Consider the following 64,617-nt stretch of genomic DNA (forward strand, 5'->3'; position numbering starts at 1 on the left):
CCTTTGTGAACCAGTGCATCAAGGCAAGCAACCTATTATGTTTGCATATTGCACCCATTTAATCGAATTGAATGAAGTCTAAAATTGATAAAATTATGCTTGTGTATGTTTGCATGTTTAGTGAGTTATTGTTGGGTATAAATGGGTAGATCCTATGTTGAATTGCATATCCTATACCTTGATATGTTGTTTATCCATACCCTTGTCGCCTTGAATATGTTGCTGTCTAGATTACAAATTAATCGAAATGCTTAGCAATGCATAGGTCTTTCGGTAGAAGTCGAGCGGTGAATGGTTTCATCGTTCGTGAGCATAGGCATTATTTACTTTTGTTATGATCACAATGTTGGAGATTGGTTGGTGATGGTTGTATGAGTGGTGAGTATGAGACGAGATGTGGGCGGTGCTAGGATGGTGTTTTGTCCTGCCCGGATGTGGAGTTCCCCTGGGTAGGCCGGTAGAGGAAGACCGGACACCGTAGACTGCTTGCATCGTTTAAGGCCGATCGTCGGGGTAGTTGGCTTTAGCACTTACCTTACTCAGCACATGCCGATCTAATGGTAAGGCGAGCCGAATACCTTCGCAGCTGTGACCTTGTGGGCGTGGACATCGACGGTGTGAGCGGGCGGGCTTGTAAGCGGTACTAGTTTGCTCCTGGAGTAGTTCTAGTATCGCCGCGCCGAGCGATGCATGCCCCACACGGTTGGGGCTGGTTGGGAAAGGTTGACACGGGTACACCTTGTGTGCACTTTAGCGGGTGGCACAAGCCGTATGGTCCCCGAGTCGTGTGGGTCCAGGAGTATCCCCCTGCAGGGTGTATAAACAGTTTGAACTACCGCGCTCTTGGTCATGAGCATGCTATTGTTTCATTTGCATCCGGTCGTAGAGTTTCGATTGTGGTTGTGGTTGGTTATGCGGGAGATGGACGAGTTGGTTCTTGGTTACATATATACTCATGTTGGTCCTAGTTTTATGTTTATGTTGGTTACAATTACCTTTATGTTCAGTTGGTATATGCAGGGTAGAATCATGTTGTTGGTTAAGTTAGTTGCTCACACATAGATGTCTAGATTGCTTACCGCTTATGTTTAACATAACCATGTGGTTTTATCCTTGCTAATGGCTCAATGCATAATCCTTGGAGTCGAGCTATGTTTATGTGCTCTATATGGTTTAAGTCTTGCGAGTACCCTTCGTACTCATGCCTGCGTTTCAGGTGCTGCTGTTGAGGAAGAGGCGGTGTTTGGCTACTTTGTGTCTGCCGATCAGGGTGGCGGGCAGGAGTAGCACATTCTACTCCGAATTCGGTGCTCTTGGTATGGAGCCTAAGGGCATGTGGCTCCATATCCTTTTGTTGTATAGTTTATTTTCTTCAGCTGCGTAGTCTCTTTTGTTAGTTAGGAGTTGAGGGGTTTTGTCTCCTCCTAGCTCGCTTTTGTTGTAAATTATTGAAATCAGTTGCATGCTTAATATTTGTAATATAAATATCTGTTACTTGCTCTTTATTAAGCTATGTTGTGATGCACTATGTTGGAGGCATGTGTTCCGATCCTTGGGCACATGTGTTCTGATCCTTGGGCACAAAACACGTGCCGGGACTGCCGGAATGGTATTCGGGTTAATCGTTGAGGTTGGATTATGAATAATGATCCGCCTAATGATTAATTTGAATACTGTTTGGACGGGTCCCCACAAAGCGTGGGATGATTGCAAGAGTGAACCTGTTCGGATCAAAGGAGGTGGAGCTTGGAAGGCACAATATGGTAGCAAGGATTAGCAATAACTGTAATCAGAAGAGCAAAGCTAAATAAGTGTCCAAAGTATGAATCACATTTGCTGGTCTATCACGTGTCCCTAGTCCTAGCACAACAGCTGAAACAAAGCTAAAAAGGATGATCAGAGAAAGACACAGCAAATAGCACAATGATCTGGGTGTTCTCTATGTGCTCATCTTTTTTGTCTTTTAGCACTAGTAGGAATCACGAATTTTTTTTTCATATTTTCTGATATTTTTTCTGAACTAGGAGCATACAAGAAACAACCACAGAAGTTTTCAGCTCAAACGGATGCAAGATGTGGCCTATAGAAAATCAAGCACGTTCTCTGAAAAGCGTGCGGAAACTTCGTGGCTCGAATACCCAATCTTTCGAGCCGAATTTGGGAAACAAAATTTGGGAGCAACGGATGTAACTTTTTCTGTAGATGTCCGTGAAAAAAAAATTTGCCTGATTCCGAGTCCGTATGAGAAAGTTATGGTCGTTTTACTGAACCCCTGTCGAGTTTGGGTTTTTTTCAAAGCACCTCTTGCAGAAATTGACCTCTTGAAGGTATTGCAAGCAATAGGATCGCGAGATGAACAAGGAGGGCAGCGATGGCAGGGCAATTGATATAAGGCGGCTTGCGACCTATCTAGGTTGGCGTGGCGGAAAATAACACAAGGCGGCTCGCGGTGGCAAATCGAGTAATGTGGTGGCTCGACTTGTTGGTGGGGATGGTGGTGATGGGATAGCGGCGTGATCAAAAACAGCATGGAGCATTGACTAAAGCCCAAGAACATGACTCTAAAACCAGCAACAAGACTCGACCACGGACACAAACTCAACAACGCGCAACTGAAAACAAAAATTGCAAAGGCACGAAGGGTTCTAGGGCAGCGAAAATTGACGGAATTTTTTTTGGCTTTTTCTGGACTCTAGGTAATGAAAAACAGATGAATCTAAAGGGGAAAACGAAATTACCTAACGGGCAACCTGAAAATCTGATACCAGTTGATGAGTAATGTTGGCCTGATCTTCCGATAGGTAGCGATAAGTCGGTGGGTGGAGAACTCGACGTTGATGATCCAAAGGCTTCGACCCGAACAGATCGTCTCCCTTGCAATCACTACACCACAGCTCCGTTGGTTATCAACCGTGTCGCGCGGTTGACCTCGCCAAGAAGGCTCAATCTCTGCAAGCGTACCGAGAACACAAGCAAGAACGTAGAAGATGCAATATGAAATATTGCGAATAGAATTCAAGCACTCGAAGTTGGGGTTCCACAAACACTTACGGCGGTCTAGTCGGTCCGGAACAAGAGCGAAAATCTCACAATTGTGTGTAGATCAATATCTAAGCAAAACTCAACCCTAATTACGGCGGCGGCTACTGTATATAAAAGACTAGGGTCGGCCAAGGACCCCTGGACACGTCCCTAATGGACTCCAACACGTTACACGGCCCAACGGCCCAAAAGATGGTGAAGCAGCACCCTGATAGATTCTGGACGTCCACTTATTTCAACAATTTCTGTTGACTCAGAAAGAATTTGGACATTGGACCAATCCCGTTGGAAAGCTTATCTCCTTATCTTTCCAACCATGTGTAGAACGTCAAAAACGGAGTCCGTATGCGTCCTGGGCGACAATTTTAGTGCAGGCTGGTCCTGGACTCCGAAACGGACTCGAACTTGATTGGACCTCCACCTTGGCTTGGGCGCCCTTGCTGTTCTTCTCCCGTGTTCCTAAGTAATAATACATCACAATTATCAATAGCATCCCATCCTTATCAAAATATAAAGGAACACTAAGGAACGAGCTCACCCCATGATTTAGTTGACGTGCACGAGCTCGTGTCAATGGACCTATTGTTGGAGGAATATTCGGTGTGTGTGTGTATCCGAAAGAGTGATGTCCTCATCACTGCGGAGGCACTTTTTGTTGGTGCGGTAGCTCTTTTCTCTGAAGTGGATGTAGAGGGAGATGGCTTTCGATCTATAGTGTTTGATATAGTGGTACGATTAGAGGGAACAGCGGAGCTGTGAAAAGTCCATGGTATACTCCGAGTTGTAGAAATATTAGTACGATTCCGGTTTTGGTGTCCCTACACTTGACATTCAGCTTTACAAGAAAGATAGAACAAAATGGTGATATTATTATAATCTTTGAAATCTAATATGTCCTGAATTTCATAGTTTAAACCACCTATAGAATGAGCCATCATTGCATCTTCAGATTCATTAAGACCACAACGAATCAAACTAGTTTGTAACTCTTGATAATACTCTTCTACAGAATTAATTCCTTGATTTAATCATTGCAACATGTTCAGCAAATCACAAGCATGATAAGAAGGTACAAATTTATGTCTCATTTGCAGTTTCAAACCTTCCCAAGCGGTAGGAACATCATTAAGGTGTGCATAACAATGTTCATGCCACCAAATAAATGCAAAACCTTTAAATTCACTAGTGACAGCCCTAACTCTTCTATTCTTGGGGTATTCATGACAAGCAAATTTTTGATCAACTAAAAGCTCTCGGCTTAAGTAAGCATTTGGGTCATACTTGTCATCAAATGGAGGCATTGTAAGTTTTACCTTAGCATAATCATCATTGTTACGTACCTCTCGATGTGGTCGTTCTCATCCCATACCATGGCGATTTAAGAGTAGCCTTCGACGATCACAATCATTATCCAAATTGATGTCTTCCTCGTCCTACGAATCTTCGACATATTCAACGGAATTGTCTCGTTCTTGTTCATCACCAAGGGCACCCAAAGCATTGGGGTTAGCACTTTGTTGGACGTGGTAGCCATCATTGTGGTAGTTTGGGGAACTCGACGGGCTCGCTGAAGAGATTGTCCAACTGGTATAGAAGGTGCAACAGCCTACAATCCTCCTACATGCACAGGTAAATGAGACAATATAGCTTGAAGGATTGCATTAGTTGTGTTTTGAATAGCCACTATTGTGTTAAGTCTTTCTTCCTGCAAGGACAACCGTTCGTTGGTTACACGAACATCCTCCGTAAGACCTTCTATGGTGATCTTCATTTGATGCTCAAAATATGATATGGTGCCCTTCATCCGGGGTGAGTGTTGACGTGAATCCTCTTCACCTGACATGGTTAGTAGAAACAAAAAAAATAAAACAACAAGTATATATTTCCTATGTACTACTAGGTTGTGGCGACAAGTCTCTCAAAGTCTCAAGCCGTTCACAAATCCTTACAAGTTCTTACCAAGCAAAACAGGGGGTGACGACCATTGGCGGTGTCAAAGTCCTCTTGAAGATTGGATGAAGCGATTGTCTGGTGACCGAACAATCCATACGAGGTATAATTTTTTGAGGAGCTAGGACAAGGCTTTCAGTATGTGGCAAGGATTAGCAATATTCAAATCAGCAATGCGCATTGAAAATCAGCTCAAAGTACTAGTCAAGCTTGCTGGTCCTAAGCTAAACTATGCTGGAGATGTGAGCCTAGACACAATTGATATCACGGTGTGACATAACCCAAAAGAAAGCGACAATTTAGATTACGACAGCGGCGCAAAGCAATGATGTGACAAGATGGTAAAGTGTAGCATGGAGAAATCTGCACGAGAAGGAGTTGATGGTACTATCCAAACACACTTGAACCCGAATTGGAAACAACAATCCAAGATCAGTCCTTCACAAAATTCGAATTCAACTTTCCAAACAGATTTCACCTCGACTTCCTTATCAATTCTGATTCTCCTTCTTTTCTTTTTCCTTTTTTCTCCTTTTTTTAATTCCAAAACAAATTTTTTTTTTCTCCTGATCTATTTCTATTCCAAAACAAATTATTTCTCCTTCCTTGTGCACAATATGATGAATAGAGCAGCAAAGAGCACAACAAGATTAGTAAAGTGTGGAGTAGTTGATGATGGGTGTTGCAGCAAATATGTATGAGCGGTGAATAGGTAGGTGATGGGCGTTGCACAGCAAAGATGTATGTGCGGAAGCAAACATTTGAGTGGTGCATGGAAGCGGTGATGATGGCATGTGGAGTAGTGACATGACGAAAATGTGACAAGAACTCAAAATTCTAAAGGCTACACTCAAAGACCAATGACTTGACACAACGATGCAGCAAAATTTCATCAGTGCAAATACCAAAATGAAATTGCAAGGCACAAAGGGTTTGGACAGTGGACGATCTAACACTATATATTTTTGTTGGGCTTTTTCTGGACTGTAGGTAAAAGAACAAACTAACTATAAGAAACAGAAATATCTCACCGATCAACCTAGAAATCTTATACCACTTGATATGCCCCTAATATGGGGTTGGGTATCCCGATCTTTCAATGAGAAAAACTAGTCAGTTTGGTGGAGACGACTTTGACAATCCAGCTACACTCATACGACGATGGAGCGCCTTGGCAATCGCTAAACCAACTCCTGGAGGTTACTAACCTTGTCGTAGGCATCATCAACCTGAACACAAAGCTCTTATCCCTTCAAACAACCAAAGAACAAGCAAGAATAATTTAAGGCGATCTAAAATTGCTAATCTAGATGAAAAACAATGTATTGATAAAGGTGGAGTTCTGCAAAGTAGCAACTAGGTGATCGCAAGACATACGTAGAGACAATGTTGTTTGGCCATAGGAGAAAACAATGCTTCATCAAAACTTGATTAATTCTAGCCACATCTGACCTTTATTTATCGGCATGCAAACCCCCTATATGCTACCTAACAAACTAAGGAAACAAATTTGAACTCTCGCTCTATTTGTTACAATGTCAACTTGTTTTGAGGTTTTCGAGTCGCACACGAGGAATATGTTGATGGGGTTGAATCCGTTGGAAAGGTCGTGATGTGATCTTTATAACTTGTGTCTAAACATTTCCATTGGACTCCCTATGACAAAGATATCATCCTTTTGTTGCATGGTTGTTTGCTGAATTTGAGTAGACTTTGGAGTCCAAGTAGTAATTGCCTTGGAACCCAACTAGCTTGTCCCTACTCGGGATATGACCTCCCACTATAGGAGAATGAGTAGGAACTAGACTTGAAGTTCAGGAAGTTCCCAACAAGCTCCTGATAATCCCCGACAAGCTCTGACAATCCCCGACAAGGGTTCGACTCGAGCTGTCTTCTCCCATATCTCTGAGTAACAAGACATCACAAGAATTATTTAGTAGCATCCTATCCTCATAATTATGGTTATAAACACAGAGGAACAAACTCACCTCATGATTTAATTGACATGCACAAGCTCGTGTCATAGGACCTTGCAATGGCGCAGCAACAATCGATTCTAGACAATTACTTGTAGTGCGCTTATCCGCGGCAGTGATGTCCTCATCACCAACTCATATTGATCACACCCAAACCTATCACAAACCAACTAACATAACTCTTCCCAACCAATTAACCACAACTGCCTATCCAAGGACTGAAGCCAAGGAGTAGGAGGACCAATGAAATGCATCGATGCTAATCTAACCAAAGATAAGTGGGAAATCCATACACCTCAAAGTAAGACTCACACCTCCTCTTCCACATCCTAGGCTAGCTTCCATCAAATTGGGGAAAATCTATGTGAAGAAGCATACTACCATAATGAACCATATTCGATCTAGCAGAAGAACCATTACTAGGAGTAGCAAGGAAATTATTGTGCATGGGTGCAAATGCAAGAGAAATGTTGGGAGATTCCACACAAGTGACCGAAGGTGGCACATGAGTTGTGACCACTCCATGCATAGACCCCCGGTGCCCATGCTCGTAGCGGTGCCCAAATTGGCCATCACCTGACACCAAAGCAATAGGATCCCACATCGGTGATGGTGGTGGAGTCGAAAGCAGAGAGCTCCCGTTCTTCATCTCCCCATCAGCTAGGTATGGGTGTTGATGAAGGAGATCAACTTGATTCTTCATATTGTTGATGGCAGCACACAGGTCCGAGACCTTGGCCTCCACCTCTGGCTTCCATGCGTCGAACTCAACATGAGCCACCTTCAGATCCTTGGCGGAGACATGGACGTCAGAGAGCATGCGATTATTCTTGTCCATCCACCATCACCTTCTTCATCTGCTCCAATTGCGATTTACTCACTCCATCCTGCTCCTCGAGCATCATGATGTCCTTGCGATTTTCTGGTGAGATGGTGATGGTGGTGGGGATCGAGAAGGTCCAGGATAGTATGCTCTGAATACCATGATGTTATGTACCAACTTGTATTCGACCAATAGTTCTAGAAGAATCTGGAAGGTTCAAGAAGAAGCAAAGAAGGTCCTGGCGATAGCAAGAAGTGAGATTGAGTTCAAAGACAAGATAGAGTTCAAAGATTTTTTAAATAATAGTATTTTATAAAAAAAATTGCAAAAATATAATTCAAAATGGGAAAATTACAGATATATGTGCTAGTCGGCACTCCAATTTCTGACTAGCCGCCTATCGGCAATCAGAGTGCTGACATCTCATTCGACACACACATGGAGGTGGGACAAGGGCCTGTCGGCACAAACAAGTGCCGATAGGACTTGTCAAGTTGGTGTGCTGAAATGTCCCTCTCTATAGGCAAACAAGGGCATCAGGAGGTAGGTGCCTAGCCAATAGGCCTATCAGCTATTACAAAGCCAAGAGGCATGTCGGCAATCCAAGTGCTGACATGTCTCTTTTTAGGGTTTTTTTTTGCAACAATGTGATTTTTTTTCTTCAACAATACAACATGGCTAAATAATATAGGATCATGATTCATTTATTGTGAAATACAACAAATGGTCTACTGAGTCGAGTGGGGATATTTCCCTCTTCTCGCACGCTCCGCTTCATGCTCAAACTTTTTTAGGCGGCAAAAGATAGCCTGACGTCTCCGTAGTAGCTTATCTCACCTTTTGCAATTCATCCTCTTGCCTCTTAAATCCAGGCTCAGGGCGTTGGCGTTCCATGTCCCGCATGAGAAGGTCCTCCTCTTGTTTCATGCGTATTGTTCATGGCGATGATGTTCTTTCCGCATCACACAAAATGCTTCCTACCTCTAGCGTGCTTCCTCCATCCTTAGGACGTACTCCTCTTTCAGTTGAGCCTATGTGGTGCCATCAGCATCATTCTGGGGATCAAAGTGTTGATCCATTGATTGAAGCAACAAGGGTGTAGTTGATGCAAGTGTTGTTGGTAGCATGAATTTTGATGTTTGAAAATAAGGAGAATATACCATGAAATTAGGTTCTAAGTCCTCGCACATAAAGTACATCCTACCATAGGTAGCCACTTTGACGGACGTCACAATCTTGGCTCAGTGATCACATGAGCATAATGGATGTTCATGCCACTGTGAAACTCCGTGGGGGTTCTTTCTCTAGGAAGCCATGTGAGTGAGGTAAGTTGTGCTTGTTGGAATGGTTTGATTGAAGTGAGGGGACCCCTTTGTATAGAGTATATGTGTAGTTTGTGTGCATTGCTGTTTGGAAATAGTCATGCACTAAAGGTGGTAGGATAATGATGACATGTACTGAGTGTAGTGTTGTGTTGTTATTTCATGTGTTGTCATTTTATATAAAAGCTGCAGTGTGGTGTCATTTTATTCTGAAAAACATACAATGTGGGACAACAAATGAGGATCTAAGGAATCCAATGTACTCCTCTAGTGATAATAATTTCTATCCCAGCACTGGCATTGATACACTAGGGAAATACATCACTTGTAGGAAATGATCTAGTACGCATGCACTGACCATATACCCTAACCCTAAACAAGCTAAACACAAATTACAATGGCATATATGATACACATAATGAGTGACCTAATCGTGTACCGGAGGTAGACCTAACATGCCTTAGGAAATGTAAATTGCCAAGGATAGAAGGTACGCTCTATTGAGTGCAACGGGAATATTTCTCCTTCCTAAGAGCATCTGGTCTATCTTCCCTCGCATGACAAGCCCTCTTGCGCTTCCTCTCCCTATCAGCTTAACGTGCCTCCCTAACACGATATGCCTCCTCAACTATGCGCTTGCATTCCTCTTCCTGCCTCCACTTGAGCTCCTCCTCCTGCCTCTATTCCTCCTCGAACCACTCAAAGTGTTATCTCACCAAATGCATCTCAAAACAGAGTTGGGCCTCGTCTTGGGGTGATTATTTGATATCCACCCACTACAAGAACTCATAGATAGGTGGGGGCAGACTACCTGCTCAGAGAGTTAGCATCCATGAAATAAGCATGAAATAACATAGTTGAGGGTTATGTGTGTTTTACTGGCAAGTTACTATTGTTTGCCTTCTCCTTCAGTGGGTCATACTCGTAGTTTGCGCGCATGAAGTACCTCCTACCGAAGGTGTCCAAGAAATCTTGAGACCACTTTAGCTTGCAAAAGGAGTTGCATATTCACATTGGAACTTCCATCCCTTAGGCCATAGCCACCTGCCACGATTTTTTTTGGCAAACTAAAAGACATAGTGATTGTTAGTGGAGTGAAAGCTGAAAAGGGTGTTGTGGTTTGAGAGTGCCAGCTCCATTGCTAGGGTTCCCCCTTATGTAGCCAGGAACAATGTTGGTGCATGGACATAGCGTAGGGATGAAAGAGTTATTGATTCATCAGTGTGGACTTGTCATATCAACTACAAAGGTTGTACTATGCTATTGTTGAGTGTTAGTGTCGACAGAGATGTCCTTCGCTTGACCGCGTGAGGACACATCATAGTAAGTTATTTTCATGAGATGTTGTAAACAGTAGCCTATTCAGTTGATGTTGATAGCTCAATCCGTAGAATCACTACTTAAAAATGGTCATCTACGCCCCCTTCTTCATTACCGGTTAAAAATAACCGACAGTGATAACATATCACTACCAGTTCGGAAGCTCCAGACACACATAAAAAGTTGAGCCAGTAAGAACCGATAATGATAGTGATTAACATTGTTAGTTAGTAACATGAATCGATAGTGATACATCACTGTCGGTTCATGTTACAAACCAGCAGTGATATTCAAATTATCACTAGCGGTTTGTAACAAAAATCGACAGTGATATTAGTGCATCAAAAAGACATGCATTTAATGTCTGGCAGTGATAATATGTATCACTACAGGTTATATTTAAGAACCGGCAGTGATATACAAAAATCCATATGTCTTCATGCGTGTGCCTGCTCGGCTTCTCCCAACGCATTTAAATGTTGCTCTCACACTCGATCAACTCTCTCGCTCTCACTCTCTCACACACACACACCCTCTCCCCTTCCAACGCCTTTGCCACCACCGCGCGATGGATCCACTACTGCCTTCTCCTGCCACGCCTCCCACACTCACACCGTCGTTCGGGGAGGAGGAGGAGGCCCCACCGGCGTGGTCGTCGGACGAGGTGTCGACGACCTCAGATTTCGATGACTTGGTGGGGTCCCCGTCCAAGGATGAGGTGTGGGACTTCTTCGTCGATGAACCAAAGGCGAAGAAGCCCTAGTCGAGCTCGTCATAGGAGGAGGAGGAGGATCCAGAGGAGGAGGAGGAGATCGGGGATGAGGAGGAGACCGACAATGACTTCGGCAATGGTGACGACGCTGAGGATGAGGACGACGATGACGACAACTTCTTGTCCTGGATTGAGTATCACGTTCGGTAGTCGTGCATGTTTAGGGTTTTTGCGCGCAGCCGTGCATGACGTTAGTTTTTGGTGTATAGTAATGGATTAGTGTGATATAAACTCTATTATTATGGTGATTAGTAATATTAATCTCGATTAAATTAATGTATGAATGCTTAAATTTTTTTGTCCTGGATTGAGTAACACCGCTGGTTCATAGCTAGAACCGACGGTGATAAGTATACAAATCGTTATGAACTGGCAATAATATGTACAATCATTGTTGGTTCTATAGTAGTGAATGTCCTTTCTCAGCATAGTTTGACACATAGAGGTAGACAAAGCACGATACATTGCAACTCAGTTACGTAGTAGTTCAATCCCTTTACTACTATGTTACATGATGGGACCTTTAGTGCAATTGGAAAAACATGGTACAAGGAATTAAAGTAGAAACATAAGGTAACCCATTGGAAAACAATGTTCTAGTCATCCTAATTTAGAGTGAACTGAGAGGATGATCTTGACTTTTAGTAGGAAGCACCACCATATTATGTTGATGATGGAGAAGGAGCAAGCGTTTTGTGGCACGGGCAGGAGCACCAGGTGGTTCAGATGCAAGACAAGACTCCACATTACACACGCCTCTTTACATGTATTTGGAAGGATAGCGTTGGGATGGCTTCTTGGCCTTGGTCAATCTCTTGGTGGCCTGCTTGGGTTCATCCTTATGGACTTCAGGTAGTTTCTCGGCCTCCACTTGAGATAGGGGTGAAAATGAATCGGATACGAATGGATAATTGTCGTTTCGTATTCGTATCCGTATTTTTAACTGGAAATCCTGAATACGAAAATGGATACGGATAGTATCGGAAATAAATACGGTGCGAATATGAATCAAATACAAATACTGATTTGATATTTCTCAAATGATAAAGACCCCTTAAATTATGCATATAAAAACAATAAAAAATAACAATGTGCATATACAAATTGTGTTATGTGTCTAGATAAGGTTAAGGTCTAAATAGTTAGGATTGTATGAACTGTGGGTGGTGATGGCAGACCGGTGGGTTTGTAGCTTGTTCTCCAATGGACTAGGTGAAAACGGATAATATGTGTTGTAAATCTGGCCGGATTTCTTTTTCCGTATCCAACCCAAAAATCATTTTCATATCTGAATAAAAAATATCTATATTTAATTCAAAAATATCCATTATCTTTATCCGGATAAAACCATCCGTATCCGTTTTCCGGATACAAAGCGATACCTGGATGGGCTGGTAACATCTGAGTTGCAACGGTTTTTACTGTTCGTCTGACAGCAAATGGACGGACAATACGGCATACTCTATCAGAATTACATGTTCCTGGTGACCTTCACCTGGTCCCCGTAAATCATCATGTTCCGCTCAACCACATGATCTAGAATGATCTAATCCTTCGCCGTCTGACGTCTGTGAAATCAGAACAGAACTTTGATACGTAGTATAACTGAAGAGAGTTACTACTCTAATTACATGACAAAATTGACTTCATATATATCTTACACGAACGTAAGTACCATCACTCTACTTCTGATCTCTCGTGCCTTGTTTAGCTCCTGTGATTTTCTCACTATTTGTCTTTTCACATACCATGAAACAAGAAATTGTTAGGATATTCAGCTATAAAGACGGCGGTTATTCATCTCCGTGACAGTTTCTAGCTGCAGTCAGAGTTCTATGAATAAACGATACAGCAGTTTTCGCAGTTCTTGGCAACGACTGAAACTTTCCGTTCCTCTGTACAATCTGCTCTGCAATCTGTGAGTTTCCTAAGTGCCAACAAGATACCATGGAGTATAATTGCTCATCCAGTTTTTCGCCATGTTAAACTGTTCTTGTGTACCCCGACTGCAAAACGGTCAGGAAATTCTGTGCCTCGGAAAATGAGATACAGTATGAACATAGCATAAGCAACCACGGCCACACAGAGAATGGAGATAGACAACACGCCTTCCATTTCTGAAGAGAAGAAATCCAACAACATATAGCTATTGATTATGATCGGTACGGAAGCAACTGTCCAGGTTGCAATCTGCATCAAGATGCCAAGGTTAGTTGATAATGCTATATGATGAATTATTGATTTGGCAGAACTATAACAACTAAGACACCGAAATACTCATCATTCGTGGGTATGATCAAAAGAGGATTTCCTAAACAAATAGAGCTACGCATTTAAAGACAATTTGTCAATAGTTTAACGCATGATCTGGGTAGAACCTAAATGATTATATGGGAAGAAATCCTACAGTGACACTACAATCTTGAGTTTACAAGACAATTTTCTAAGAGACCAAGAAAATCCAGCACCTATACATGAAAAACTCTGAAATCACTAAATCAGGCCCCTGTTAAAAAAACAGACAGCCCAATACATTTTTGGCAACGGAACACTGACTGATATCTGCAAGCTATGCCAATGTTTCCAATGGAACATGACTTTTTAGCACAGCAATGTTTACCACCTCTTAATAATCACTAGTGATGCTGCGAGGTATGTGAGCTTAGGCATATGGCCTAAACAGGTATAATCATAAAGTTAATCACATGTCAGCATCACAATGCTCCTAGACAATAGTTCCTGATGACAACTGATGACTGGTAATTTTGACAAACAGTATTTAAAGGTAAGTGAAGTAGGGAGAACACACAACTAAGTTTGTCATAAAACCTAGTTTGATAAGCTATTCGAGCTTGGTTGGAATGGTAAATGAGTTCAGCTCAAGCCAAGCTTAACGAACCAAGATCCAGCAGTTTGGAAAGGCTTGAGTCCAGTCAAGCCAAGATTAGCTTACCAAAAGTTTATATTACCAATTTTACTTGAGTCGAGCTTATGTTACAGCCGTACACGCAACACTCATACTGAAAAAGCAAAGAAAAAAGTAATAAACCTTGGGATCAATAACCATTACTTACTTTCATTCTTGGACCTATCTTGAACACCCCCATGACTTGCTCCTTGGAAACCAATGTTATCAGTGGGATGAGTGCAAAAGGGATCTGAATTGATTGGAGCACATTGAGCCACTCATTGAGAACATCCAGTGCAGACTCAGAAGTGTTGAAGTATAAAGCAACAATTATAGTTGGCACAATCGCAAAGCTTCTAGTGATCAATGCCCTGATCCATTTTTTCAACCGCCAATTCAGAAATCCGCCCATTATAAATTGTCCAGCATAAGTTCCAGTTATGGTACTACTCGTGCCAGCGGCTAACAGCCCAACACCCCAAATATAAAGGATAGGGAAAAACCCTCCCCCAAACTTCTCTTGTAGATATTTTCCAGCATTCTCAAGGCCAATATTATCTGCTTCTTTGGTACCATAAAATCCTTTTGCAAAAACTGCTGTTACAAATAAATTTATCATGAAGGGCACTACCAATGCCATGGTGGATTCAATGGAATAGTACCTCAACGCTTCACAGACTTCATATTCCTTGTGTGGGTCAATTTTTCTTGATTGCACAAGAGCAGAATGGAGGAACACATTATGGGGTGTGATAACACATCCAACAAGACCAACAGCTTGTTTTACTGTTCTTGAGCTCAGCTTTGGAACTAGAATACCTATTGTACAGAAATTACTATGTGATGAGCTGGAGACAATATCAGATAAATGAAATACATTCTCAAAGGTTAAGCAGAAAACGGAACAGCCATTGGCTATATGGTAGAGGCGCTCGTTGCGCAGATGCCCACCAGGGCTTTAACCTCAGTTGGGCCATGATAACCATCTCCTTTTAAATGGGAGCTCCTTCACATATTTTGAAGAAAAAAGGAAGTCAAGAGGAAATAGATGCTCACCAATGATTAGGTCTTTCCCACTGGGCTTGGTTTCTGCAAACATCCATGCGAAGGAGCAGGCCATTGTTGTAATTAGAACTGCAAATACAGCTTCCAACTTTCTCACCCCATAGTTCTCGAGGGAAAGAAAAATAAAGCTGATGGAAAACAATATTGTGGTAAGTGGGGTACAACCCTCCGGCTCTTTGAGAAATAAATACAACAAAAATCAGTGCTCATGTTACAAGAAATTTTGTAAGCTCATATAACAACATAAAGTTTGTTCTAGATGTCACTCGTATGCTACTGTATGGCCCTTGTATTGTTGGTGACACATTGAACATGTGCACCATAAGTCCATACTAGATTAGGACTCTTGTTCAGATGGTGATACATAAAAGAAATTATAGATAAAAGTCACTACTGTATAGTGTATATACATAAAAGACTAGAGAAATAAGCTCATGTGCTTTTGCTGCTACAGCAGTTTAGACACAATGTAAATAGAATAATTAAAAATGGTAAGGTTTCTTGATCCCTTCTTGTAGTCCATCATGTCAGATAACAAATCACTAACACTCTACCAGCTGACTAGACAAGAAAATGACAGAAGTAATTATCATGTTTTTTTATATTTTCAACGAGAAATACTGGATTCCAATCGCCTACATTGTTTGAAGACACATCTGCAGCAAATCTAGAATCAATGGTAGAAACGCTGCTATTCTTCTGCTACCCTCCCTAAGAAAATTCAATGCACAAGAACTTAAATTCTGAGCACTGCATGGGTGGATTCGGCCAAAAACTGCTGCAAATCGTGAAGGGTGATTTTTCGGTTCAAATCATCTGGCTGATGACCAATTCCCCAAAAGATTGCAGTGACAAGACCTAAATACCCCAATTCTGGAAGCAGCTTAAGATCTATTGCTAAAATCACCCAAACATCCATCATTTATGCGAAATGCCTACCGAGATTTGATAACATTTCCATATACCATGAAGAGGCAACCAAAGAAGCTTACCAATCCAATGCGGTGATGACAACGCCGACCCAGAGCGGCAAGAAGCCGCGGCTGAGGATCTTGATGGCAATGGCGCTCCCAATGACCTCCTGGATGTCGGCGCTGACCATAGAGACCTCGGCCATGAGCCAGAGAACGCGGCGCGCCCAGTCAGGGTACTCGTCGCGGCAGAGCTCGGCGAGGTGCCTCCCCGTGGCCACCCCGAGGCGCGCGGCGAGCAGCTGCACGAGGAGACCCATGGCCGTCGCCCAGAAGAGCAGCCATAGCAGAGTGCCGCTGGCGGTGGCGCCGGCCTGGAGGTCGCCCTCGAGGTTGCCCGGGTCCACGAACGCGATGCTCATGAGGAACCCGGGCCCCGTGAACAACCACAGCTTGCGCCACGAGAAGGGCGGCGCGCGTCCCCCCGAGGCGAAGAGGCGCTCGGCGTCGGCGTCGGGGTCGCCGGAGATGGAGACGATGACCTTCTCGGCCGGCTCGAACGCGCGCTCCTCGAGGCCCTCGTTGTCATCGGAGATGGCGGAGATGAATGATGAGCGGCGGAGGAGGGCACGCGCCTCGGCGTCGGGGGCGGCCGGCGAGGTGCTTGCCGCGGGCTCTCCGGCAGCGGCGTGGTCGGCGGCCATCGCGTCGGAGGTGCCCGGATGCGCAAATGCTGGTGGGCCCGCGCGCAGACCAAGAGCCGATCTCTGTTGCCGCGTGTTTCGGGAACTCCTATGTTTAGGGTGTGTGCTTATATGATTTTAGAAATAGCTAAATGAACCACTCAGGCAAGTCTGCAATAGATACGGTCTGGCTACGGCACAAACCAGCTACTATAACAGATAGTATTGTGTCGGCCCGCGTGCCTCCTATAGGCCTACAGTACGGTCTATCAGTTATTATGCTGTGCCAGATCGATCCGTGCACGATTTCAGCCCGACGGCACCGTCGATTCGGCGGGCACGATGTCGCAGGCGGCTCAACGGCACAACCAATTTGAAAAAAATAAAAAAAATAGCTACAAAGTTAAAAAAAAATATAGAAAATAGATTAAAAAATAGCTACAAAATTAAAAATATATATAGAAAATAGAAAATAGTCGGACCCATGCGTACCGGGCTGGATCGTGCGTGGCCGTGCTGGGCCCGTGCCGTCCTCGGCTGGGCCGGGCCGTGTCATGCCGTGCTTGGGTCGGGCCGTGACGTGTCGTGCCGTGCTGTGCCTAGGCTGGGTCGTGCCTGGGTCGGGCTATGCCGTGCCTGGACCGTGCCTACAGTATCGTGCCTCGGGTCGGTCCAGTAGGCACAGCCTATTTGGGCATCTTAATATGGACTTTATACGAAATTGAGGAAAAGCAGACTGAGTGGATATAAGAATGTTAAAAAGAAGAGTGTTTGGTTGTTTGTATCTGTCTAGACAGACTGAGATGAGTTTTTGTTTAGTGATTGAATCTGAGGTCGTATGAGCGGATGTAAGACCTGATATTCTGATTGGTTGTTCGTATGAAGGTGATTTTGTGACATTGACAAGTGGGTCCGCTTGCATGAGCGGATACAACAGTCTGTATTCGCCCAACCAGACTACAGAGGGAAGTTCGAATCGAGCTAGGCTACAAGCTGCATGCATATATTTGCATCCGTCAGGCCAGGGTGGAACAGTGTATGCGAGCAATCAAACATGTTTCTCTCTAAGATTATACGCATCCGAGAAATCGAGATCCATGGATGCGGGCAACCAATCACCCCTTAGTGCCTAGGGAGGAGCATGGCCTGGGCGGGTTTGTGCCTAAATTGGCTGCCCAGGCCCAACCGTAAAACCAAGGGCGGTGCAAGGAGGGCTGCGTAGCTCGGGCAATATGCTCTGTACTCAAATCGTAGAGATATTGTATCATATCTATATTCATATACTTTTAAATAATATATTATTTTATTTTATAGATAATTATTATCTATATTGATTGGCAAGTATGTGATTTATTCATAAAGCTATTTGTTTGTATTGTGATGCTATTCTGAATGATTATCGGTCTCATATCATTATGTGGAACAATGATGATTTATAGACCAGCATATATATTGATTAATGATCATGTTTCACAAATTATAGATATAGATATATCAAATTAATAATGTGGACATATGCTAGATATCATGGTGTTGGATAGACCCACATTGAGATACTACTATGATTTGCTATATAATATACCATCAATTGAAATTTTAAATGGTATACCTGTAAGATCCTTAGACCTGAGATCGTCGCTAATTCCCAGAATATGTAATGCCACACTTTAGGGCTACCAAACGCTATATTGTAATTGGATAGTCATAAATGTATTTTTCGGATTTGTCATGAAACATGTAGTGTGGTGTGAGCATTCAAGATGAAATTTGTCACTCCTATATAATTGGAGAGGTATCTCTAAGCCCCTTAATATGGTTGGATTAGAAATTGCGTGGCCATGATAATATGATTAAAGAGTTAATGATAAGTTTAGTAATCCACTATAAGATTGAGTGAATTGTCAAGCTATCACAAAGATGGCACGCATCTTTCTTTGATTGGTATCGTGAGGCAAATGGATCAGTACATGTGTATATCAAGGTTAAGCTGGTATGATTTTTATATATACTCGTGAATCAATATGTCATGCTAAGGACTGTTGTTGATTTCGGTATGAAAAAGGGGTTTTGAGCTTTGGACGTGTATACATGAATCTAACGGGTCACACACTTAATCGGTTGAAACAATACATACGAAGTAGATCTGTTATTGTGTTTGATTGAATTGTGATCCATTAGGAATTAGCATGCTAATGGGCCACTAACATGGGAGCCCATTAGTGTGCTCTATATAAGGGAGGCGTAGGGTGAGGGCATGTACGGTTTTAACAACTCTAAAACCCTAGCCGTCACTCTCCACCTGACATCATGAAGCATTTAGGTCTCCAATTCATATTTTGGTAATTAATGACAATAAGTAATTATGGACTAACATGTTTAATCGAGTTATGAAAATGTTAGTCCCAATAATGTTAAGGAGCTAGAAGAAGCATATGTGGAAGATATGCAAACGGCTAGCGAAAGGCAAAGGTACAAAATATAGGGCATTTTCTTTTTGCCGGTTAATGGTGATTATAGAAGATAAATGACCGAATTGATATGATAAGTACCATATTATTAAGAGAGATTGATGTGAATTTACTTGAGATATCAAAAATGTCATTATTTCTCAAACTTGCATTTCATTTAGAGTGATGGATTTACTTTGAGAAAAACCAGAAAAATTACCTTTGAGGGTGTTCTGAGTAGCTGGTGGTCTGACCACCAGCTATGGTCGGTCTGATCATTGTATAAGCAAGACAGAATTTTCAGAGTTTTCTAAGTCACAGTCTGACTGTGGGGTGTCCTGGTCTGATCGCTAAGGGAGCAGAGAGTTTAGACTTTCTGCTCCGGCTGACGGTCTGATTGTAAGGGAACAAAGAGTTTTGAGTCTCTGTTCCAGGATGGCGGTCTAACCGCCATGTCAAATGTACTTCAAAGTCAGAGTCATCACTACACTTTTCTAGCCATTAGACTAGTAGCAATCTGACCGTCAATTGTACTACAATCTAACTGCCATATGCGCAGAGATGTTAGCTTTTGAGTAACATCCACATTTCAGGTTGTAAGCTATAAATAGACCCCTTGCTGGTTCAAGGGGTAGCTCTAGCACTTCAATTATGAACTCTTGAGTACTTGACATCCTCCTTTTCCTCTTTTGGCTTAGTGGTTGCACATTTAAGAGTGAGATCATCTAGTGTATTGCTTTGTAGCGTTTGAGTTTTGTGGCACTAGTGATCCTTTAAGCAAGCGTTATCGATTTGTTACTCTTAGAGGTTACTACTTCCTAGACGGTTTGGAGGTGGTTGCACTGTTAAGTCCTTAAAAGAAGTTTGTGAAGGAGCTCTGGTGATGATTGTGAGAGGTTTTGAGCACGTCTCACAGAAGTGGTTAAGTGCTATTCTAGTGGAATCGAGGTATTGAGTAGTTCATTATTCTAATCCGGTTTAAGATCAAGTTGCTCGGTGTGAGTCTCTTCTCATGGTGAGAATTGCATACTTGATAGAGGAGCGGTTAGAGGGGTGATTGGCAAATCACCGATAACACGAGATAAAATTCGTATGTCATCTCTTGTGCTATTTACATTTATGCAATTTACCTTATACAATTTATCTTCTTAAAATATAAATTATTGTATATCACCCTAGGATTGCAAATCTTGACATAGTTCTAGTTGTTTTATATTACTCTAGTGATCTCTAGTTTTATTTCCACAAGCTTTATTTGATCGCTTAGAAATTAGTTTAGAAACCGCCTATTCACCCCCTCTAGTCGGTATTCTTAATCCTACACCTCCCAAAAAACTTAGTCGCGTACGCGGTGTTAGCGCATCGGTGTACGGTGTTCCACCTAAGGATGTGTGGATACCGTAGAGGTATTGCTGCTATTGCGGCATTGATCGATTTGGCGAGAAGGAGACAACCACCCTGCTGAGTTTGCTACTTCCTCTACATCGATGTGCATGATGCTGGACCAGTCTGCTTCAACTCTTCTTTCGTTGCGCTACACGTCTAGTGGCAATGATCCATGATCCCCTAGTTGAACGCGGTAGAAAATTTTGTTTCGTATGCTAGCGTAGCCGACCTATTTCCCAACACTCTATTTCTTGCAAGTTGCAAGATAAGAAGAAGAGGAGGAGGAAGAGGAGTGGAGGAAGAGGAGGAGGAAGAAGCAGACCCCCCCCCCTTACTTGCTTCCCTTGGGTTCATCACTACCTAAAACCCCACTAGGCATAAAGTCTCGGTAAATACTATAAGACTATATTCCCTATCCTAGTCTATACCTAGAGCTGGTGTGACTCTGTATCGATGCATGGCAAGACTCGAGCTATTTGGGGATGACTGTTGCCTAACTTCAATCCATAGCAGTCGTAGGGCCAGATGGATCAGGGTTGGGTCAGGCTCAGGCTTTTTTTTTGGCTAGACTATTTTAGATTTGTTCAAGATTATGTGCATAATGTTTTCAATTGAAAAAGGTCACTCTTAGGCTTTTAGGCTTTTTTAAGGTTTATGCTTTTTTTTTGCTAGGGCGTTGTTTGTATGTAATATGTTTCATTGCTTGTAGGTGCTCCTAGGGCGGCTGATATAGGCCACTTGTGCAGACATATATTGGGTTGACACCCAGCCTCCCTTGTTGACCCAACTTCGCCTACGCAATTTGGCCCACTTTGGTTCTATGACTAGGCTCATGTCACCAAACACTTGTTTCCTTCCTTCAACGTTCATTGTTGTCACCCTACCAGTCGCTTCTACCTGGCCGTTCATCAGCATCAATGCTCCTCCAGTAAAAGCCATCACCCATAAGAAAAAAATGGAGCTTGGCAAAATGGTTCCAGACGAAAAGGGAGATGTTCCAATCACAATAAAAAATTATTCCAACCAAAGCATTCAAATCTCTCAAATTCTTCTAGATCCACCCATGATTTCTTCTTCCTTCCTACGTGTCAGCGAGGAATCAGTGGTTGGATGGCGTTGGGAGGTGGCTTCAGGACCCGTCTAGGGTTGGCTGTCACCATCAGACATTGTTGCAATGCCTTCAGGCATATAGTGGTGGGGTTGGGCTCTAGCAACTAAGGTGACCTAATCTCATTGGGAGCTCACGAGCTTGTAGGTAGCGATAGGTCGCTGGTGTGGCGGTTGTATTAGAGATGGTGAAAGAGAGAAGAGTGTGTGATGGGTGGCACCTCTGGCCTATGTGGCGTATATCATTCCCTCACTCCAAGGTTCCTAGTGTAAAATGTTGAATAATACCATAGTTTGAGTCGATTAAAAAGGGCTAAAATGCAAATATTATTGTGGGCTCAATTATGGCACCATGCATCATTAGCAGGGTAGTTTTGACCTAACCTATGTTTAAGGCCGGATAAGACTAGATTGGAGCATTTCTTGAGTCGGGCTTAGGACGGGCTGAGAAAAAGTCCGGTTTATTTCGGGTTGAGAAAGAGTGCCCATGCCTGCCCATCAAGATGTTGGGCTAGCAAATTCGGACCTAAATTGGGCCGGGCCCATGGCACATGTCAATTTTACACGAAAATTTATTTGAAAAAATATTTCAGGCCGAGCTAGGCCAAGGTTGTTTCGGGCTCCAAGCTGCTGTACAGGCCCATCCAGTAACCTCCTTCGGGCCAGCAGGACTTTGGGCTCGGTTTGGCCCGGGCTCAGTTTGCTCTGGTCCAGAGAAGACCTAGACCTGCCAGGCCGGCCTAGAAAGGACTGAGACGGATCGTATTGCATTAGTTGGGCTGGAGCTGGACACATGATTCGTAACTGCGCATCCGGGCCGAGGCGACCGTGCGCTCACGTGGCCGACGAGATGGACCCACGCAATTCCACCCCGCCTCCACCCGGGTGACGTCCACGAGTTCCCCGGGTTACCCCACTCGTCAGTATCCGACTCCAGCTTCGCTACCCACGCACGCAGAAGCGGACAACGCGGGGGCTGGGCAGCAGCTAAAAAGCCTATCTATCGCCACAGCGGCCGGCCCCGAGGGGAGGAATCGCCGACTTCCGCAGAGGCACGGGGGGAATAACAAGGGGAGGGAGAGAGCGCCGCGCCCCGCCCCAGCCGCCGGCGACGGTCACATGCCGATCGCCTCCTGCCTCCGCGCGCCGCCCGCCGCGTCGTCCGCCGCGCAGCGCCTCAGGCTCCCCCCTCCGCCGCCGCCGTTCGCGGCGGCGCTGCCGGGAGGGGCCCGGCGCAGGAGAGTGAGGGTGGCGTCCGCGTCCGCGTCGCCCTTCGACGAGCTCCACGCGCGGGGGAGGCCCGTGCACGGGCCCTCCTCCAAGGTGAGCGAACCATCGCCTACCTCGGTCGCATCGCCCGAACGACCAGCCACTTTTCCCCTAACTTGAATAGTTTGTTGGGTAGCAACCACAGTACATGTTTGCTTCCGGGTCCATTTCCTCGGCGGTAATTTCGATCTTTGGTTGCCGGAAAGGCGCGTGTGACCGTGTGTTGCTTGTTTGTGGTTTGAGATTTGATATCTGATGAGATTCCGAGTATTGTGTGAGGAAGATCTGGTTTCGTGTCAAAGATGCCGGCTTCAAACGATATAGTGGTGTTCCGATGTGGGGAAATTGAGAAGGCACGGCGCCTGAGTGAAACGGTTGATCTTTTGATGACGAGCTCCTGCATTGGGCTCAGCTTTGGCTGCTAATCAATTACTTGGTAACAAGGTGGGATTGTTGCTGCCGAAAGGTTCCGTGCAGTAAGACGAGGTTAATTGTTAGCTTGGTTCATCAAGAGAAAGTAGAATTCGACGCCCTTGTATTATGTCGAGGTTTAGTTTCTACACAAAGGTGTGATTTTTACTACTTATGAGTGTTCTACAAGAGTAGACGCATCGAGCAGTGGAGTTTTAGCTGTATGAGCATAACTTTAGGCTTGGTAAATCAGTAGTAACCATGGTCATTTTGACAGACATTAGTTGGATGATGTTTGGATCATGACTGCTGTTGAAGGGGGTCGTATAGCACCGTGAAGATAGAAAATTCTTGTTGTGAGCTCCATGGGATACGATGAACCATGCCGCTTTAGGAATTGTCATTTTACTATTGTCTTAGTTTATTGCTAGGCCGAATCATTGTGTTACTAGCTATCATCTTGAAGTTTTGGATTATAGTTTTGTTTGATTTTTCAAGATATCCTTGGTTGTACTGGTCAAATTCATCTGATTTGTTCTTAACATTGAAAATTCTGTGGTTGTGGTCTGTAGTGACTGAGTTAGATTCCTCAATATAAATTCTTCTGAGTATTGGGAATATTGAACTGGGTTGTTCTCAACATTGCGTAGTCTGTTGCTGTAGGATGTTCACTTTGGAATATGTAACAGCTCTTTCCCAATGTGTTTGTCAGAAGGAGCAACATATCATCTGTGCTAACTAAATGCAGCAGCAGGGATTTATGGTCAATAATGATGCTGCGAAGTAAATTTTAAATATTGTTTTTCCTTTGGCTTTCCCTACCTGAATGCAATAGTGGGATTCTTTGTCATGGAACTTCTACCAGTTACCAGCCGCATGTCTCGTCTTGTATGCGTTAACTGCACATGAAACATTGTTACTTCATGATTTTGAACATTGGGTTACAAATACTTGCAAGAGATGAGATTAATATGTATCTAAAATCTGAAATACTTATATAGCTTACCTACCATATGACTGTTGTGTGTGAAGTATTCCTTTTAAATGTTTAAGGATTATATGTGATGACATGCCTAAAAAATTGCTTGACTGTTCTATGGATATATTATTGACCTTTCATTGACTGAACTCCACTCACAAACTCTTTGGTCAATGATCATGCTGTAAAGTTGTCTTTCAATAACTATATTTTTGGTTCTCTTGTAGAAATCCATGCTCTGGAACTTGATCCAGGATATAGAGCCTCTGGACCTAAGTGTCATCCAGAAAGATGTTGCTCCTGAAACGGTAGATGCAATGAAGAGGACCATTTCTGGCATGTTGGGTCTGCTTCCATCTGATCAATTCCGTGTTGTTGTAGAAGCCCTTTGGAATCCCTTCTTCAAGTTATTGGTATCTTCAATTATGACTGGGTATGATTTATGGTTAAAGATTCTGTTATCATGTTGATTCTCGAAAGTATTTTCGGAAACTTGGTTGCATTGTTAGACATGTGATTTGTTTTTGTTGGTTGAGCTTGGAATTCAGGGTCAACATCTGTCACCCTTCCACACGTATGGGTCTAATAAATGACCTCATGTGAAGTTGATGGCTACTAGCTATTCATTAGTTTATAATAGCATGTGGATCTAGAAATAAGGACCAACTTTGTGGTATACCTCTGTGACATGTTATGTCTGAAAAAGAGGATTATTTTTATATCAAATGATTAACAAATAGAAAAACCTTTTAATGAGGTTTAATATTTATCTTGGAGCTGACAATTCTTCCATCTGTACCACATCATGATGGTTTCTTCTCTCTATCTCTCTCGGCTAATACATCATGGTGGCTTGTGATTCCTTCTTCTGGTCAAGTATTGAGTTGACCGTTTCTTACTGTCTGAAGTTCTGCTTATGTAGCTTCCTTTTTCCATAATAGTTTTCTGTTTCTAGATTGTGGAGTTGTCCATTCTGCTTGGGTGGTTGTTAGGTACAGTTGGGATAGAATGATTGGGCTAGTGTTCCCAGGTAAAAAGGCCCTTCTCAATGTTAATTTGGCTTGATAGCTTCTTCTGGATTAATGTTAGTATCTTCATTTTCTACTGTTCTATATGCAAATGAAAATTATAAAGTTAGCTACCAGCTCTATCACTGTCAATTGTTAGTTAGCTGCCCAATAATTTAAATTTTATTATAAAGTTAGCTACCAGCTCTATCACTGTAATGTGGGGCCTCCAGTACCGACGTCGGCCGCGCGTCCAGGAGCAGCAATCGCCGGCACCGAGTGGCTAGGCGTGGATTTAAGCATGCAGGCATGCAGATCGACATGCAAGGATTGCTAGAATAAAGGAGTTTGTTTCCATTTGTTAGCAGGCCACGGGCCTATATAATTCATGTAATCGGCACTCTTTGGGGAACACAAGAATGACCAACCCTAATCCTCTCTCTTCTTCCTAATCTCACCTCCGTCACCATTGGGCAGCCGGGCAACAACCCCGACGCCATTACCCGTCAAGGCTACGAGCTCCGTAGCCGAGGACCCGCTGTCTTGGGCATCGACGTCCTTGACAACCTGGTATCACGATCCAGGCCTTCCTCACCCAGCCGCCCACCATCGTCACCACCGTCGTCCCGCCCTTCCTCTGCGCCGCCCACCCCACGCCGCACAGCCGCCATGAGCGATCCCAACGCCCTCCAAACCACCTTGAACGCCCTGGCCGCCTCCCTCAAGTCGCTGCAAGCTTCGGTGGAAGCCAACTCGCTGGCGATCCAGCGCCTGCACGACACGCGACAGCCGCCACCCTCGTCGTCCTCCGGCGACAAATCCGCCTCCGGCGAACACCATCAAGATAGGCCTCCACGATTCCAGAAATTGGACTTCCCCAAGTACGACGGCACGTCGGACCCTCTCATCTTCATCAACCGGTGTGAATCTTACTTCCGCCAGCAACGTATCATTCCAGAGGAGCAAGTCTGGATGGCGTCCTACAGCATGGACGACGCCGCCCAACTCTGGTTCATGCAAATTCAGCAGGAAGAAGGCACTCCCTCGTGGCGCCGCTTCACCGAGCTCCTGAACCTCCGCTTTGGGCCGCCGCTGCGCTCCAACCCCTTGGGCGAGTTGATGGCATGCAAGCGCACGGGCTCCGTCATCGACTACCAAGGTCGGTTCGAAGCTCTCCTGCCTCGCGCGGGCTACCTCACCGAGGACCAAAAGGTGCAGATCTTCACCGCCGGGTTGCTGCCGCCCCTTAGCCTCGACGTCGAGCTCCACAACCCTCAGTCCCTCGCCGTCGCCATGAGCCTGGCCCGCAAGTTGGAGCTCCGCGATCAGTGTGCCGCGGCGGCCGCGCCACCACCACGCCCAGGGCGTGATCACCAGAGGGGCATCCTACCGGCGCCAACGCCCCGTCTGGCGCTCCCAGCGCCCAACACGGCGCCCGCGCCAGCGCCACAGCCGGTCACCATCGAGGGCCGCCAGGTCAAGCGCCTGTCGCAGGTAGAGATGGAGGAGCGCCGCCGCCTAGGCCTCTGCTTCAACTGCAACGAGAAGTTTGGGCGAGGCCACAACCGCGTCTGCCAACGCATCTTCCTCCTCGACTTGGCGGCGGCCGAGGACGACACCGACTCTGAGACAAACGAGGCCACTCCACGCCATCGCTGGCGTGCGCACCAGTGAGACCATGCAGATGCATCTCACGATGGGCGGCACCTCCCTCCTCGCCCTGATCGACTCCGGCTCGACGCACAACTTCATCGCCGAGGAGGCGGCCGCCCGCGCCACGCTCCCGACCCTCACCCAGGGCCAACTGCGGGTCACAGTGGCCAATGGCGAGCACGTCCAGTGCCCCGGCGTGTTCCGCAACGCGTCGTTCTCCATCAATGCGGAGGAGTTCACCGCGGATTTCTACGCCCTGCCGTTGGCTGGGTACGACGTCGTCCTGGGGACCCAGTGGCTGGCAACGCTGGGCCCGATTCTGTGGGATTTCGGCGCCCTCACCATGTCCTTCTGGCGTGACGGCCGCCGGATACGCTGGTGCGACACGGCGGCTCCCACAGGCTCTGCGATCCAGGCCTACATCGGCGCCGATCTCCTCACCGCCATCCTCGAGGAGTTTGCCCCTGTCTTCGCCGAGCCCTCCGGCATGCCTCCGGCACGCACCCGCGACCACTGCATCAACCTTCTGCCGGGATCCGCCCCGGTGGCTGTCCGGCCGTACCGCTACCCCGCCGCGCACAAGGATGAATTGGAGCGCCAATGCGCCGCGATGATGGCCCAGGGCATCATTCGCCGCAGTTCCTCGGCGTTCTCGTCGCCGGTCCTCTTGGTCCGGAAGGCCGATGGCTCCTGGAGATTCTGCGTGGACTATCGTGCCCTGAACGCCATCACGATCAAGGATGCGTTTCCGATTCCGGTGGTCGACGAACTGCTGGACGAGCTCCGCCACGCCCGCTTCTTCACCAAGCTCGACCTGTGCTCCGGTTACCACCAGGTTCGGATGCGCGCCGACGACGTCGCCAAGACCGCCTTCCGCACCCACGACGGCCTCTACGAATTCCTCGTCATGCCGTTCGGCCTCTGCAACGCGCAGCGACGTTCCAGGCGCTCATGCACGACGTCCTGCGACCTTTCCTCCGCCGCTTCGTCCTCGTCTTCTTCGACGACATCCTCATCTACAGCGAGTCATGGGCCGATCATCTTCGCCACGTGCGCGCCGTCCTCAGCACGCTCCAGCAACATCAGCTCTTCGTCAAGCGATCCAAGTGCGCGTTCGGGGTCGAATCGATTTCCTACCTCGGCCACATCATCTCCGCTGCGGGTGTCACCATGGATCCCGCCAAGGTCCAAGCAGTGGCCGACTAGTCGCAGCCTCGCTCGGCGCGGGCGGTCCGGGGCTTCCTCGGCCTGGCGGGGTACTACCGCAAGTTTGTCAGGGAATTCGGCACGATCGCCGCCCCCCTGACAGCCCTCCTCCGCAAGGAAGGGTTCTCCTGGACGCCGGAAGCTGCTGCGGCTTTCGCCGCCCTCAAGACAGCCGTGACGACGGCGCCTGTTCTCGCCCTGCCCGACTTCAACCGCGCCTTCGTCGTCGAGTGCGACGCGTCCAGTTACGGGTTCGGCGCAGTGCTCCTCCAGGACCAGCACCCGCTGGCGTTCTTCAGCAGGCCGACCGCGCCACGCCATGCGTCCTTGGCGGCGTACGAACGTGAACTCATCGGCCTCGTCCCCGCCATCCGCCACTGGAGGCCATACTTGTGGGGACGCCGTTTCGTGGTAAGGACTGACCATTTCAGTCTCAAGTTCCTCTTGGATCAGCGCTTGGCCACCATTCCACAGCACCACTGGGCGGGCAAGCTCCTCGGCTTCGACTTCTCCGTCGAGTACAAGGCGGGGAACACGAACACAGTCGCGGACGCCCTTTCTCGCCGCGACACGGAGGAGGCCATGGCCCTGGCTATCTCGGGCCCCCGCTTCAACTACATCGACCGCCTCCGACAAGCTACGTCCACCGATCCGGCTCTGGTGGCGCTCAGGGACGAGCTGGCGGCGGGTACACGCGCGTCTCCCTGGTCGCTCCTCAACGGCCTCGTTGCATTCAAAGGCCGCCTCTACATCCCGCCGGCATCGCCACTGCTCCACGAGGTGCTCACCGCCGTCCACGACGACGGACACGAGGGTGTTCAGCGCACGCTCCATCGCCTCCGACGGGACTTCCACTCGCCCAACCTTCGCAAGACGGTGCAAGATCACATTCGCGCCTGCGCCACCTGCCAGCGGTACAAGTCCGAGCACCTGCACCCCGCTGGTCTCCTTCTACCGCTGCCCGTCCCGACGGCGGTCTGGACTGATATCGGCCTCGACTTCATCGAGGCGCTCCCGCGCGTGGGCGGCAAGTCTGTCATCCTAACGGTGGTGGACCGCTTCAGCAAGTACTGCCACTTCATCCCCCTCGCACACCCGTACACGGCGGAGTCGGTGGCCCGGGCATTCTTTGCAGAGATTGTACGCCTCCATGGCGTCCCGCAGTCTATGGTCTCCGACCGAGATCCCATCTTCACGTCGGCATTCTGGCGCGAACTCATGCGGCTCACGGGCACCAAGCTCCACATGACGTCGGCATTCCACCCGCAATCAGACGGACAGACAGAGGCCGCGAACAAGATCATCGTCATGTACCTCCGCTGCCTCACCGGTGATCGTCCTCGGCAATGGGTACGTTGGCTCCCATGGGCCGAGTTCATCTACAACACGGCGTTCCAGACGGCGCTCAAGGACACGCCCTTCAAGATCGTCTACGGCCGTGACCCGCCCACGATCCGCTCCTACGAGCCCGGCGACACCAGGGTTGCAGCCGTGGCCAAGTCCATGGCGGAACGTGACGAGCTTCTCGCCGACGTCCGCTACCGGCTTCAGCAGGCTCAGGCGGTGTACAAGGCCTACTACGACAAGCACCACAGGGAGGTCCACTACGCCGTCGGCGATTGGGTCTGGCTCCGCCTCCGTCAGCGTGCCGCAGCGTCCCTCCAAGTTCCGACAACGGGCAAACTTAAACCCCGCTTCTACGGGCCGTACCGCGTTGCCGCCGTCATCAACGACGTCGCCTACCGCCTGGAGCTGCCGGATCGCGCCCGCCTTCACGACGTCTTCCACGTCGGCCTCCTGAAGAAGTTCGTCGGCACGCCCCCGACGTCGCCACCGGCCCTACCGCCGATCCACCACGGAGCGGCGGCCCCGGAGCCCGACCGCGTCATGCGCGCTCGCCTTGCCCGTGGCGTTCGCCAGCTGCTCGTTCACTGGAAGGGCGAACCCGCTTCATCAGCATCGTGGGAAGACCTCAACAGCTTCGTCGCCCGCTACCCCACGTTTCCGCTCGAGGACGAGCTGATCGTCGAGGGGGGGAGAGATGTCATGTGGGGCCTCCAGTACCGACGTCGGCCGCGCGTCCAGGAGCAGCAATCGCCGGCACCGAGTGGCTAGGCGTGGATTTAAGCATGCAGGCATGCAGATCGACATGCAAGGATTGCTAGAATAAAGGAGTTTGTTTCCATTTGTTAGCAGGCCACGGGCCTATATAATTCATGTAATCGGCACTCTTTGGGGAACACAAGAATGACCAACCCTAATCCTCTCTCTTCTTCCTAATCTCACCTCCGTCACCATTGGGCAGCCGGGCAACAACCCCGACGCCATTACCCGTCAAGGCTACGAGCTCCGTAGCCGAGGACCCGCTGTCTTGGGCATCGACGTCCTTGACAATCACTCTCAATTGTTAGTTAGCTGCTCAATATATTTTTTTTAATTGTGGCACTTATAAACTTTGTTTGAAATCTTGACCTACTTATTTAATGATATGAACCTATCTCCCATGTGATAACTCTTATTATATTGTTTCTGGTGATAGCTATGTAATATATCAATAGAATAGCTGAGATAACAAGAAGCTATGCTTTATTTTATTGACATACAGTTCACATGTATGCCTGTGCTAGGAAATTCTAATATTTATTTCGTTTCTCCCTCCAGGTATACTCTACGTAATGCCGAATACAGGCTTTCTTTTGAAAGAAATCTAGAACTTTCTGAAGATGCAGAATGTCCAAAAACTGACATCACCGGAGATAATCATCATAACATCAATTTGGGTGAGCCTGTCGCGATTTTTAGATTGTCAGAAGAGGACGCACCCCAGGACCCTGGAAAAAGTGATGAAGAATCATCATGTGAAAGTATGGGTGAAGAGCTAGGTAACTTAACACCTCAAGCAGAAGAGTACATTATTGAGATGCAATCTCGTTTGGATGCCATGAAAAAGGTAATATAGTCTCTTACCTGATTATGTATTTCCAAACCATTTCATCTAATTGTCAGATTCATTATTTGCCATTATATCTATAGCAGCCATGCATTCCATGTAAATCGATTTCATCAGTTTAGTTCATAAGTCCAATTCATAAATGATGTTGCATATACCATATGAAGGTCAGGAATAACATGGGAGTATGCTCGTTATGCACAGGCTAGATTTGATACTTCTGTGATTTACTTGAGCTTGCCCACTATATCTTTGTACTTTGTGCTGCCTTCTGAACTTATGAATTTTGGCTCAACTTAAACCAGATTTATGAAACACACACACACACACACACACACACACACACACACACACACACACACATATATATATATATAGACACACTTAAGTTCAGATGCATTGTAGTTCACTGTTGCGCCATCCCGCAGTTACGATCCAAAAAACAGTATAGTTGCGACTCACAAGGTATGTCAGTTACTACAAACATATATGGTCGTAATTAGGTATCTTATCTAGTCGTAATTATGCATTTATTTGTCATATGATCGCAACTTGGTCACCTTTGCGCACACCTTCAGTTACGATCCAAAAGCAGCATAGTTGCTATCGTAATTGACTTTTTTGTTATGTGATCGTAACTCAACTATTTGTGCTGTTGTAACTGACTATTTTCTTAGTCGTAACTATGATCGCAACTGGATCACCTCTGCGCACACCCCAGTTACGATCCAAAAAGCAGTATAGTTGCTATCATAACTGACTTTTTTATTATGTGATCGTAACTCAACTATCTGTGCTGTCGTAACTGACTATTTTTTTAGTCGTAACTGGGGGTGGCGCAGTAATAAACTACAATGCTTCTTGTAATTATATACTTTTTATCATGTGATCGTAACTCACCTATATGTGCCGTCGTAACTGACTAGTTTCTTAGTCGTAATTGGCTAGTTTCTTAGTCGTAGCTGGGGTGGTGCGAAGGTGGCTGCAACAACTGAGGGTGGTGCAGTGGCGCAACGTAGTTCACTGTTATGCCTAGGCGCAAAATAGACTCGCCGTATATGAGAGAGAGAGAGAGAGAGAGAGTACAAGTCACACACACCACACTCACGCCTGGTAAGGCCTAGCCTCTGTAGATTGTAGTTGTGCTGTGTTCTAGGCCTTGGCTTGAAGTTCCTGCCAGAGTTAGCGCCGTGATCACCCTCCTGGTGATCATGGCTGGACTTGGACAGAAGAGTAGCGAGAGGAGCAGGGGGTTGGCAGGAGGAGAACAGAATGGTAGAGAGAGAGAGGGAGGGAGGGAGGGAGAACCGCTGGGTAGGCCTTCCTAAACTCTTCCATAGGTTCCCAAGTAGCGTCAACAATGGGCGATGGTGAGTGGGGAAATTGGATGTGTTGGATGGTGGTGGTGGGTGGCAGTTGAGTTGGGGGCTGGTGAAGCAATGGCAGGATGCCTGATAAGCTTGCGACTGCTGGCATGGTTGTTGCAGATGATGGTATTGTTGTACTGGTCGGCATGGTTGTACAGTTGTTGGCACTGGTTGCTGAAGGTTGTTGTATTGCTGGCACCTAGGGCAAGGCCTCCTGCGAGTGCTCGTCGACCACGACCAGCTACGAAGGCATGGTGGCCACCTGCTGCGCCAATTCTCTAACACTTTTCTACAGGCCAGCCACCACCTTGGCCAGGGTGTCCACGACCTGAGTAGTAGAGCCCTCACCAGATTCGGAACCTGGCATCTCTGATACCAAATTGGTAAGGCCTAGCTTCCGTAGATTGTAGCTGTGCTGTGTTCTAGGCCTCGGCTTGAAGTTCTTGCGGGTTAGTGCCGTAATCACTGTCCTGGTGATCACGGCTAGACTTGGATAGAAGGGTAGCGAGAGGAGCAGGGGGTCGACAGGAGGAAAACATAATGAGAGAGAGAGAGAGACAAGTAGAGGAATAATTGATTGCTTAATTGATCCCGGCTTAATGCCGAGTATATATAGCTGGCTAGGGAGTATCCCAACTGGCCTACAAGACATTATTCAAATCCACTTCTATCTCTAATTTCTATCTCTAATTCTATCCTGATTTAAACTAACCAAACTTTATCTTATCACCTAAATCGAACTGATTCAAAACATCAAACTGACTTGGACTCTTATCTCCTAAGCCAACTGAGCTTTATCTCCTAAACCGACTCTGAAACTTGCTTGTTGCGCCGGCTGTAGACCTTGCTGGTCATAGCACACACCCATGTGGGTGCGTCTTATCACACATCTAAACAAGATTGGAGGCATAACCTTACGTAGTGCGGGAACTCGCTTTGATCATTGAACACACCCACATGTGCATGTACTATTCCTCTTGGGATTTAATCCCAAGAAAGTGTGAGCAACTGTGTCGAGTCTAGGACTCGAACCCGGGTGGCAGGTTCCACCTCAAGGACCCTAACCAATTGAGCTATGCTCACTTTGCTAGGTTTCACTGTTTGTTAGTCACTAGTTCATTGCAATTTGCAAATATGTTTTCTTTTCTCACACAGCATTTGCATGGCTAGATTTGAAAATGCAATTGCATTTTCTACACAACTCTAGCACCTATGATTATATATGCAACTTTAACGCTTAGGATTAATAACATAGTTTATTTGTTATACAATTGTATACAACATCAACCTGGCCCTAGCAAAAAAAAAAAACAATTTGGATTATTCTTTTTCTCCCGATTAATGAGTGAATGTTTAGGATTATCTCTTTTCTATGGCAGAATTTCATTTGATTGATCCACAAATGGGTTGTAAATAGTGTTACCGGGACACATGTGTTCAAAAAAATTTCGGCGTGTCGACGCGTATCCGTGTGTTGACTCGCGTCCGACACAGTGCAATGCGGATTGGACACCTCAGGCTGTGTCGAAGGAGAGGAGGCGGCGGCGACAAGGGGAGGAGAGGAGGTGGCGGCGGGGGAGGGGAGGCGGAGGCAGAGGCGGCGACGGAGAGGACTCGGGAGGGGAGGCGGTGGCTGTCTTGGGCCTCGGTGTTGATGGGCTTTTATGGGCTAGGCGACCTAGTAGTCATCCTTTTTCTTTTGCCCTTTTTCAGCTCTTTTTGCTTCTTATTTCTTCTCTAATCATCTCTAGATGAAAGATGCATGGTACTACTAAGTGATACTCAAATATTTTCCAGACTTTTGAGGTGTTTTAACTATAAATTCATTTATTATTTAAGAAACATGTTATTATTTAGTACTAAAAGTTACACATGTACTTTTTAATATAAAATTAATTTAAATTAGACAAACCCCATAATCCTTTTTTCTAGAGTTTGCCGAATCAGACATCCGCACCTGAATTGGACTCCGACACATGCACCTGTGTCTCGGTAACATTGGCTGTAAAGAAGCCCAGCTTAGATTATTCTCTTTCTCTCGATTAATGAGTGAATGTTTAGGATTATCTCTTTTCTAGGATATAATTATATTTGATTGATCCACAAATGTGCTGTAAAGAAGTCGAGCTCGAGGCACCCCAGGTAGACTTGGCTCAAGCTCGACACAAGCTTGAGCTCAAGCAAACCTAGGTTGGGGTCTTGGGGGTTCAAGCTTGGTGAGCTGAAGGTTGGCGAGGTCAAAGCTCAACTCGACTTGAGCATCCTCAGTAATAGAGTAACTCATGTGTCTTGTACACTAGGACATCATATATGACAAAAAAGCGCTGGGCTTGAGTAACCTCGGTATGCAAGCTTGGCTAGAGTAAGCTCGATCCTAACTAAATGGCTCAATCTCGGCTTGTTAATCTCGGCAAGCTTTGGTGCAGGCTCAAGCTTGGCTTGTTCTTATTCGATCTAATTGAGCCTGGGTCTAGCTGAGCTCAAGTGGCTTATTGAGTTGGGAGTCTTTTTTACAGACATAATCCACACTTTAATAACCTAGCCCCATCAAAAAATGAGGTTTTCAACTCAGATGTTGTGATATTCTTTTTATATTTTTGTTGAGCTGTTAGAAATCTCGTATTATTAAGTCTCGTAAAGAAGACTCATTTTTTATTTTCTGGGATATTCCCAGCTTTTCAATTTTATTTTTCTGCTTTGATAGAGTTGGTGTAGCACCAATTGAAGAGAAGCTTGTCCAACATCGTTTGAGATGGTTTGGGCATATACAACGCAGGTCCTCAGAAGCGCCTGTACATAGCGGAAGAATAAAGCGTGCGGATAATGTCAAGAGAGGTAGAGGTAGACCAAACTTGACATAGGAGGAGTCTGTAAAGAGGGATCTGAAAGACTGGAATATCACCAAAGAACTAGCCATGGACAGGGGTGCGTGAAAGTTAGCTATCCACGTGCCAGAGTCATGACTAGACTTGCAAGATCTTATGAGTTTCATCTCTAGTCTACCCTAACTTGTTTGGGATTGAAAGGCTTTGTTGTTGTTGTTGTTGTTGGTTGTCTGAGATTTGATCAGACATCCCATTCTAGATTTCTGGTTCTACATTGTTTTCTGCATTATGGTCACCCGTGGTGCAATTGGAATGAAATCTTTTGGATATCGCGATTCTATATCCTATCCTTTTTTTACTTGGATTTGGAATTGAAGTGGGTAATGTGAATTTGACTACAAACGCGGATAGTCTTGGTTATGGATATGATCTGAATAAGGATCTAATTCAATAGGAGTATAGGACTATGTCAAATACCTAGCTGGTTATTGTGCAAAAACGAAGGCCATATGTAGCATACATATAACATTGGCTACCAATTGTACATGTCTAAAATGCAACAACACCTGACAACTTCAAGTCACATATTGGAAGGCACCATTATCTTGTTGAGGTAATCAAAATGGACTTAGGATTTTCCTAATTAGTCTGCTTGTCAATGGCACAAAGATATCAAATGTGCCGTTATCCGGATATCTATAGATTGAATAGTTTGGAACTACCCTTTGGAAACCACAGAACTGTTGATTTCCTACAAATACTTCTCTTGGAATCTGACTCTGCATCCGACTACAATTTTCTTACTCAGTTTAAAATCTGACAAATACAAGAGGCAACTTTTTTAATCCACACTAGACTGGATGGGTCAGTAGGTCGGGAAAAAAAAGAACCAATTGCACGCCTAATGGCCACTTTGTGCAATTGGTGCCGCCAAGAATGATTTGATCATTTTGCAACTGACTATGCTGTATTGTGTCTGTTATATTCAAACTTGAGGGCTTAATATGTGACTTATGATTTTCCTAATTAGTCTGCTTGTCAATGGCACAAAGATATCAAATGTGCCGTTATCCGGATATCTATAGATTGAATAGTTTGGAGCTATCCTATGGAAACCACGGAACTGTTGATTTCCTACAAATACTTCTCTTGGAATCTGACTCTGCAACCGACTATAATTTTCTTACTCAGTTTTAAATCTGACAAATACAACAGGCAACTTTTTTAATCCACACTAGACTGGATAGGTCAGTAGGTCGGGAAAAAAAAAAGAACCAATTGCACGCCTAATGGCCACTTTGTGCAATTGGTGCCGCCAAGAATGATTTGATCATTTTGCAACTGACTATGCTGTATTGTGTCTGTTATATTCAAACTTGAGGGCTTATTTCTTCTTTGACATTGCAGGAGTTACATGACCTCAGGAGAAAAAACTCTGCCCTACAGATGCAACAGTTCGTTGGAGAGGAAAAAAATGACTTGCTGGACTATTTAAGGTCACTGACCCCAGAGAAGGTATGTTCTTAATCGAAACCTTACGGTTCATGTAAAAGCTTCCTTTTGTTACATTTCATCTGCTTTGTGAGTTGATTGTGAGCAAATTTTCTTGGCACAAATCCTAACGATAAAACAAAATTAGAAGGTTGTCTTGGGTTTTCCTCCTGTTTAGTGGCCTAACCTATCTGCTTTGAACAGGTTGCTAAACTATCGGAGTCTACGTGTCCCGGAGTGCAAGAAGCAATTCATTCTGTGGTGCATGGTTTGCTGGCTACTCTTTCCCCTAAGATACACTCAAAGGCCACTCCGCCGCTAGAGAACGCTGCTGGGGGTGCCCTAAACCTTGGGGGTGAGGATGATGATTGTGCGGAGCTTGTTGAGAATGCTTCCCTCCCATTTCAGCCCCTAATATCTGTTCGCCGTGACTATCTTGCACGTTTGCTGTTCTGGTAATGCGAAGCAGACTTACTAGGCATTGTTTACTTGGTATTGTATTTTGATATACCATAGCTACTGACCTTTTATGTTTTGAGCTGTTTAGGTGCATGCTGCTGGGTCACTACATCCGGGGTCTGGAGTACCGGTTAGAACTGACGCAGCTTCTGCGAATATCCAGTGATGTGGGTTCTTTCTCAAGTGGTGATGATCATGTTATTTGAAAATGTCATGTTTACCGACATTCCTCAATGGAGAGAATGGAAATCCCTGGCCGAGAAATGGCGGAGGTGGTGGTTACACGGCATTCCCTGTCAAAAGGATGCCCTAAAACAGGGATCACTGAGCTATAGTTCTTGTTGTAGTTCTTGTAAAGTCGGGAAACAGTCATTCGGGTGTAAAGCTAGTGCTACATATCGAACTACTTTCTTTTCCTTCCTTTTTATTTATGTTGTGCCGTATAAAAAAGAATTTGGTTGTTTTTTGCGGTTAAACTTGTGTAGGCATCCTGTATTTTACTTGTATGTATATGGTTGATGTTGTCCATGCAGCACTCTAGTCTTGAGTCTCTTGAGTGAATACGCACTCTAAAGTAGCGCAGTTTCCAAAAATTTCTTTGTTTGTGCTGGTCGAATAAGGTTGAAGTTTTCATTTCGGGGATTACGTTTTCTTTCTTCTATCAGAAATATATCGAGATTACTATACATATGTTCTTGATTAAAGCAAAAGATGCAACCAGCTTGAAGAAAGGTAATGCTTACTCAATACACTAATATGCGATTAGACGATAAAGTGCAATCGCTGTTAAAAAGGATTGATTCCGTGACACGTGAAGAGGAGAATTGCTATCAGAATCAAGAAGTCGGTTCGAGGCATTTCGGATGATCAGGAGAGAATTGCTACCAGGATCAAGAAGTCGGTTTGAAGGTACGTGCTGTCGAATTGGACATATCTACATATCAAGGATTATAATTTCACTCCAGGTATTACTGCTTAATAGCTACTTTGAATATTTATTGAGATTTTTAGTACATACATCCTTTTATATTGGTCTAGTGCTCCCAACAAATGATTATGAGCGATAGGAGGATGAATAATGACTACTCATTGCATTTGATCATCAGATTTTCATTTATCATGCTTACGAATTATTTGGCTTGCTTGTTTTGTGAAAATTAAGAGTCGAGACGTCTATGTCATGCATCGATGTTAGCCATAACGTAAGCTAGAGAAAGAAGAGAATGAGACAAATGAACTCACCTTGACAACCTCCCCTCGCGCGGGCAAAATGGTATTAGGGCTCCAATGTGACCTCCTCTTATCTATATATGCTACATGATTTCCTCCCTTTTTTGCCATTTTTCTCTAGCTTGCATGGCATGGTAATTTTAGGCAATGACACACATATACATGCTAGGTGTCATTAGCCATGTCATGATGGATGGTTGTTCGTAATTGCCCAAAATCGCTATCTGAGTTTCTCAAGGAAATATTAAATAAATGTACGCCCCTAATGCCCTTTTAACATGAAACAAATAAATGGAATTAATATGTATAAAGAAATTTTAGAGGAAATAAGTAAAGGTTATGAAATAGTGAGAATTGGAGAAGAGAGAACAAAAGAAAAAGACAAACCCTTGCGGGTCCCTTTTTTCTCTCAGCCCCCCCCCCCCCTCTTTTCCTCTCTTGGTTCCAACCCACCTTCGCGCTCAGCAGGCCAAGCCACCCCAGCCCATTTCTCCCTCCTCTCCCCTCCCCGTGCGTCCCCGCTCTGGGCCGAAGCCTACCTCTTCCGGTCTGAGCCGCCTTAGCCCATCCTCTCCCTCCCTGCCATGCACGTGCCCCCCCCCCCGAGCCCCTCTAGGTTGCAGCCGTGCCCCGCGCCCATCTCTCATCTCTCCCCTTCACTGTGCGCCAGACCCGCTTGTCAGGATCGTCTTCCCCAACATCACCTTCCATCTTTCGCCCGACCCGAAGACCAAATCCCCGCCGTTTTCACCTCGGTTTCAAACGAAAGAAATCGACCAATGTTCAAAACGGATCCGCAATACCTTCTCGCGATCGTTAGTAGGTCTCATGAATGCAATACATGAAGAAACCACCACAGCCGGAACAAAGTTTGATTGAATTGGGAAAGTCGCAGGAGATTTGTTCTCATCGGATGGTCTGGTGTTAAGGAAATTGTACTCATTGGACTATTTAACAGAAGGACTACTTTTCTGGAGAAAATCTGAGTTGAACTGACCGGATTGTCCGTTGACTTAAAGGAGTTATCACCGGACTATTTAACAAAAGCTTGGTATTTTCGAAGGAAATAGATTATAAGCCACCGGATGGTCCGGTGACAAGAAGTGATGCACACCGAAGGCTTCAACGGAGCATTTAACAGAGTGTGTGAAAAACCTAGAAAATAAGAAGTTCTACACATTGGAAGGCCTGGTGATGAAGATAGTGTACACCGGAGTATTTTGTGCAGAGTAGAAGTTTGGCGCGGTCTGACTCTGGATAACTCACCGGATTGTCCGGTGATGAAGAGGATGTATATACACCAGAGTATCAGGTGTTTAGAAGTACTCTGAGTGGAGTTCCAACGACTAGTTTATGAGAATATACACACCGGATGTTTCGGTGCTTGTACCATTGTTAACACCGGATCATCCGATGTTCATAGAATATTTGAGCCGTTGGGATAACGGCTAGTTCGCGGGGTTGAGGCTATATATACCCCTCCACTCATTCATTTGGAGCCGCTAGAGTCCAGAGAAACCCTTGTATACCTAAGAAGACAACCAAGCCATCCAAGAGTATAAAGTGTTCATCCAAGGCGATCAAGCACACAATTAGTGAGTGATTAGTGCTTATAGGCCTCGAGAGAAGAGTTGTTAGGTGCTGCAACCTAGAGTGTCGATCAAGGAGTGATCCAAAAGTGTACCGAGAGATACGCCGACGCCTTGAAGTCTTTGTGACTCGCTAGTAACTTGTTGACTCTGTGACTTGGTGTAGAGCGGCGACAAGAGGATTGTGCGGGGATGCGGAGGCCCTTGTCTTTATGACTAAAGCTCTGAAGTGAAGACGACGTACAAGTGACCGGAAGATAGGTTAGTGGTGAGACCTCGCCTTGGTGGCTCGTTGTGCTTGAGGTCTTGTCTTGGTGACTTGGTATCTCAAGGGCTGTGACCGGAAGAGACTTGGCGAGTGGGAGTATATCCTTTGTGGAGCTCTAACATGGACTAGGGGTGGCTTGTGTACCACCGATACCACGAGATAAAAATCCCTCGTACCGCGTTTGTCTCTCTACCTCATTTACGTTTCTACATTTACTTACTTGCAATTTACCTTGCAATTCTCTTAAGTGATAGAGTAGACACACTAGATAAGCCTAGAGCATATTTAGGTAGAAATTAAGATAGGCTTATCTTATAAAAGTTTTGGAGCCAATAGTTTTTAAGTGTCCTAATTTACCCCCCCCTCTCCTTGGGACGTCATCGATTCCTGATGAGGACATCACTCTTTCGGATACACACACACACCGAGTATTCCTCCAACAATAGGTCCTTTGATACGAGCTCGTGCACGTCAACTAAATCATGAGGTGAGCTCGTTCCTTAGTGTTCCTTTATATTTTGATAAAGATGGGATGCTACTGAATAATTGTGATGTATTGTTACTTAGGAACACGGGAGAAGAACAGCAAGGGCGCCCAAGCCAAGGTGGAGGTCCAATCAAATTCGAGTCCGTTTTGGAGTCCAGGACCAGTCTGCACTAAAATCGTTGCCCAGGACGCATATGGACTCCGTTTTCGATGTTCTACACATGGTTGGAAAGCTAAGTAGATAAGATTTCCAACGGGACTGGTCCCATATCCAAGTTATTTCTGAGTCAACAGGAATCGTCGAAATAAGTGGACGTCCAGAATCTTTCAGGGTGCTGCGCCACCATATTTTGGGTCGTTGGGCCGTGTAACGTGTTGGAGTCCATTAGGGACGCGTGCAGGGGTCCTTGGCCGACCCTAGTCTTTTATATACAGTAGCCGTCGCCCTAATTAGGGTTGGGTTTTGTTTAGATATTGATCTACACACAGTTGTGAGATTTTCGCTCTTGTTCCGAACCGACTAGGCCGCCGCAAGTGTTTGTGGAACCCCGACTTCGAGTGCTTGAATTCAATTCGCAATATTTCAGATTGCATCTTCTACGTTCTTGCTTGTGTTCTTGGTACGCTTGCAGGGATTGAGCCTTCTTGGCGAGGTCAACCGCGCGACACGGTTGATAACCAACGGAGCTGTGGTGTAGTGATTGCAAGGGAGACGATCTGTTCGGGTCGAAGCCTTTGGATCATCAACGTCGAGTTCTCCACCCACCGACTTATCGCTACCTATCGGAAGATCAGGCCAACATTACCCATCGATTCCCTTCGGATGGCTTTGTTCAATTTGCATAAGCACATCCGCCATGCTCAACGGTGGAGGTGGCGGAGGGTTGTTCTCATTAGAACCCTATGGAAGATCTCCGAGACTATGGTGGGTTCTCATCATGTTGCAATGATAAGATGAAGAGGGGAAAGTTAAACTCTGACACAGCCTAAAAGCATTCACCAGATATTGTTTCCTTGGACCCTTAATACCTTATATATGGAAACATGTATGCATATGACCAATAGGGAAAAATGAATGCATGCTCGATTCTTATCTACCGTTTCTTTCTCGAGTGTGTCTCTCTGCAATAAACATCAAGATCACATGCATTTATATAACCAATCATCACCCTTCGCACCAGAAAGAATAAGTAGCACGAACAGTGCTAGTGCATCTTGCTGCACAAGCGACAATTTCTACGTTGCTGCCAAGGTATGCACTTCCCGTACCATCGCCTGTATCGCACTAGTTGAGCCCCCGATACTTACTAATATCGGGATGCGTTCGTTGCCCTTTTCATCGATGCAACATAAATCATAAATGTATCACAATATGGAAACAAACAATTTAAATGTCGCTCATATCCACGCTTTATACTTAGTGGCATAATATAGCAAATTTATACATATTAGCAAGAGAGGCACTAAGGAAACTTTAGTGGGTTGCTTAGTGATGTTGAGACACTTACTAAATAATGCTTAGGATGTTGTTTAGGCTACTTGATTAAACCACGATTTAATACCACGCTGTGAGGAACCATCCAAATAGTACTCTAATTAATTATCAGGAGGATCATTTGTAACACCCTGATTTTCAGATTTCTCAAATTTCTAATTTTTTTCAAGATTATTGAATAGCTTCACCAGTAGTATAGGTTTAAAACCTATTTTCTTAATCAATCAATCAATATAGGTTATTATTTTGTGTGCATTGCATGCTGAATTTTGTTAGGAGCCAGGTAAATGCATTAGAGTTTTTTTTCTTTTCTTTCTATTTGGTGTTTTGAGTGAAAAAGATTTTGAAAAGGTTTTTACAAAACTCAGTAGTGAATAAGTTAAGGATCTTAATGGTTGGAATTCAAAATCTTTCAATTCATCATCTATTCAATCCTCGATCATACCTGATCCTTCTCTAGGTCAATTCAAATCTTATCCAAATCCTTGTTTAAATTCAATCTCTCCTCTTTCTTAAATTCTACCCAAAATCTAAATTCAAATTTCTTATCTACTTCTATTCTTGTTCAACCTTATCTTTTGGTTTCTCTCAAATTAATTCACTCCAACCACAATTCAAATTCAAATCCTATTCAAATTTCTCTGCAAAAGCTTCTTTTCTAAACCCTAGATATACCTAAAGTATCTTTCGGCTCAATCTTGCTCAAGTTCAAACCCTTAGCCAAGTCTTCTAGATGGCCCAACAAAGGATCCACGAAATCTGTAAATTTTCACGGAGTCTTGGACAGCCTCATCTTCTCATGAAGGTTTGGGGTTCCAAACGGTGTCAAATGCAAATCTTGACAATACCAAAGTTCTAGGTCTCGTCGAGAGCTTCGATTTGAACCTATGGAAGTCACCTTTTGGATAATAGAGCTAGGAGTTGTGGCTCCCGAAATCAGTACTGCGCAGAGAAGTCCAAGTTCAAATAGTTTATCTTGTGGTGCATTTTTGGAAATCAAGATGGCGTTTTCAGAAGTTACAATGACTACCAAAGTTGTATATCTTTTTGAGTACTAAAATTTAGAATCAAGAAATGTCCAATTTAGTGTCCGGGAGATGGAGATATCATCCTTGGAATAGAGAGCTTCGAAAAAGGAAATCATAACCGACTCGAACTCGAATCCGATTCGTATTCGGTTTGGACTCCACCTCAACCAGCCGCCCCTAGCCCTATAAATATGAGTTGCACGCCCTCTCCTACGCCTATTCCATACCCCCAAGCCCTAGAAGTCGCTGTTGCCATGTTCGTGCATCGTCAGAGCGTCGCCGTTCGCCGGAGCCGCCGCCGCCCGTGATGCGCTACGTCGTCTTCTCCGCAAATCATTCTTCCTCGACCACGAAAGCAAGGTGAGGACCCCTTATTCTCCTCCCTTACTACTGTTTTAGCATCATACTAAGTTCCTAGCTAAGCTCTAGCCCTGGCCAAAGCCCAATCTGTGCCGCCACGGTCGTCACCGTCGCGGATAGCCGTGGGACAACCACGCTGTTCCGGACCGACTAGAGGTCAAATCACCAAGCCATTTCACCGATGCATGTACCATGATGTTCCCCATGCCCTCACCAACCGGTTCGGCCAGTAGAGCAGCCAAACTACCGCAATCAATGTCGACATACCCGCTGTCCGGTTTCTGGACATGTTCTGCACGCGCATCGGATTTGCATTCGAGTTCCCCATCAATCCGAAAGCCGTATAGATGCACCAACCGCGTCACAAAGTGTCCCATGGAGTCTTCTACGTTACCCTAGGAGCCCATCCCCGTTTGTGCAGCGACACGACCAGGACGCCATTGCCAACCACAGCACGTCGGAGCCATAACCCGTCTCATCTCTACTGATCGTTCTTCCTCTCAGTGGATGATCTACCCAAAACCATGTCATAGCATTGTGTTCCCGGGATATATGAACATCTCTATTCAAACAATTTCTCAAATTTAATAGCCAATCTCCTAGAACGTGAGTGTCTTCGTTCCTGCATTTGTTCGCGGTCACTACCAAACATAAAAGCAGTCATCGCTGTTTTGCCACTACCTCGGATGACCCCTTTCAAAACCAACCATACCATTGAATTAGTCTTTCCGCATTCTACGTCATGCTTCTCTCATTTCACTGAAACACCATTGAAGCCGACATCGATGTCTGTGGCCACATGCTCGATCGCCATCTTCGATGAAACCTGAACCACCACCGCTACATAGAGTCACCAGTAGTATCTTTAACCTAGAATCGCAACCTTCGGCCTTTTTGATCCATCATAGGTGGTCGATATTAGATCTCAGTATATCCCTTCTTTAATCCAAGATGGTACTTGCATAGCATGCCAAGTCAGCACCACATCAGTCTCCTTAGCCTAGTCAGCGAAGTCTAGTCTGCCCTAAACTTCTTCAATCTTGCATAAGGATGTTGTTAAGCCTGACACAGTGATTATGCAATAAAGCATTTCCTATAGGAATATAGTTTCGGTAAATTAGCATTTCCTTTTCAGTCTAATCCATCTCCCGAAAGCTGTTCTCTTTTCATCTTAACTCCGATTTAGACAATTATTGCGTCTAAAGGTTTCTAAAATCCTCCCGATCCAACCATAGTGTTTTTAAAGTGTTTTGATGATGTTTGGTATATTGTTCTTAGTTTTTCTTTGTGTTCTTTGTCGATAGTTCTCGCGATTAGTCGATAACGTTCCGGAGCAGTTCGAGGGACTTCAAGACCAAGATTTTGACAACACTGAGCAACATTGGGTAAAAGGCAAGTGTCCTTGATCATATTGAACCTATGTTTTTAAATGTTTTGTTTTGCAAAACTGCATACAATGTCTGTTAATATGATGGGTAGTCACCTATGTTAGGGTTTTTCCTAGATTTTTCCTTATCATCCCTTGGAACTTAGATGTTTTATGGTTAGATGTCCTTTATGGGTAGATTGCTTAGCCATGCTTTTAGGATGTTAAGAAGTGTCATGATCTTGACTAATGAACATATACAACAGTAATGGTTAATTTGTTAATGGTCTAGGAACATGGAACCTTAGGCCTTGAGTAAAGTAGTTTTGATGGTTGTCGTGGTTATGATGTTGGTTTAGTGTTTGCTCAAGTAACCTAAGTAAGGACTGGTTCGTGGAGCGACAACCCAAGAAGTAACGTACCAACCACAAGGCTGATATGGGTAAGGCGTGACATACTAATTAGAGTCTATCCAGTGTGTGTTGGGTCAGCACAAAAGGGGGCTTCTGGGTAGGAGCTTAGCTTGCGTAAAGCCTAGCGGTGAAACATAGTGGGCAGACACATACTGGACTAGTCTCTGGTTAGTGGCAAATGTCATGTAGTGATTCTTGGCGGCACACCACTGGCGTGTGTTAAGTGTTTCGCGAACACGGCAACATGAAATTCATTGACTCGTGGGGAAAGCTGGACAACCTCTGCAGAGTGTAAAATTGTTATAACAACCGTGCTCACGGATATGAGAGATTTGGATCCTCACATGATTAGTGGGTTGTGGTTATGAGTTTGGTTGTGATTATGGTTCTGGTACAGGGAGTACTAGATGGTTGTGGTTATGGTTCTGGTACAGGGAGTACTAGATGGTTGTGGTTTTGGTTATAGTACAGGGAGTACTAGACGGTTATGGTATGCAAGGTGGGGAGTCTTGTATGCTGCGTGTTAGACTGTATGGGTTACATTCACTTAATAATTGCCTAATGTTTTTGAGTCCAAATATGTTTCATTACTCTCATTTACGCAAATATACCATGTGTTAGCTTATTCTTGGTATAAGTCTGCATATCATTACTTTCCCCCACTTGTTGAGCGCGTCATGTGCTCACACTTGCTATTTTCCCTATACCATGCGACATGTGTGTTGCTGCTCAGTGAGTGAAGATGTTGAAGACTATCAAGACGAGGTTGTGACGTTCTAGGCGCGTGTCTCCCGGTCGGTTGCATGTGGTGTTGTTGGGTACCAGTGCTTCTATTCCGCTGCAGATATCTTCTTAGAAGATAATATATGTCAATTGTTGTAAGAGTTTAGCGTTTATTTAATAAAAGTATTATTTTTGTTACTTCACCTGTGACGTCCTTATGTGTGTTGAACATCCTGGGTACACATAAGCCGTATCTGGTTTTGGCCATTAAAACCGGGTGTGACAGAGATGGTATTAGAGCCATATTGGCTCGGGCTTTGAGGGAGCTCGCCGGTGGCACGACGGATTTTGCCAGCGGCGCGGTGTGTTGCTATGTGGCGCTGCTATGCTCAAAAGCAGCCGAGTGACAGGGAACAAAGAGAAAGAGAAGAGCAAGTGAGGGCAGGGAGGGGGGATAAGGACCGCGGCCATACCTCGGTGCCATGCTCCGGTTTGTCCGGTGACGTGGCCGGCAGCCCGAGTCAACAAAATTGGCGGCCACCAAAGAGCAGTGCGGCTGAGAGGTAGAGAGAGCGAAGAGGATGACAAGGTGGGCCCGATGAACAGTGACCTCCCGAGAAAAATATCCCCCATCACTTTACTGATTCAATTGGAGATTTTTCAAGGCCCCAAAAATCGTGGGACAATTTTCATGTGAATTTAAAATTCATGTGTAACCAATTTGAATTGGTTTGGCCCAAAAAGCCTGAGCCAAATTCAAATTAAAATTCCTAAAAAATGCATCCTTTTCTAACTTTCTCTAATTTTTATGCCTTCAAAAAAATCCTAAAAATTTAGAAAAAAATATTTATATTCTTCATATGGCATGGACTAATTTTTAAATTTTTTCTCAACCCTATGTTGTATAGAAATATTGTGAGTTGCTTCACAAAGTATTACTTAATATTATTTTAACAATTTGAGTTCAATTTAAAACGCATGCCAAAAATTGCTCAAAACAATAAACATGATGCGGCAATTCGAATTGTTCTTACACCTTGTAGGGGGTACAACTTTACCCACACGACTCGAGGACCATTCGGCTTGTGCTACTCGCGAAAGTACACACAAGAGGGTACTCGTGTCAACCTTTCTCATACCCAGAACCACCTACTTGCAATGACTTTATAGAACCTGTCGGAGGATTAACTCCTGTCGCAGGGATCCCGAGAGACCCTTTTTTAGAGATTCAGCCGGGGGGATGATCCTGAATAAGTTCGTCGGAGAAATAAATGGGAATGAATGCAACGGCCGGTGGTGGGGGTGACGACCTAGTGCAAGAAGAAGTAAATGCACCGGAATTTAGATAGTTTCGGGCCGCACGGGGGCATAACACCCTACTCCTGTATGGATGCTATAACTATCCTGAGGAAGTCCCTCAAGGATGTTGCTGGTTACAAGGATGTTGGCCTAACTAAGAGCTTGAGGCTCCTTGTTCTTCGGCTGGAACTGTGCTCAACCTTGCTCACAGTGTCTACTCTCGCTCTGTGTTCTTCTTTCTTAGTCTTGTTCGTCTTGTTCTCTAGGATGGCTCGATCCTCGCTGTGGTTGGTCTGTTCTTCTTGTTCCCTAGCTCGCCCTCCCTTCTGTGTTGCCGGCTATTTTAAGTACTCGCCGGCCACGACATGCCCCGAACGGAAAGGAGGGGGCTCGAGTTCCGAGACGCCATAAATGGAAAGGGCGTCATCATTTCTTCTGGGTGAAGTGACCGGGGGTGGAGAATGCGTCGCACGACCGGTCGCCCGTCACCATAAATGCCCTAGCAACAGGGGCCGTGGAGAGGGCCCACTGGGTAGCCGCAGAGCAACCCGGCGTGCTCGCCCTGTCTTGTTCCCCTGCCACAGCAGTGTGGCAGACGGAACGCCTTGATCCTCACGACGTTATCCCGAGACAAGCCGGATGGCACGGGATGGGACCTGTGCAATTAATGACCCCACGCCTCTCTGCCAAAACGTGGCAGGAACTGACGCTGAGTGCGGCGGGAGCAGTTGGAGGTGTCAGGCCACGCACGCTCATTAAATGCGGCCTCGGACCTCTAGCTGGTTGACACCTCATCGGCAGGCCCCTTGGGGGCCTTTCTGGGTTGTCGGGGTACCGAGTGCTCTTGCACGAACCCTCGGGGAACCGAGTGCTCGGGGGCTGCCACGTGCAGCCTCGAGCACTCTTGTACGGATCTTCAGGGAACCGAGCGCTCGGGAGCTGCCGCACGCAGCCCCGAGCACTCTCTCCCGGAACTTAGCTCTTCTGATCGTCGAGGGACTAGGGTGCTCGGGGGTGACTGGGCACCTCCCCGAGCACTTTCTTCCCGGTACTCGGATTCCGTGGATCATCGGGGAACTGGGGTGCTCGGGGATCACCGATTGTGGCCCCGAGCACCTTCTCCCGGGACTTGAGCTTTTCTCATCCTATAGGAGAGACCTCGCGGGGTTGCACCATGTGGCGGATGGCTGGCCTGGCCTCGGGATTTAGGGACCCCTGGTTCCTGATACACCGACAGCATCGGGGTTACCGTGAGCATGTCCTGGACACATCCGGCTCCCCACCACATTGCTTCTCCTTTTCTTTTTCTCTTACGCGTCAAAGAGCCGCAATGCAAGTGTCGGCACGGCATATGATGATCGACTTACCTTACTATTAGATCAGCATGTGGTGAGTACGAAAAGTGCTAGAGCCAACTGCACCGACAGACGACCTTAAACGATGCAAGCGGTCTATGGCATTCGGGCTCCTCTCCTGAACTACCCGGAGGACTCCTCCTAGGCTGAAGATACCCCTAACACCGTCCACATCTCACCTCAATCGCACATCTCAACCATCCATCTTAACCTCATCTTTATGTCGGTGGACAGTGATTAAGCCCTAGACTTGTGAACAACGGCAGTACTGTCGCTCGGTTTCTACCGAGGGCCTAAGCATTGCTAAGCATTTCGAATATTAATCTAGACACCAACTATATCATCAAGGCTACAAGGATAAGGATTCATCAATAAGTCAAGGTAGAGACAATGCATCAATATAGGTTCTACCCATATCAACCCGACGCTGGACTTAACACATGCAAACATACATAAAGCATATTTTATCAATTTAGACTCCATTTAATTTGAACAAAGGGTGCAATATTCTTAGATGCTTGCCTTGCTGCTCCAGAGTTTGCTCGATACTTCCCGCACAGAACTCACAGAAATGCAGAAGGTTGGTGTTGTCCTCGATCGCGCTCGCGTCACGCTAGAGACCTTCGTTCACTAATGAATAACACATGCAATGATGAGTATGAATGACGTGCACTGACGGATGCTCCACAGTGTGTGTCAACAGTGGAGATGCAAAGCTTTCAGGTCATGAGTTTAAGGCATCAAGGTTTTCTTATTTTGGATTATTGACAAACACTTAATATTTCTTGGATTAATTAAGCTTAAAACAAAGCTTCACCCTAAATAGAAAATTAATTCATACTTAACATGAGGGTGATTATTTTTAATGAGTAGGGAATCAATTAATAAGATTTAGAAAATTGATTTCATCAATTTTGGAGCTACCAATAATTAGTTATGGATTAATGAAGCTCAAACATATTTTATTAACCTATGAAATTTAAACCCATATTTCATAGCTCCTAGTATTTTTAACATGTAGATAATGATCATACAAACCTAACCAAATTGGTTTCATCATTTTTAGAGCTATACTTCTTTCCACGTATTTTACAAGTTTTAGTCGATTTAATAGTTCTACAATAATTACTTTGTCGATTTTCTCTATTTAACCGAATAAACAACACAGCGACATTTTTTCCCACCGGCATGCAGCTATCCCTAGAGACCACGGGTGGGGCTGGTCTGTTGACTCGATCCAACAGACCTTGAGCCACGGCGGCACTACGCTGTCTCGGCTGACCGATCCGGCTGGCAATCGCTGGCGGCGAGCGACAGCTCCACCGGCCCGGATGAGGGCACCATCGGCTTCTACGCGTGCTACAGAACTCAATGGAGCAGCTCTCGGTCGACGAGCCCGGTCGGAACTAGGCCGACGGCGTGTGGCCATGGGTGGCGGTGGTGGCTCGGTCGCTGTGGTGACACGGGTCGGCGATGCACTGAAGAAAAACGGACGCAAGCTCTAGGATCTATGGGGGATGGGGAAGCTCACCACGGTGTCGGTTGGGCTAGAGAGGCGGTGGCTGATGGCTCGGCAATGAGGTGTTGGGTGGAACTGCCAGAGCCAAAGGGGAAGAGGGGTGGCGCGACGGGTCAGCGACAGATTTAGAGGGGAAACGGTCAAGGAGACTTCGGTGACCTTCCTTCGTGCTTCTCGTGGCTCGGGCTTTGAGGGAGCTCGCCGGTGGCACGGTGAATTTTGCCAGCGGCGCAGTGTGCTATTGTGCGGCACTGCTCTACTCGAAAGTGGCCGAGTGAGGGGGAGCAGAGAGAGAGAAGAGCAAGTGAGGTAGGGAGGGGGGATAAGGACCGTGGCCACGCCTCGGTGAGTGATCCGGTTTGTCCGGTGACATGGCTGACCGCCCGAGTCAACAAAATCGGTAGCCGCCAAAGAGCAATGCAGCTGAGAGGCAGAGAGAGCGAAGAGGATGACAAGGTGGGTCCGTTGAAAAGTGACCTCCCGAGAAAAATATCCCCCATCACTTTACTGATCCAATTGGAGATTTTCCAAAGCCCCAAAAATTATGGGACCATTTTTTTTGTGAATTTATAATTCATGTGTTACTAATTTGAATTGGTTTGGTCTAAAAAGGCTGAGCCAAATTCAAATTAAAATTCCTCAAAAATGCATCCTTTTCCAACTTGCTCTAATTTTTATGCCTTCAAAATAATTCCCAAAAATTTAGGAAACTTCATTTATATTCATCATATGACATGGACTAATTTCTAAAATTATTTCCAACCCTATGTTGTATAGCAATACTGTGAGATGCTTCGCAAAGCATTACTTAATATTACTTTAACAATTTGAGTTCAATTTAAAACACATGCCAAAAATTGCTCAAAACAATAAACATGATACTAATGATGCTCATTAATGTTTAATGACATGATTAACTACTTTGGGCCGTCATAGCAAATTTATCGCTCACATATGTAGAGATGCGGTTGCAGGAATGGAGAAAGGGTACTCCTGGCCAATAACTTCCACCACAGTGGACGTGGTTACGAGACCCCCTGTCGTTCTCCCAACCGAGCACTAGGGCGGCCTCTCTTCTCACTTCGCTGCCCCTTCTTCCCATAAGCCACTACAGTGCCACTTGCCTCTCCAGTCGCATCTCCATCCTACACGCCTTCGTTCAGAACTCTGCCATGAAGCGCTGCCTTCAGATTTGGTGCATTATCGTTGTCGGAGGATGAACTCCTGTCGCAGGGATCCCGAGAGACCCCTTTTTAGAGATTCGGCAGGGGGGATGATCCTGAATGAGTTCGTCGGAGAAATAAATGGAAGTGGAAATAAATGCAACGGCCGGTGGTGGGGGATGATCGACCTAGTGCAGGGGAAGTAAATGCACCGGAGTTTAGACAGGTTCGGGCCGCACGGGGGCGTAATACCCTACTCCTGTGTGGATGCAATATCCTTCCCCGAAGGGGGATCCCTTAGGGATATGTCTGGTTACAAGAATATATTGTATAACTGAGAGCTTGAGGCTCCCTTGTTCTAGCTCTGCTCAAGCTTGCTTGCAGTGTTCTTCGGATGATGTCTTCGATCGTCTCGATCTACCTTTTCGATGTGTTCGGTGTGTTCGATCGTCTCTATCATCTTTCTGTATGCCCATCCTTTTATGCACTCGCCGGCCACGACATACCCCAAACGGGAAAGAAGGGGCACATGTTCCAAGACGCCACGACTGAGAAAGACGTCATCATTTCCTCTGGGTGAAGTGACAGGGGCGGTGAAAAAATGCGACGCGCGTCCGACCACCCGTCACTGTGGACGCCCTGGCGCCGGGCGCCGTTGAGAGGGCCCACTGGGCAGCCACAGAGGCACCCGGCTCGCCCACCCTGTCTTGTTCCTCTGCCAGGGCAGGGTGGCGGGCGGAACGCTTTGATCCTGGCAACGTTATCCCGAGATACACTGGATGATACGGGACGGGACCCGTGCAATTAATGGCCCCACGCCCCTCTGCCAAAGCATGGCAGGGACTGACACTGCGGCGGGAGCAGTTGGGGATGTCAGGATGTCAGGCCGCGCGTGCCCATTAAATACGGCCTTGGACCTCTGACTAGTTGACACCTCGTCGGCGGGCCCCTCGGGGGCCCTTCTAGGTCGTCGGGGTATCGGGTGCTCTTGCGCGAACCTTCGGGGAACCGAGTGCTCGGGGGCTGTCACGTGCAGCCCCGAGCACTCTCTCCCGAGCACTTTTGTAGAACCTTCGGGGAACCGAGCGCTCGGGGACTGCCACGTGCAGCCACAAGCACTCTCTCCCGAGCACTTCTGTACTGACCCTCGGGGAACCGGGCGCTCGGAGGCTGCCGCACGCAGCCCCCCGAGCGCTCTCTCCCGGTACTTAGCTCTTCTGACCATCGGGGGACTAGGGTGCTCGAGGGCGAGCGGGCACCTCCCCGAGCACTTTTTTCCTGGTACTTGGACTCTGCGGGTCATCGGGGAACTGGGGTGCTCGGGGACCAGAGGCTGTGGCCTCGAGCATCTTCTCCCGGAACTTAGATTTTCCTCATTCCGCAGGAGGGACCTCGCAGGATGGTGACACGTGGCGGATGGCTGGCCTGGCCTCGGGACTCAGGGACCCCCGATTCCTAATACACCGACAGTAGGCCCCGGGCCCATTGGTAGGTGATGGCACGGAGACTGCGGATGGGCCCTTCGTCGCGAACGAGGCCGAGGCTGGCGTGGACGCCACATGATAGGCTTTGAAGAGGTGGCCCTTTAGACCCGGGCCTCGGGTACGGCCCAGCGGGGAGACGAGTAGACGCGTGTCCACACAACTCCCGAAGGGCATGACAACGATACGGGCGGCACGCGCGGCTGCCCCGCAGATCGAGGAAAATACACCTGGCAGCCGCTGATGCCGCATGATCGGCGGGAGATTCGCCTGGTAGTTGCGCCGACCGAGGAGGCTGTCCCACCGAGCGAACCGTTGGCCGGCAACGTTTGAACTCTCAGATATAAAAGGGGGAGGGGATCGATCCGCCCCCCTCTTTACGCCTTCTTGCAATCTTGCTCTTGCCTCCTTCATGCTCCGAAGCCCTTAGAGACCTTTCAGGCGATCGCAGCGCTTCTCCTCCTTTCTCTCCACCACCAGAACACCTCCGCTCCCGTCGAGATGCCGAGAGCCGGAGGAGGCCGTCGTGACAGGACTCCGGACAGCATTCTGCCGGAGTCTCGTCTGAAGAATGAAGAAGCGGCGGCCAAAATTAGGAAGCTGCTGGTGCCCGAGGGGCAGGAGGGAGCCGTGGTGGTGACGCCGGTGAACTTCCCGCCGGCGACGACCGTTCCCGGGCGGATTGTTTTATTCACTTCTTTCATGGCGGCGGGGTTGGTGCCGCCGTTCTCGACCTTCTTCCTCCAAGTTCTTGATACCTATGGCATCCAGCTGGTGCACTTGAGCCCCAACTCCGTCGTGGTGCTAGCGGTCTTCGCGCACCTCTGCGAGATGTTCGTGGGGGTGGTGCCTTCGGCGACGCTTCTCCGACACTTCTTCGTCTTGCGGCCGGCCGGGAAGAAGAGGGGGTACTCCACGGCGGACGTCACGGGGTGCTGCAACCTTCGGCTACGAGACGGCCTGGGGGAGCACTACATCCCCCAGGTATTGCGCAGCAAGTGGGAGGAATGGCAACGGGACTGGTTCTTCGTCGACGTCGACCCACACGATCGTCTTGCTCTACCGGAAGCGGCGGCGGAGCCCCGGAGGTCGACGTGGGAGGTACCGCCGCCAGAGGATGCGAGGATGGAGCCGGTGCTCGAGCGCATCAGATTTCTGCGCGACTCCGGGCTGACCTCGGTCATGGTGGTGGAGGACTTCTTGCACCGTCGCCTGGCACCCCTGCGGGAGTGGGCCCGGCCGTGCTGGTTCTACACCGGGCCTGAAGACATCACTCGGACCCAAATCGGCACAAGCTGGGACCTAGGCCCAACGGAGCTGAGAGGCATGACCCGAGTGATAACCGGATTGGAAGACATGAGCCGGACTGAGCTCCCGTGGCCGGAGATGGCGCTCTGCGCCAACCCCGAGCGCGCGGCGATCATGGCGCAGCTGCCGGAGTTCGATGCCCAGGGGCTCGTGGACCGGCCGAGGAGCCGGAACCCCGAGGCCCCCGAGCTCCCGGGGCTGGACGAGCCGGCCAGCGAGGAGGCCACGAACAGCCCGGCGCGGGCTGGTGGCGGGGCCGCTGCGGGCAGCAGCCGCCGCACCAGAGAAGAGGGCACCACCGACATCATAGTGGCGGCGGCACCGGGGGATCGGGGGAAGCGCCCCCGAGTCTACATCCCAGTGCCGGACTCTCCGCCGTCACCGTCGGCAGCGGCGACGTTCCCGGTCCTGGAACTGCGACTTGTGAGGATGGGGCCTGACCCGGCGCCTGAGAGCCGCGTGGCGGCCCCGCCGAGCCCCCGGCGGAAGAGGAGACGGGAGGATTCCGGGCCGGCGCCACCGGACCCGGACTTTAGGCTCCCGGCGGCCAAATGGCAGTACCGGGGGACGACGACCGAGTAAGTTTCATTCTCCGCTCTTTCTTGGGCGCTCTTTGCCCGAACTGAGCTTTGATTTTAATCTTCGTCTATCCTCCGCAGGCCGCCCGCAGGCGCCACCGCGATTGAAGGAGCGCGGGCGCCAAGGCCAGAGCCAAGCCCGCCGGCCGTGCCGAGGTAGGCGGACACAGCGACGGCGGGAGCGCCAGCGGACGCGGCGGCCAAGGGGAGGACGGCGGAAGCGGCGGCTGAGGGGAGGACGGAGCAGTCGCCCGAGCCTTTGGCGCCAGTGGAACCTACCCCGGGCATGCAGAGCCCGGGGCGGATGGTGGCAGAAACAACGGCCTTGCCGGGGCCGGCGGACGCGGGGGCCGAGGCGGGAATGTGGCCGTCGCCCGAGCCTTCTGCGCCGGTGGAACCTACCCCGGGCACGTAGAGCTCGGGGCGAATGGTCGTGTGGCATCCCATGGGGACCTCGAACCCCCCGAAGGTGGATTGCGGGGAGGCCGGTACTCCACCGGCGCCAGGCAGGCCTGCCGACCCCTTCCTGGCCGCGATCGAAGGCGTCCAGGTGGCGGTCGGGCGGCTGGGCGTGGCAGTGGATGCGAAGGAGGAGCAGCTCGAAGCAGAGCGCGCCCGGCTGATTTTGGAGAGGGCGCAGCTCGCGAGCGCCCAGGAAGAGGCCCGCGCGGCTGCCGCGCGGGAGCAGAAACTTCTGGAAGATACCCGCGCGGAGATCGCGCGGGAACGAGAGATTTTGAAAGCCGCCCGCACCGAAGCCGCGCGGGAGCGAGAAGACACCGTCCGCCTGGTTGAGGCGTCGCGGCAGCAGGCTGCCGAGGCCCTTGCCAGGGCGGGGCAGGCGCAGGAGAGGGAGGCAACGGTCGCGGTCCGAGAAGGCGGCGGAGGAACTCCGGGCCGAGCTGACCCACCGAGAGGGCGAGGCCGAACAAACGCGCGCCGGCCTCCAGCATTGGGAAGAAGACCTCCGAAAGATTGAAGAAGACATCCGCCGGTGGGAGGAGGACATCTCCCTTCGGGAGGTGGACAATGAGATCACGGCGGCGGATCTAGGCGCCCGGGAGGACACGCTGGACCACCAGGAGGACGCGCTGACCCGCCGGGAGGGGGAGCTGAGCCGTTGAGAGGGGGAGGCTGCCGCGGCGGCAGCGGCCGTCGCCACCAGGGAGGAGGAGAACGCAAAACACGAGGCGGAGCTAACCGCCCGTGAGCGCGCCTTGTCCGAACTGGTGGCGCAAACAAAGCAAGCCTCCGGCTCCGCAACCGACGGCGGTTCTTCTGGCCCGGCCGGGGGCCAGGGACTCGAGGCGCAGCTGCGGGCTGCGAAGGAGAAGCTCGAGACTGCCTTCGTATCGCGGGTCAACCTGCAGCAAATGTTGGAGGACATACTCCGGCGGATGCAGTGGGCCGTGGAGAGGGCCGGTCTCGGGCGACTCGTCGCGGACGAGAAGAGTGATAGCCCCGCACGACAAGTCCTAGGGCTTCAACAGGTCTGTGAGCGCCTCGAGGCGCTGCCCTAGGCCGTCCAGGAACTCGCCACCCGGGAAGGACGCGGCTTGGCCCACGCGGTGGCCGAGCACGTCCTGGCCTGCTACCGGAGCAGAGACCCGAACCTCCCGTTGGAGCCGGTGCGGGAAGGAGTGGTTGAAGCCGAGGGAGAGGCCGCCCGGGAAGTGGTTCGGAGTATCGCTGCCGAGGTGGCGGCCGGCTTCAGGCGGGAAGTGCCGCCGCCGCCAGCCCCCGGGGATGACCCAGACGACTCGGATGCCGACTCTGCCGCCGATTAGGCTTTTTATAGTAGTTTCCTTTTCTTTTGTTGTTGTCTTGGATGGATGTAAATATGGGAGTGATCCCTCAGAAATGCTTGTATTTTCCTTGTGAATATAATGGCAGCTTTTCTTTGGGCTCGCAACTCCAGTGTTCTTGAGTACTTAGTGTTCCTTCCGATGTTTTGCCTTGAAGCCCCGAGCAGTACTCAGTCGGACCGTTCCCGACCTTTCCATCCCCGAGAACGAAGTCGTCCCGATCGTCGTTCTTGGCGCGTTCAGCCCCCGAGCCCTCGCGAGTCCGCATCGTCTAAGTCAAAAGACAAAGACACGAACTTCCTTGCTCGGGAGATGGATCGATCCGGCACGGAACACGCCATGACCGGTGAATACTTTTTCACCTCGCGACCACTCAGTCAGTAGACCGGAGACGCGCGCAGGCAAAAATGTGACCAAGAGTCCCCGTGGTTCCGTGGTGCCCGGGCTTAAGATGGACCGGACCGAGCACTGACAGCTCGCCCCTGAGGCTTAGGCTCCGGACTACTCGAGTGGCTCGAGCGATAGGATTACCCAGGGCACCCAGGAACTCGGTAGTGCTCGGGGTCCTTAAAAGCGGACCAAACACCACGACCACCACGAAGGGCTTCGGACAGACATTACCGTACGTGCGGTAAACCTTTCTACGAACCGTTCTATCGTTCCAGGAAAAAGTAGACACACGGTAGGGTTTTGTGTGCGAGGAGATCATCTCACCGGGCAGATTAAAATGCGAGGGCCCCCGAGGATGACTCGGGAACATAATATTATTGAACGCAAATTTATCTGAATTTAACCACTCACCGGACAGCTGTCGGCCTTCCGGCCAACCGGTCCAGGAGGAGCGTGTGCTTCCGAGCTCGGGGTGCCCAGGGACTTGGTTCCTTCAGTCGGAGCGCCCGAGCGTCAAGGGGCACATGAGGATCCCGGGGTCGGGTGATCTCGACCACTTATGCCTAAGCGGTAGGACCACCCGAGGACCCTAGGGGCCGATCAGCGACCTGTGCATCGAAGCTCTCGTGGTCGAGCTGCTCTTGATTGTCGGCCTGTGACTTAAGAGAGAATAGGGAATTTCTTTGCTTGGTGCGCTCTGTCAGTGCGGTACTTGTTATAGGCTGCTCTCGTTTTCGACCCGAGACCTCTCGAATACCCAAACCGGCGGACGAGAGCAGACAGAGGCATAACCCAGAGGTCCTATGGTCCGGTGGCACTCGGGTATGACAGACCAGACTGAGCACCGACAGCCCGTCCCGGGGGCCTGGGCTCCGGACTACTCGAGCAGCTCGAGCGATAGGATTACCCAGAGCGCCCCAGAACTCGGTAGTGCCCGGGAGCCTGCCACGACACCGAACACCACAACCTACCATGTCAGACGTAAGTCAGCGGCAACTGCCCGCGTGCATACCGATTGGGATTCTTTTATCAGCGGGGAAAAAGAGGGAGCGAACTTTTTCTCGCACAATCGAGCATCTCACCAGACAGGTTAAACATACGGAATCCAGGAAAAAGAAATTGACATACGACTGAAATATTTGAGATATTGAATTTACAAATTTTACAAGTTTGGGTGACTTACCCAATGGGTGGTAGCCCCTGGTCAACTTGGGCGGTGGGAAGCCCCCGGCCTGGTTGACCTGAGGCGCGAGCATGGCTGTCTACGAGTAGAACCTGCGCAGGTGCTCGATGTTCCACGGGTTTGGGAGCGGCTGCCCATCTTCTGCCGCCAACCTGAAAGAACCTTCTCGCGGGACCCCGATCACGGTGAAGGGACCTTCCCACATGGGGGATAGCTTATTCTTTCCTTCGCGCGATTGGACGCGTCGGAGAACTAGGTCCCCCACCTCGAGAGACCGGGCCCGGACATGGCACAGATGGTATCGCCGCAGACTCTGCTGGTACTGAGCCGCCCGGACGGCGGCACGCCGCCTGTGCTCTTCCAGGTAGTCAACGTCGTCGCGCCTTTGCTGCTCCTGCTCACCCTCAGAATATGCATGCACCCGAGGGGAGCCTAGAGTGAGCTCAGAGGGGAGGACCGCCTCAACACCGTAGACGAGGAAGAATGGAGTCTCCTCGGTGGCGCGGCTTGGCGTGGTCCGATTAGCCTATAGTACGGCGGGCAGCTCGTCCACCCATCCCTTCCCGTGCTTGGCGAGCACGTTATAGGTCCGGGTTTTGAGGCCCTTCAGCATCTCCACGTTGGTGCGCTCGACTTGCCCGTTACTCCGAGGATGAGCGACAGAGGCGAAGCAGAGCTTGATGCCGAGGTCTTCGCAGTAGTCCCCGAACAGGGCACTTGTGAACTGGGTGCCGTTGTCGGTGATGATACGGTTCGGGACGCCAAAGCGACTGGTGATGCCGCGGATAAACTGGAGCGCCATGTTTTTGGTCACCTTGAGGACTGGGACCGCCTCCGGCCACATGGTGAACTTGTCGATGGCGACGTAGAGGTACGCATAGCCCCTGATTGCTCGGGGGAATGCACCCAGAATGTCCAACCCCCAGACCGCGAAAGGCCATGACAGGGGGATGGTGTGAAGAGCCTGAGCTGGCTAGTGAATCTGCTTTGCGTGGAACTGGCACGCCCTGCAGCGGCGAACCAGCTCGGAAGCATCCTGGAGACCGGAAGACCTTCCCGACCAGCGTGCGGAACGATGAATGGCCACCGCACTCGCCCTCGTGGATCTCAGCGAGAAGCTTGCCGCCTTCTGCCCAGGAGATGCATTTCAGGAGGACACCTCCTGCGCTACGCCGGTAGAGATCCCCATCTACTATGGCATAGCGTCTGGACTGCTAAGCAACTCTTTCGGCAGATGCCTCATCCCCGGGAAGGAACTTTTCCTTCAAGTACCCTCGGATGTCAGACATCCACGAGGCATCTTGAGAATATTCAGCGAGTGCAGCGCACTCGCCGGACGGCGGCACCCTGACGGGGGTTCCCACTGAGGGCACCGCAGGGGTCCCCTGAATTGAGTTCGAGGTTTCCCCTTCGTCCTGTTCGGCAGGCAGGACGGAAGGCCGTGCGAGTCTTTCTTGAAAGACTCCAGCAGGGACGCGCGCACGGGAGGAGACCAGGCGGGAGAGCTCGTCGGCCAGAGTGTTGTCGTGGCGAGGGATGTACCGCAACTCCAGGCCATCGAAACGCCTCTCCAGCTTCCTAACCGCGGCCATGTACGCCGCCATTTGAGGATCTGTGCACTGGTACTCCTTGGATACCTGGTTGACCACCAGTTGGGAGTCCCCTTTGACCAGGAGGCGACGAATCCTGAGCCCCACCACAGCCCGGAGGCCGGCGATGAGACCTTCATATTCCACCATGTTGTTGGATGCGCGGAACTGCAACTGTACGACGTACCAGAGCTCTTCACCCGTTGGGGAGGTGAGAACCACTCCGGCCTCTGCGCCTTTCAGCGAGAGGGAGCCGTCAAAGTGCATGACCCAGTACCCGGGCGCGTCGTGCCCAGGATACGCAGAGATCTCTTCTGGGACGTTCTCGGGGACGGGTGTCCACTTTGCCACGAAGTCGGAGAGCGCTTGGCTTTTGATCGCTTGGCGACTGACAAAGTGCAGGTCGAATTCCACCAGCTCCACCGCCCACTTGACAACACACCCGGTGCCTTTCCGGTTCCGGAGAATGGGTCCCAGTGGATACGTGGTAACCACCGAGACCTTGTGCGCCTGAAAGTAGTGGCGCAGCATTCGGGAAGCGATGAGCACGGCGTAGAGCATCTTCTGAGCCTGGGGATACCTTGTTTTGGCCTCCCGGAGGACTTCACTGACGAAGTACACCGGTCGCTGTACCCGGTGGGCCCGGACGGCGGCTTTACCCGGGGGGCTGCTGCAGCCCCCAGGCTCGGCGGCATGGTCGGGGCTGGCCGGGTGCTCGGGCTCGACTCCCTGGTCGGGAGGAGCAGAGTGCTCGGGCTCGACCCCTCGCTCGGGGGGAGCCGCGAGGACGAGTGAGTGCTCGGGGGCCACTGGGAGCTGGGACCCAGCACCTGGCCCTATGCACTCATCACGCTCCACCACCAGCACCATGCTCACGACCTGAGGAGTGACCGAAACGTAGAGCAGTAGGGGCTCACCTTCGGAGGGAGCCACCAGCATGGGTGGCGAGGTGAGGTACTTCTTCAGATCGTGAAAAGCCTGCTCGGCCTCCGGCGTCCAGTCGAAACGACCAGTCTTCTTCAGAAGTTTGAAGAGGGGGAGCCCTCACTCCCCGAGCTTGGAGATGAAGCGCCCGAGGGCCGCCATGCAGCCGGCGAGACGCTGGACCTCTTTGAGTCGAGCCGGTGGTCGCATCTGCTCGATGGCCCAGATCTTCTCTGGATTGGCCTCGATTCCTCGGTCGGAAACCAAGAAACCGAGGAGCTTGCCCGCCGGCACTCCGAAGACGCACTTCTCGGGGTTGAGCTTGAGGCGGGTGGTGCGGAGACTGTTGAAAGTCTCGGCAAGGTCCTCGAGCAGGGTGGCGCGGTCTCGGGACTTGACCACGAGATCATCGATGTAAGCCTCGACGTTGCGGCCAACCTGTGAATCAAGGGTAATGCGAATGGCGTGCTGGAAAGAGGACCCAGCATTGCGCAAACCAAAAGGCATTGACATATAACAGTAAGTCCCCACCGGAGTGGTAAAAGCAGTTTTTTCCTCATCCCCTATGGCTATGCGGATCTGGTGATACACAGAGTTTGCATCTAAAAAGCATAAAAGATCGCATCCCGCAGTTGCATCTACAATTTGATCAATGCGAGGTAAGGGAAATGGATCTTTAGGGCAAGCCTTATTTAGGTCGGTGTAGTCCACACACATGCGGAGCTTGCCGTTGGTCTTCGGGACGATGACTAGATTTGCCAGCCAGTCGGGGTGGAGGACCTCTCGGATAAATCTTGCGTCAAGGAGCTTGTTGACCTGCTCCTGGATAAACTCCTGGCGCTCAGGCGCCTGCCGCCGGACCTTCTGCTTCACCGGGCGGGCGTCCGGGCGCACCACCAAGTGATGCTCGATCACCTCCCTAGGGATCCCGGGCATGTCGGACGGTTGCCAGGCAAACACGTCTGCGTTAGCCCAGAGGAAGGTGACGAGCGCGCTTTCCTATTTGCTGCCCAGGTCACCGCCGATCCGGATGATCTGGGTAGCGCCTTCGCCCACCACGACCTCCTTTGTAGGAACAGAGGCGTCGACGGCGAGTCGGGGTTTGGATGAAGAGGGTCCCGGGCCCCCTGTGCAGCTTTCGACCTCAGCCCGCGCTGAAACCAGAGCCATGTACGACTGCTCGGCGCAGGAGACGGCGCCACTGGAGTCGGCGACACGGAGATGGGGCCCGCTGGGCCCGGCATCTTAACCGTGAGATACGCATAATGCACGGCCATCATGAACTTGGCGAGCGCCGGACGGCCGAGGATGGCGTTGTAGGGGAGGGGGAGCTCCGCGACGTCGAAGAGGACGTTCTTCGTGCGGAAGTTGTACCGACTCCCAAAGGTCATGGGTAGCTCGACCTGCCCGAGGGGCAGGGAGTGCCCGGGGGTCACTCTGCAGAAGGGGAGCGACGGCCTTAGGCGCCTGGAGGACACCTGTAGCTTTTCAAAAGCCTCCTTGGAGAGGAGGTTGAGGCCTGCACCACCGTCGATCAGCACTCTGCCGACCTTGACATTGCAGACGGTGGGGGACACCACCAGGGGTAGTCGCCCCATGGCTACAGTACTCGCGGGGTGATCGGCCATGCTAAACGTGATCGGGGCGTCCGACCACCTCAGGGGCCTGGTGGCCTCCTCGCTCGGGGTTGCCGAGCACACCTTGCACCGCATGACTTTGATGCCACAGCGTGAGGAAGGCGTGTAGGCACCTCCGTCGATGAAGGCGACGACATGCTCGGGCTCCTGAAAGCCGAGCTCGGCGTTGTCGGGGGTGGCCTCAGCGTCGCCTCCCCCGCGGGACTCGTCGCACTCCCTCTGGCGCTGCTCAATGAGGCCTTTGACATTACGACACTCCGTGAGATCGTGCCATCTGGTCTGGTGTATGGGGCACCATTTGCCTGGCTCGGGCCCCGCGGGAGGGGGACCCTCGCTGGAGCAGGAGCCCAGCCGGGTGCCGGGGCTCTTGCGGGAGCCGATGCCCTAGCTGGTGCCGGGGCCTTGGCAGGGGCCCTTGCGGGTGCGGGCCGTCTGTCGGCGGCCGCCCGGCACTCTTGCCGGCGGTCAGGCTCTTGGGCCGCCCTATGGGCGGGGCCCTGGGCCGGCTCGACAGGAGCGGCCTCGCGCTTCCTTCTCTTCTTCTTTTCCCGCTTATCGGAACGGGAAGAACTTGGCTGGTCGGCGGTGGGGCGTGGAGCATGCCAAGCCCGGGCCTCCGCAGCTTTGGCGCACTTATCGACAATGCGAAGAGCTCCGCAGTGGTTTCGATCTCGTGTGTACCTAGCTTTTCGAGCATCCGCTCGTCGCGGATGCCCTGCCGAAAGGCGACGATGACAGCGTGGGGGGCCACCCGCGGGATGGTGTTGCGGACCTGGCTGAAGCGCTGAATAAAGCACCGCAGCGTCTCCCCCTCCTGTTGCTTGACAGCGTGGAGGTCGCACTCCAAACCGGGGCGCGTGAATGTGCCCTAAAAATTAGCCACAAACTGGTGGCAGAGGTCATCCCAGGAGCTAATAGACCCTGGGGGTAAGTTCATGAGCCAAGAACGGGCAGAGCCCCTCAAGGCAACATGAAAATAATTTGCCATCACCTTTTCGCTGCCTCCGGCCGCTTGAACAGCCGTAGTGTAGATCTGGAGGAACTCAACGGGGTTGATGGACCCGTCGTACTTCTCCGGCAGCTCGGGGCGGAACTTGGAGGGCCACTTGACCCGACGGAGCTCAGTGGTAAAGGCACGGCAACCGGTGCCGTACCCCGCGGCGCGGGCGGGAGTCCTTGGTGGCAAATGCCGGCGAGCCGGGGATTTTCGGTGATCGTGGGCCGGGAAAGAGGAAGCCTGATCCTCTGCCTCGGCCTCCTGCCGGGTTTCCCGCTGGCGCTCGAGAGTGACGCGGGCATCCTCGTGGCCCCTCCGCTCGTTGAGATGCAAGCAGAGGTCCCGGGCTTCGGACACGGCCAGGGGGGCGGCGCTCCGCCTGGAGGCCCCCCGGCCCATGCGAACGTTGCCCGTTGATGAGCCGGTTCTGGCAGCGCCACGCTGGGTGGTGGCGCGAGAACTCCCGGCCAACACCTGGCGGCAAGCAATGCCGATCAGGGCGACGACATCTTGGATCCACCGGCCTTCCGGAGTATTCGGCGTTGCCTGGACTGGCGGATGCCTGAGGAGAGCATGCACCGCAAGCAGCGCGCTCCCCGGGCAGGCCTCGCTAAAGGCGAGTCTACGCCGAAGTGGTACCCGGCGTTGTCCAGAGGCGGACCTGGCGGCCGTGGTTTCGACCACCTGCTGGGGGTCGGAGGGTGCACCGGCGGCGGCGGCGGCGGCCCTGCTGGGCCCAGCGCCTTGGTCCCCCTGGGAGGAAAAAAATCGCGTGCGCAGATAGTGGCTGCTGCTGGAACGCAGCAGCGACTGGGGCCTCCTCGGCGTCGGGCAACACTCCGTCACTGGAAGTGGAGCCGGAACACTGGAGACGGTGCCCACCGGCCATCTTTTCCTGTGAAAGAAAACAAACGAATAGATTCAGGGATGTTCCCCCCTACCTGGCGCGCCAGCTGTCGGAGGATGAACTCCTGTCGCAGGGATCCCGAGAGACCCCTTTTTAGAGATTCGGTCGGGGGGATGATCCTGAATGAGTTCGTCGGAGAAATAAATGGAAGTGGAAATAAATGCAACGGCCGGTGGTGGGGGATGATCGACCTA

General features: G+C 49.0%; 2 protein-coding genes across 2 annotated transcripts; one reads left to right on the forward strand and one right to left on the reverse strand.

Moving 5' to 3' along the window:
- Nucleotides 1-12,601: 12,601 nt before the first annotated feature.
- LOC133911152 (metal transporter Nramp6-like) lies at nt 12,602-16,811 on the reverse strand. The gene is made up of 4 exons (XM_062353352.1): nt 16,171-16,811; nt 15,170-15,306; nt 14,280-14,932; nt 12,602-13,395 (listed from the first exon to the last, which is right to left on the reverse strand). The coding sequence occupies exons 1-4, from the start codon at nt 16,791-16,793 to the stop codon at nt 13,168-13,170; spliced, it is 1,641 nt and encodes a 546-aa protein (XP_062209336.1). The 5' UTR covers nt 16,794-16,811; the 3' UTR covers nt 12,602-13,167.
- A 5,858-nt stretch (nt 16,812-22,669) lies between these two features.
- Nucleotides 22,670-37,861, forward strand: LOC133912864 (uncharacterized). Its single transcript, XM_062355802.1, has 6 exons — nt 22,670-23,035; nt 24,599-24,804; nt 30,899-31,187; nt 36,787-36,894; nt 37,075-37,325; nt 37,418-37,861. Exons 1-6 carry the CDS (start codon nt 22,832-22,834, stop codon nt 37,533-37,535), a joined length of 1,176 nt encoding a protein of 391 aa, XP_062211786.1. The 5' UTR covers nt 22,670-22,831; the 3' UTR covers nt 37,536-37,861.
- Nucleotides 37,862-64,617: the final 26,756 nt, after the last annotated feature.

The sequence above is a fragment of the Phragmites australis genome, chromosome 3, assembly GCF_958298935.1.
Source record: "Phragmites australis chromosome 3, lpPhrAust1.1, whole genome shotgun sequence".
Classification (NCBI taxonomy): domain Eukaryota; kingdom Viridiplantae; phylum Streptophyta; class Magnoliopsida; order Poales; family Poaceae; genus Phragmites; species Phragmites australis.

Excerpts from the sequence above, each read along its gene's own strand:
- LOC133912864 (XM_062355802.1), top strand. The coding sequence starts at position 22,832 with ATGCCGATCGCCTCCTGCCTCCGCGCGCCGCCCGCCGCGTCGTCCGCC. Across the intron at positions 23,036-24,598 it reads TGCACGGGCCCTCCTCCAAG|AAATCCATGCTCTGGAACTT; the intron begins GTGAGCGAACCA and ends GTTCTCTTGTAG. Across the intron at positions 37,326-37,417 it reads CTTGCACGTTTGCTGTTCTG|GTGCATGCTGCTGGGTCACT; the intron begins GTAATGCGAAGC and ends TGAGCTGTTTAG.
- LOC133911152 (XM_062353352.1), bottom strand. The coding sequence starts at position 16,793 with ATGGCCGCCGACCACGCCGCTGCCGGAGAGCCCGCGGCAAGCACCTCG. Across the intron at positions 14,933-15,169 it reads TGGGAAAGACCTAATCATTG|GTATTCTAGTTCCAAAGCTG; the intron begins GTGAGCATCTAT and ends TCTGTACAATAG. Across the intron at positions 13,396-14,279 it reads AGATAGGTCCAAGAATGAAA|ATTGCAACCTGGACAGTTGC; the intron begins GTAAGTAATGGT and ends ATCTTGATGCAG.